This window comes from Anthonomus grandis, chromosome 20 (assembly GCF_022605725.1).
Source record: "Anthonomus grandis grandis chromosome 20, icAntGran1.3, whole genome shotgun sequence".
Classification (NCBI taxonomy): Eukaryota; Metazoa; Arthropoda; class Insecta; order Coleoptera; family Curculionidae; genus Anthonomus; species Anthonomus grandis.
Genome location: NC_065565.1, coordinates 305,747 through 377,835, shown reverse-complemented (window position 1 = coordinate 377,835; position 72,089 = coordinate 305,747). Strand labels below are relative to the sequence as shown.

The following is a 72,089-nucleotide window of genomic DNA, read 5'->3' as shown; positions in this document are numbered from 1 at the left end:
TGTTGAAGGACCAGGACTGTTTAAAATGTTGTTTGTTTCCAACACGTTTTGTTCACTATGAGTTAGAAAGGAACTATTAGCGGGTTGATTTGTTAGTAATTCTGCTAAATGATCTGAGGTAACAGGTTCTGCTATATTTGCGGATTAAGGAGCATCATCAATCAATTCTGTGATGGAATATTCTATATCATCAAACTGTTCAAAAACAATTTGTTGGGAGTCCATAAATATTGTCGGTATTAACCTCTGAAAGGATAATTTAAATTAAAATACCTTCAGGTAAGTTATGAAGTTTTACGATACCTCTACACTATCCATTTGTTCTTGTTTCATATTTCTTGAAGCACTTTCACATACTAACGTAGGTGAACAAATTTCTTCAGGAGTATTCTGAAATAATTACAAGTTAAAACAAATTATGACTTTATAGCGCTTGGGGAAAACGTTCTTTAAAAAATAGATGCAATAATGATAATTACCTTGTGACAGTCAATTGAATTTAGTAGGTTTTTGCGAATTTTCTCTTTGCTTTCATAAGGTTTTGTTGAGCGCTTGGCTAAATCCACCAACATTTTCCCTCTAACATTATTCATTGTTTTCTAAAATCACACTGTTTAGTAAATAAATAACAAAATAAGTTATCTAATAGTTAAATTCTCTTCACTAATAATAAAAAAGAACTCACTTCACTTCACTAAGCCTAAAGATATCACATTCATGGAGGTATTTTCCTAAATTCGTTTCCACAACATTCACCTACCACTGCTGCCAGCGTACTAAGCGACTAAATAATCATTCTTTAATTACGACAGGACAACGAAGGCATATTATCCAAACGACAAGTCCGAACACACACCGATGTAGTTTGTTAAAAAAACAGGCCCCTACAATACTGCAATAATGTCTTAACAATCACATAGTTCTTTTATGATACCAAATAAAATGACTTAAAAACCATTTAGTTCGGAATTACCTTTGGGTAAAATAGGATAAGCGCCATAATTCTTGAATTTTTAATTCAGGTAAAACTACTTAAGTAACTCATAGATGTTTGTCACGATAAAGGAAAAACAGTTCAAGTGCCTTTCCTTTAAATAGTTTTTTCAAGGTAAACCAGGATAAACGCCACACATGGGAAAAATGTGGGTTTTTGAAAAAGGCTTAACTTTTTTTTTGTTGGTAGATAACCTAAGTCAGAAATTGGTCGCTTGGTAAATAAAAGATTTAATACTCTTCAAAATTCATGATTGACTTAAGCGACACAAAGATAATGGTAGCATGTTTAAAAGTAGTCCAAACGACGCAGGAAAAAAAATCGCATTTAGTAGTGTTTTTAGTTTTTTTTGTAAAAAATGTCGCTTATGACCTTTTTCCTTTCAAGCATCGATATTGGTTGTTCTATTAAGAAAAAAAGAACTTTTTCTTTTTTTGTTTCTCTTTTGTAAAGTTGTTACTTATCTTTTTAGTTAAACACAAGGTGGATTTAGACAATTCAGTGAGAGATTTAAAGTGGACTGTATTTGTGTGATTAAAAGTAAATGTGGAAAGGTCAAAAAACCAGCTTTTAAAGATCCTTACCTTAATGTGTCTGTATCCAGCTTCAGCAGGCCTGCTCTGGACTTATTGGGTCTTCCAATTCGGGTTAAATCACTAAGAGTGGTTGCGGGTTTGATAAGTAAATCACGATCTGTGATGCGGTAAGATTAAGACAACAGTTGCGGAAATAAACGTATAGATCACGACACTGGAGTCAATGCGCGATGATAAAATGCTAACAAGGAAGTCGTCTTCTCTCTGGTCTCCGTTCAGCACAAACCAAAGGAATTTAGAAATTTAAAGGCTATCGTACACGCGCAGATTTGTTGTCGTTAACACTTAATATAAAAATATTAATTAAATTGGTTATAATAAAAGGAGAAAATTAAATTAAATGAAATGGTAGTTTTCATTTGGAGAGAAAAACAAAGAAATATTATAAAAAGAAAAAATTGAAACTATTTGGACGTTCACAAACTAAATGTGGACGGACCAGATATCCTCTTTCATCCTTTTTCTTGCATTTTGCCAACTTTTTATATGTAATTCATGTTCTGCTTTTAATTCCTCCTTTTTTTACTGTCTAAAGAATTATTTATGTTTGCCTTAAATGTATCACAAGAGTTACATGTATCTTTTTTTAAAGGCTTAAATTTTAAAGTAAATTCAGACAAAAATATACGACGATATATAAGTAACAAAACTAACGGGATTTTCAACCTCTTCTTGGTAGTTTTTATACATCAATGGAAGTGTGCACTATAGCTTCTTTTTATTAAAGAAAACTTCGGCAAGAATTGTTTTAAAAAATACTGGATATATTAAAAAACACAACTAACTACTTGATTACAAATAAAATGGAAAAGTTAAAAATAAAGTAAAAGGTTTTAAATGGTAAAACGATGACGATAAAAATGAGTGCGCTGCTCTCGATAATCTTAATACGAAAAAAAAAATAATAATTTTCACACACGAATTACGTGGTGGCCAAAATAAAAACTATTTTTAAAAACAATTTATTTCGACTGAAGTACAAATATATCTAACTAGTTTTTGTTCCTTGGGTCCTATATATACAATCTTAACTTAAAGATAAGCAATTGCTGTCAAAGCACTGTAAGCAGTAATATAATATAGTTAAAATATATAGAATAAGCAAAAGGGGGTATATAACTCCTCCGCCCTAAAATAAAAGCATACCCTTTAGGGTGTGGTTTTACAAATATAAAATTAAAAATAAAAAGAATAAATCGATTATTACACAATTATTTCATTTTCGTCATTATCGGGTATTCTGTCATTATCGGGTTTTCTCTTTAAAACAAATAAGTAAATCCATTTTCCTATAAAAAATAAACAAATTAAAATTATAAATAAATATAGCAAAACAGTCCAAAAGTTAATTGATTGGATATTAACAGGGTCTTTAATTTCTTCAAGGCGTCTTCGTTGATCTTGAAGTGCAGTGGAGAACTTCTTGGTTTCTTCCAAGCTAATAGTGTTAAGGTCCAATGTAGGAGGGTTGAAGATTTTCTTCTGGTTGTGGAAATGGAAACTTAAATTTAGTTTCGGTAGAGACACGTCATCATAGTTCAGCTTGCTGGGCTTGTATGTCCTAAGGATAAATGACTTAATTTGGACGGTACATTCGTTAGTGGCTTCAACAAGGTAGGAACCATGTAGGGGTACATTATCCTTGGAGTTTGGACAAGAGACTGGAACAATCAACTGTTCTGGTATGGATAACAACCATTTTCCATCCATGATTTTGTTAACTTGAACATCTTGGAGTTCTATCCGGAAAGGGTGACACGTAGTGGCGTTTTCTTGGTACTTAATCAGTTGAACAGCACAAGGAGGATCTTGGCTGATGTAGGCGGTATGAGTGTCTTTACATAGATACTCATTAAGTTGTAGCTCAATACATAGTTTTTCCATATAAGAATATTTGCTATCGCTAAGCGCTAGGAATGGTTTTTGGGGTAGGTTTAGGAAAAATTGCTTATTTTGGTCTTCAGGGATAGGTAGAGGATATAATTGATAGTAATGATAGACATCTGATTCGACCAATGGCAATTCCAAAATGAAAGTGATAACCGCGCCTTTTGAATATGATTTTATTTCAATGATTTTTTCAAAGTTTAAGATATTATTAATATCTGTTTCTAATGGCAGGCTATCAATTGTCAATTGATTTTTGAATGCTTTGATTTCATTTATCAATTCGATAGGATCAATTATTGAGTTATGTAGCGTGTTAAGCTTAGCAAAGGATATAGCTATTTCTGTTTTTTCTAAAATATCATAAATAGTTTGATACATCATAGATACCTGGTTAATCATTATGTGTAATCCTAAGTATTGATTGCTATTTGTTTGATTGAGAGCTACTTTTTTGATTGTTGTTTCCAATTGTAAAATACGACTTTTTAAAATGTATTGGTTTGCAGAAACATTCGATATAATATTTTGAAATTCGTTAATAGATTTTTCTAATAAAGTTGCTTGGTTAATCGAAGCTTCTTTTAATTTATTTTGGTTTTCTTTTAGTTGGCTTATTAAATTGTCATATCTTTCCGCGTCGTTTTGATCAAGATTTCCAGTTATTATCTTTATTAGGGATCCAATAGGGTTGAAAATACCTCGTTTTTGTTTTTCATGAATGTTAAAATTAGGGTCAATTTGTTTTATACTTTTCTCTATTCTTTTTTCATAAACAAATAAAGGTAACAAAGTATTTTCATATTCTCTCATATAAATAAAGTCTGTCTTTAAAGCATTAATTAATGTTTCAGCAAATTGTTTTAAAGTCCTAAATTCTTTAATTAGGGGTGTTAAGTCTTGGATTTGTATTAGTGACCAGTAATTAGTTATTAGTTTTGTTGTGCCTAGTTTGTATGGCAATATACCGGGATTATGGTTTAAGTTATGGAATTTTACTCCGTTTGCATTGATGTAGATGATTCCGATCCATCTGCAACAAGGGGTATTATTTTAGATTCATTAACATGAATTATTTCCGTTTTATTATTATTTGGGTTCATTATTTCTATTTTGTTATTATCTAGTATTTTAGTTAAAGTAAAAGGTCCTTTGAATTTCGGTTTTAGTTTACCAATACGTTTTTCTTGCTTTTTATATACTTGGCAACCTACGTGTGGTATTTGTGGTTTTTTATTTTTATTATGTTTCTCAATTACCTTTTCCTTTAAGTTTAAAGTGTCACTTTTAATTTTTTCGTATAAAGCTTTTGTTTTAATTCGATGAGAATTAATGTATTCTGCATAGATGTGTGCAGGCATGAGTTTCATAGGATCTTGTGTGTCAGTGTGTCCTAATATTAATTCGTAAGGGGTGAAATGAGTACTAGAGTGTATTGTGCTGTTATATGCTATGATTGCATAAGGCATTAAACTTACTATGTCTTCATTCCTGTCTTTTTCTTTTAGAAGTCTTATGTGTTCGATTAATGTTGAATTTAATCGTTCAACAGGGCTGTTTGATTCGTGATGTTGAGGGGTTGTAAAGTGTATTTTTACGTTATGAGATTCTAGGAGTTCTTTGACAGTTTGATTTTTAAATTCGGTACCGTTATCTGATACAATTGTTTTGGGAATACCACAAAAAGAAAAGAATTGTACTAAAGTTTGTACAACTGAAATTGTTGTGCCAAAATATGGTAAGGCTTGGCCGTATTTTGAAAATTTGTCTATTATGACAAGAAATTTCTCTTTTCCTATTAATAATGTATCAATGTGTATTATTTCGAATGGTTTAGAGGGAGTTTCTGTAATTAGTAAAGGAACATTTGGGGGTCTCCTATTATATTTTGCTCGTTGGCAAATTTCGCAATTGTCAATATAGTTGGTAATATCATTTTTCATGTTTTGCCAATAGTAGGTTAGTTTTATCCTAGTAAGGGTTTCTAATATTCCACGGTGATTAGTTTTTCCTTCGTGTGAAAATTTAATTATTTGTGTACGTTCATCTGGTTGTACATTATTAATTAATTTTGTACATTCGACTACTTTTGATTCACTAAAATGGTTACTTAATACGTCTTGGAATAGTGGGCGTAAATTGGGTGATAAGAAGTATAGATAGGTGGTCTTGTCAGTCATGTATTCTCTAAGGAATTTAAAGATAACGTTTACATTAGCGGGTATTGTTGCATAAATAATTTTTTTGTTGTCAAAGGTTTCAGGTTTAATATTTATATATGCGTCATATGGGGATTTTTTTATAATAAATTGAATATTTTTATTATTAATTATTTCGTCTAGGATTGGGATTTCTTTTAGTGTTTCATTTACGTTTGTACTATGAATGGTATTAGAGGCATATGAAATATCGGGAGGTCTTATTTGTATGTTTTGAAGAATTTTAATTTTAGGTTTTTTCTTCAAATTAGGATTTGTCTCGATGTTTTCTAAAGTTTCAGATACATCGTTATTACTTAAATTATTCGGGTTAAAATTATCTATGTTAAAATCTTGTAAGAATTGATCGATGTCGTTTACAATATCTCCAGGGTTGTTAAGTATAGATTGGGTTTCTAGCGCGTTTAGTTGGATACGAGATAAAGCGTCAGCGTTTGTGTTTTGTTTACCGCTTTTATAGATAATATTATAATCGTATTCTTCGAGTTTTAGTCTCCATCTCATGAGTTTAGAATTGGGTTCCTTTAGATTGAATAACCATACAAGGGGTCTATGGTCTGTATAGATAGTAAACTTTTTTCCGTAAAGATATGGTCTAAAATACTTACAGGCCCATACAATGGCTAATAATTCTTTTTCTATTGTCGAGTATTTTTGTTCTGTTTCATTTAGTGTTCTGGATGCATAAGCTACGGGGTGATCATTGGGTGGTGTGTCTTGGGAAAGTACTGCGCCAATAGCATAGTTTGATGCGTCAGTAGTTAAAACAAATGATTTTGTAAAATCGGGGTATTTTAATATTGGTGCATTAATTAGTAGATTTTTTAGATGGTTAAAAGATTGAACAAAAGAGGGTGTGTGGGTTACGTTACTGTTCTTTTTAAGACATAAGGTGAGGGGTTTAGATATTTTCGCAAAGTCTTTGATAAATCTACGATAGTAACCGGCTAGACCTAAGAAAGATTTAATTTCTTTCTGTGTTTTAGGGATAGGAAAGTCTTTTACAGCTTTAATTTTGTCTTCGTTTGGCTTTACACCGTCTTGTGTTATTAAGTGACCTAGAAAACTTACTTCAGTTCTTAGAAATTCAGATTTGTCAAGTTGGATTTTAAAGTTCGATTGTCTGAATCTATCAAAAATTAGTTTTAACCGTTCAATATGTTCTTGAAGAGAGGTGCTATAAATAGTTACGTCATCTAAATATACGCAACATATTTCATTTTGAAATCCTCTTAAGACATTATTCATTACCCGTTGGAATGTGGCAGGTGCATTCTTAAGTCCGAATGGCATTCTTTTAAATTCGAAATGTCCGGTGTCAGTGGAAAATGCAGTTTTGTGTATGTCGTTAGGGTTCATTTCAATTTGATGAAATCCATTTGCCAAGTCTAAGGTGGTGAAGTACTGTGCTTTACCTAGTTTATCTAGTATGTCGGATATGTTTGGGAGTGGAAATTTATCGTCAATCGTTTTGAGATTTAATTTACGGTAATCGATTACGATTCTCCATTTCTTTTTTTTGTTTGAATCTAATTTTTTTGGAACTATCCATATTGGACTAGAATAGGGTGAGTTTGAATGTTGTATGATGTTATTTTTTAACATCTTATTGATTTGAGACTTTACTTCGGTTTTATGTACTTCAGGATATCGGTAACTTTTTGTGAAAATAGGTGAGTCATCGGTTAAGTTTATTTTGTGATTGATTTGATTAGTGAAAGTTAATGGAATATCTTCAGAATAGAAGATATCTCGATATTGGTAGCAAAGATTACGTATAGCTTTATATTCTTCTTTGTTACAATGTTCGAGTCTTAGATTTTTTAAATTGGCTTTTAACTTATCGTCAATTTCTTGATTTATATTAGTGTCTGTTTCCATTTTTTCTATAAAATTATTTTCCATTTCATTAATTAACTCAATGTCAAAAGGGTTAGAAAATTCTAATTTCATAGGGGTTTCACGAGTATTGGTTATTATTGTGGTAGCATAAAAATTTTCGATAGTAACAAGGGCTTCTGGCATTTCAGCTCCGTTAAAATCTGTATAATTAATTATACCTACACCGTGTTTTAATTTAACCGGTATTTTGACCTTTTGAGACATACGCGGTTCTAAGATAACAGAGTTGCATTTTTGTATGGTCTCACGTGCGTTGCAATTTTGATTGTCTGAGGTTTTTGCTGTGTCAAATTTTAAAGGCAATGTTACACTGGGTGTTTCTAAAGTGGAGTTTTTGAAATTAATTATGGCATTAATATCCATAAAAAAGTCAATTCCTAGTAAACCGTCGAATTTATCCGAAAAATTGAATAAATAGAATGAATGGTTTTTATTTGCGTTAAAACAGGGAAAAATAGGAATATCAATTACTTCATTATGTATAGAAGTTCCATGTGCAGTTTTAACTGTAAAATATTCATTAAAGATGTTATTTGGATAAAGATTGTATGCTATAGATGGTTTTATGAAACTTTTACCACTTCCTGTATCTAATAAAAACTTAGCGTTTAGTTCAGGGATGTAGAGGATTGGTAAGTTGGTGGCTACATAAGTGTTTAAAAATACTACGTCACATTGTTTTGTGTTAGAGTTGGGAGAAAATTTTCCTCTTTGTTATTAGGATTTTCTTCGATTAAGGGCTCATTATTGTCATCTGGATTTTGACAGAATTGTTCATAATAGAATTGGTTGTAATCAAAATCAGGGTCATAGTTGTTAAATGGGTCATAAGGGTTATTTTCCGCATTATTCGCAGAAGAATAATTATTCGTTGAATCAAGGTTATTATTAAAAATTGGTTGGGGTCTTGTTTGGATAGATCTAATTCTGGAATTAGATGAAGAAGTATCCATAGGTTCTGGAATATCGTTATTTCTGTTTTGATTAAAAGGTCTAAAGTTATTATTATTATTATGATTTGGTTGATTGTTTGATCCAAATCTATTTTGTCTGAATTGGGCTGAATTATTACTTTGTCTAAAATTGGGGTTTTGTTGGTTAAACCTTTGAGGGTAGTGGTTGTGATAATTATTATTATTAAAGTTCTGATTTTGTCTCTGTATATTAGCGAGGCGATTAAATGAATCGTTATAACTTAAAGGTAATACTACAGGTTTGTTGTGATTTTTATTTTGTGAATGTGATTGGTTATGATGTTTATTTGAATTATTATGGTTTGATTGGTTATTAGAGTTACTACTATTACTAGTTCTCTTCTTCCCTTACAAAGGAAAGCGCTTGTTCGAGGGAATCAGGATTTTTTAATCGGACAATTAATTGCATATGATAATTTAAATTGTTAATAAACGTTTTTAAACAAATATCGTCGTATTGTGTGATTTTTAAAAGTTTAATATCTGCTGTTGCATTTGAACTGTTTATTTTTGTAAAAAGAAGTGATCTCGCGTCTTGAATTCTTTGACCAAATGAAGCTGGATTTTCGTGTCTTTCTAATTTCATACTGACTATATCTTGTACTAAGCAATCTTCTGATCTTTGATCTGAGAATGTTATTATTAAAACTTCTTTAATTTTATGCCAAGAATCTAGTTCTGTTCGAGGAGCTATTAGTTCTGCTGCTCGACCTATTAATTTTCCAATTATCGTATCGAAAAGACAAATGTTAATCGGGTTATTAGGTTCTGTCCTATTTTGGTGGTTAGAAAGAAAATGTTCGCATGAAGCGATAAATCTATTTAAGGTTTTTGAATTGCCGTCATATAAAGGGATGTTATCAGCTTGATAACGTATTAATTGGTAATTGGGTTGTGCCATTTTAGGTTTTTGTCTTAACTTTAGGTTATCAAAGAGTTCAACTAAATAATCTGAATCTTCCAGGTTGGAATTAAAATATAAATATATGCAATAAAATATATAAATAAGTCAAATCAGAAAAATATCAAAAATATCAATAGGTTAAATAAGGATATTGATAAAAAGGAGTACTTACGATAGCAGTAGTACTGTAGACTTCAAATACATTATCTTATCTTATGGGATTCGGCGATGCTGTCCTCCTTCCGTACCAATAGGGTTCTGGACGATGCGTGTTCACGGTCCCCTGGTCAGTCTTAAGCTATGGACTCAAGGCGATGTTTGTCCCGTTGTCCGTACTAATAGGGCTCTGGACGATGTCTGTTCACGGTCCCCTAGTCTTGAGATACATTCGGCTTCGACGAAACGTCTTCTGGACACTACGCGTTTTCGATAGGCTTGTTAAATTGTTGAAACAAACGAACGGACGACTTTTTCGGCTTATACTCAAGATTTCAGTATAGATTCCTACTCTCGACACGTACTTTTAGCCTATCCTACCGACTGCGCCAATTACGTGGTGGCCAAAATAAAAACTATTTTTAAAAACAATTTATTTCGACTGAAGTACAAATATATCTAACTAGTTTTTGTTCCTTGGGTCCTATATATACAATCTTAACTTAAAGATAAGCAATTGCTGTCAAAGCACTGTAAGCAGTAATATAATATAGTTAAAATATATAGAATAAGCAAAAGGGGGTATATAACTCACGAGCAAATTTGGTTGTTCGAAAAAAAGCTGATACCACAAAAAAATGCTGATTTGGCTGCGGAAAGTCTAAAGGTTTTTATGAGTTGCATGAAATTGATATTTTGTCCATTTAATAAAACTACAAATAAGCCGCTGGCGCCACTGAGGCGGTTAAGGATTGTATATTTCCTCCCCCTCTTTGACATATTTTAATGTCAAAAGAAATTAACAATAAAAAAAAACTAAATTCGATAATAGATGACCTACATAATTATTAATAAGAAAATGATTTAACGATGATGACAAATAAATTCTTACACGCTAATTAATACTAATGCACTACACAGATAACTTAGTTTTAGCACTATAATTAGTTTTTCGTACCCACTTTTCGATCACTAAGTACTCGTATAAAGACTAATTGAAGTCCTTGTCGGTTTCCGGAAGAACAGCCAACTTACGGATCGAACGACTGTAGATCCCCTGCCTGGTTCGTACACTGGCCACGCCTACGATTCCATCTGATCCAGGAAAAACCTGCTCCACACGTCCCAGTTTCCACATAAGAGGCGGAGCGTTTTCGTCAGCTATAAGGACTAAAGACCCAATTTTCAAATCTGGAGCCTGTTGACACCATTTTGGCCTCGACTGCATCTGGGCTCACCTGTTGCACCTCTCGACTCCGTTTCCAAAAATGCTGTTTGATTTTTTGGATTCTCTCCCAGCGCCCTAACCTCGATTCTGGTATATGACGTGTTCAGGCAGAGCTGTAAGGCTTTCTCCGATGAGAAAGTGAGCTGGGGTTAAGGCTTGGAGATCGGATGGGTCGGTAGACATGGGAGTTAAAGAACGGGAGTTTATTATGCTTGCGATTTGACACATAAGGGTTACAGCCTCTTCAAAAGTAAGATAAGCATTTATTGTAACTCTTTTTAAATGAAATTTTGTCGATTTTACGAGGCGTTCCCACAAACCCCCAAAATTGGGTGATCTGGGTGGAATAAATTTCCAAGTGATATTTGATTGAATTAAATGAGGTTGAATTTTCTCTTGCGTTTCTTTGCTTCTTAAAAAGTTAAAAATTTAATCTAATTTACGTTTAGCACCAACAAATGTTGTTGCATTGTCACAATAGATATGTGAGGCTGTACCTCGTCTTGCGCAAAAACGATTAAGCGTAGTGTAACGCAAAGTGTAACCTTTGACTATTTTAGGGCTTCGTTTACCCTCCTGTTTTATATAAATAGGACCGAAGTAGTCCAGACCGATCTTTATAAAGGAACTACAAGGTACGACTCGATCTGTCGGTAAATCTCCCATCTTTTGAATAGCTAAACGCAAAGGAGTTGAAAAGGAGATACGCGAAAGCAACTATGAATTGGTGTATGACACGTTTTACTTCATTACGTGCCCTAAGAGGCCAGTATTTAGTCCTTAGGGATGCTAGAGTTTGCGTTGCTCCTGCATGAAGCGGAGAGATGTGCTCTTTTTTGAATAACTAACTTAGTTACATGATGTTTTGCCGGTAGTACGATGGGCAATTTTTTACCGAAGCTCAAGTTTGAATTGCGCAATCTACCACCAAGTCTAATTAATCCCTTGTTATCTATAAAAGGATCAAGTGAGTAAAGTTTGCTATTTTTTGAAACTGGTTGTCGATTTTGCAACGCAGAAATTTCTTCCCCAAATTGGATTTTTTGTACTAGGCAAATGATGGCATCATGATAATTTATTAATTCTTGCGTTGTTAAATAAGATTTGTTTCTTAAACCATGCTTTTTTACGTTATTAATGAATCGTAATACATATGCCACAACTCGCTGTAATTTAGAAAAAAAAACGAATATTTAGTTATTAAATTTAATTCTGACGTCACGGTTACTAAAGCTATTTTACGTTTTTCTGGTATAGAATTTAAATTCAAAGATGGACAAAAACGATTTTTAGGCCATTGGGAAAGATCCTGCGCTAAGAATTTAGGCCCGTTCCAATAAAGTTCGGTATTTAACTGTTTCAGAGCAGCTCCTCGAGAAATTATATCAGCAGGGTTTTCTTTGCTTTCGATATGATACCAATTCTCGATTTTACTAAGAGTTTGAATTTTAGACACCCGATTTGCCACGTAAGCTTGCCAAAAATTAGCATTACTATTGAGATAATGTAATATTATCATCGAATCTGTAAAATAAAATTTGTTGTTAATCTTTAAATTGATTTCTCGCGATACTGTGTCCCTTAATTCAGCTCCTAACAAGGCTGCACACAACTCTAGGCGTGGCAGGGTGAGAACTTTAAGAGGGCTGACTCGCGATTTGCTACAAATCAAATTTACCGCGAAGGTGCCATCGTCTTTTTTAACTTGAGTGCCTGCCGCACCATACGCGCGAAGGGATGCGTCAGCAAACATAACCAGATCCGTTGCCGCTTCACTTTTTAAAATAATTTTTCGAGGAATTTTTATGTTACTTATAAGTTGAAGATCGTTTAAAAATTGAGTCCATTCGTTTACTACGTTTTGAGGAACTGGGTCATCCCATTCCAGTTTCAGTGTCCACAATTTCTGCATAATTATTTTAGCCCTAATGAGAATCGGCGAAATAATACCTATAGGGTCGTGTATATTTTTGCGATTGAACTAAGAATTGATCTCTTAGTCCAGACATGATCGTTACTAGAAGCTAATTTTGTTTGAACTCGGTAGCTCAAACTATCATTTGACGGGTCCCACCATAACCCTAATACTTTTGCCACGGTTTCCTTACTTAATTCAATAATTTTTCCCTGTACCGATGTCGATTGATTTCGCAAAATTTCAGGAAAATTACTATTCCATTTCAATAATTTAAAACATCCACGATCTAAAACTTCTATTAATTGATCGCGTAATTGGATAGGTACCTTCTTCAATCGTTCCTGACCCCGTCAGTATATCATCCATAAACCTATCATGTTTTAACGCTCGGCTAGCAGAAAAAAAATAATTTTCGGCTTCCGCGGCTACCAGTCTCGTAAGCTGATATACTCTTAACGGTTGGTTTTCGTTAATTCGCCAAAAAATACGTTGAAATTTAGTATTTTCACTATCGATTTTAATTTGTAAAAACATTTTCTCCATATCGCAGGAGATAACAACTTGATATGTTCGAAATCGAATTAAAATACCAAAGGAATCATTTTGTAAATTTGGCCCAGTTAACAGATTGTCGTTTAGGCTGAGGCCATTACTTGACCTTGCTGAGCCATCATAAACCATTCGGATGTTTGGATTATCCGCGGCCCGTTTAAATACACCACTGTGCGGCAAATAAAAATTATCGCCATACTCGAAATTTTCTGTAGTCGGTATTTCTTCTAAGTAACCATTATCAATTAAACTTGATATTTCTTTACAATAGGTTTCTTTGAAGGTAGAGTATTTTCGAAATTTTTTCTCTATAGAAATAAATCGTTTCATCGCGATTTGTGATGAATTGTCTATGAATGATTTTATGTTACGCCTCTGTGTTATGTTACGCGTCTCTGTTTTAAACCTGTTATTTCGCCCGTCCATCTCTCTCTTGCTTTAAACTATAATCGAGCCACGTTATGTGAATCCATTCCGATATTCCTGTGTAACCAAAAGAGACAAATATATATCGATTATGTGAGCGTTAGTAGTGGTGGTGGTGGTAAACGTCTGTTCGCGTGTGCAAGGGCCCCCGCGAAAGGGAGAGAGTCGTTTCTTTCTTTTTTGTATGAATCTCAGTTTTTATGTAATGCTGTAATGAACTTCGTTTAGGCATTTTAAGTTTTCAATTAAAGGTTGTAAAATTGAGCCTTTAGTTTAATTTCCACCATTGGGGATGTTTCAAGCACCCTGCCGCAAGTGAGCCCCAACAAAAGTTGGTCTTTCGAGCCGGATAGCTGAATTTATGGTCCTTCGCAGCAAAACCCAAGAAACCCAAACGTTTGTATACGTCCAAAAATGACGATCGTACGACTCGCAGCGGCCGCTGCACCCGGCGCACCGATTGGGATGACGCAATAGTTTGTTTACATGACGAAATTGAATGTTTTGTCTGACGGAAGCAGTAAAACGAGGTTAGTCCGATCCAATTTATTATCCTAATCCATTTTAAGTTAATATTTATGCCAATTGAACCATTTTATTGCATATTATGCCAGTTTTCATCTAAATTGGTGTTTGTTTACTTTACTAACCTAAACGTACTTATACGTAAATTATATTCTCTTAAACCTATTTATTCGTTTCGACTTTAGTCACCATTTACTCGCCATTTTTATAGTATTCATGCATATTTAACCTAAGCTTTATTTAAAGCAAAAACTACCTATCTAAATAAATATTATTTGTGTTTATTTGTGTACACTGTACCCCACAAACCTCCAAGATGCCTAAAACTAAGCGAAGTAGCAAATCTGACGCAGACATTTCTATTAATGTCAAACAATCTGTCCAACCTTAAGAGGACGAGCAAATTATTATTTATAATAATCTAATTAGTCGCCGTGACGCTTTAACAAATCAAATCAATCGATTCGAAACCTTTTTAGAAACAAAATGTGTCTCTTTAGAAAATCCTCTTAGAAAAATCGACTTAACAACCCGGTTAAGTAAAATCGAAACCATTTTAACTGATTTTGAGCATATTCAATTGGAAATCGAGCAAGTGTGTATAAACAATAAGTTTGATGAATCAAAAGACCAAGAACAAGAGCGTGAAACATTCGAAAAGTTGTTTTACACTAATATTTCTAATGTGAAATTGATTTTGGAAAAAATAAATGCTTTAAATGTACCACCTACCACTGAAAGCACTAATTTAGTGGTGAACTCTCAACACATAAACTTACTCTTCTTCCAATCGGGTGGGCAATATGGTCCTCGTTTGCCATCTATACCTCTACCCAAATTTGATCGTTCATATGAAACTTGTACTCATTTTAGAGATACATTTGTCTCCCTTATTGACAAAAATATGCAAATAAATAATGTAGAAAAATTCTACTATTTACAATCTACCCTACAGGGTGAAGCCGCTCAAATTATAAACTCTCTATGTACAACTGAAAATAGTTATAACACTGCATGGTCCCTCTGAAAGAAACGATATGAAAATCTAAAAGCTATTATTCATTCTCATGTGAAATGTAGATTTGATTTACCCATAATAAAAGATGAATCCTATATTCAACTGAGGAAATTTCTAGATACATTTCAAACCCATTTTAAATCTCTCGAAAATTTAAATGAGCCTGTAGATAAATGGTGCACACTTATTATTCATATTTTAAGTTCTAAGCTAGATTTTAAAACCCGAAAGGAGTGGGAATCCCTTTCCAAAAGTATTGATAAACCAACAACTCAGGACTTTGTAAGTTTTTTATCACAACATTGTCGATTTTTAGAATTTTTAGATTTTAAATTAAATACCAAAAAACAATATGGTAAATTTGAAAAAACTTATGAGCGAAAATCTTTAATTTCCCAGAATTCTATTCCATCTTGTCCCATGTGTCACTATAATGTCTAATCATAATCACTTTATTTATTCATGCAGGAATTTTCATGATTTGCCTATCTCAGGTAAATTCTTTGAGGCAAAAAAGGCAAGTTTATGAACGAATTGTTTACGACATGGACATCGAAATGGAGAATGTAAATCTGCTCATACTTGCCGAAGGTGTCAAGGTAAACACCACACACTTTTACACAACGATTTTAATATCTCAAATTCAAATTTTAGCCATCGCAAATCTTCTTATCAATCCCATTCATTTCAGGACAGAGATAAGCAACCTAACCAATCATCGCATCGTGCCCTACCGATGATACAACCTTAAGCCAACTCGACAAACCAAAATAATCAAAAAGCTTAGCCCAAGGCGAAAATGCCAATCGAGATGCCAACCACCAGACTACACTTTTAACTCCAAGTAATTATTATACCCCAAATAACGAGTCATTTTTGCAGAATGCACAACCTCAATCAAATCTTATTCACTCAAATGAACCCACTTACTCACATATACCTGATATGAGTGAAAATACTCAAAACTTACACTGTACTAATCAAAACCCTAATTCATTTGTATTACTGTCTACAGCATCAATATATGTTTATGACAAAAATAAGCTACCTATTCTTTGCAGGGCTGTTCTGGATAATGGCAGTCAATCAAATTTTATTAGTGAAAAATTGTTTAAAAAACTTGATTTGACCTATACCTCTGTAAATATGTCAATCTCGGGCATAGGTCCAGATGTGACAAATCTCAACAAGCGTACTCAGTTACATGTTAAGTCCAGTGTAAGTAACTACTCACTAAACCTGCCTGCATTAGTCATTAATGCAATTACAGAGCTCACGCCTCAATTTTCTGTTGACATTTCTAACATCAAATTTCTAAATAATCTGCCTTTTGTTGATACATCTTTCCATACACCATCAGAAATCGATATCCTGATAGGTGCAGGATTATTCTATGAAATTCTTGGTCCTAATCAAATTAAAACAGGCAAAGGCAATCCTATCCTTCAAGAAACCAAGCTTGGATGGGTGATAAGTGGTCCAATATCCTTGTTAGCTACATCCCAAGCCAAATCTCAATCATTCTTTTGCACTAGCGATCTTCAAAATAGTCTGGAAAAATTTTGGTCAATCGAAGAAACCACAGAGCAATATCCACAAAAACTTTCCAAAGAGGAGCTTGAATGCGAAGACCATTTCAAGAATACTGTTGTTCGTGATTCAACAGGCCGTTTCATAGTTAAGCTTCCAATCAAACCCACTGTTTTTGAACTAGGCGATTCCCTGAAATCATCTTTAAAACGTTTCCAGTCTTTGGAAATAAAATTTAATAAAAACCCTGAAATTAAAGAGTCCTATTCTAAATTCATTAAAGAATATTTGCATCTAGGACATATGTCCAAAATAGATCCCGATAAATCCATATCTTCTACATATCCCATCTACTATCTTCCCCATCATTGCGTGGAAAAACTGGATAGCACCACAACACGCCTAAGAGTCGGTTTTGATGCTTCTTGTACCTCGAGTACTGGCATATCTCTTAATGACACTCTTAAGGTGGGTTCCAATATCCAAAATGATCTTTTTTCTATCCTCTTAAATTTCCGAAAACATAATTATGTCTTAACAGGAGACATAGCAAAAATGTACAGGCAATTCCTAGTAGATCCCAGTCAGCGCAGCCTACAGCGCATAATATGGCGGGATAACCCAAATCAAGAAATTCAACACTTTGAACTCAACACCATCACATATGAAATGTCCAGTTCATCTTTTTTAGCCACTCGTTGTGTAAAGGAAATTGCTAACCAATGCGTAACCGATTACCCTCTTGAAAGCCATGTACTTATGTTCAATTGCTTTGTCGACGACATTTTAACAGGATGTGCTACGAAAAAAGAGCTTATCAACCTCAGAAAAAATCTTGTCAATGTACTTAAACCTTATGGGCTTGAACTGGGAAAGTTTCATTCAAACGACCCTGAAGTACTATTTGATTTAATTCCTGAAATCTCTAGTGATTCTAATTACATTTTAAACGATGACTCCCAGAGTACGAAAACCTTAGGTATTTCCTGGAATTCAAACCAAGATTTATTTATATATACTTCAACCATTAAATCAATTTCTCAGCCTGTAACTAAGAGAACTATACTCTCGCTTATATCCCAAATTTTTGACCCTTTGGGCCTTCTAGGTTCCATGATAGTACAGGTCAAAATCCTTTTACAAAAATTATGGCTATTGAAAATAGATTGGGACGAACCAGTTCCCATAGACATTTTTAGAACCTTATGATGGACAAAAACTCTAACTGCTCTAAACTCAAATCCATTTAAGATAAATTATTACACAGATTCAACCATTGTACTTTGTTGGCTTTCTTTAGAGCCACGCCAGCTAAAAACTTATGTATGCAATAGAGTTTCTCAAATACAGCAACTAACTGACTGGTTCCATATAGCATCTGCTGAAAATGCAGCCGATATTATTTCGCGTGGTATTAATCCACAAGATTTAAAAACTTCTCGTTTATGGTGGCACGGACCACTATTCCTTTTAAAACCCTTAGAAAGCTGGACCAATGAAAATCATATTTCAAATTGCCATAAAGGAAAGTTCAATCCTGAAGTTTTGGAATCTATTATTCTTGCTTCAAGTAATATTACTCCAAATCCCATTTTTTATAAATTTTCCAATTATGTTAAGCTTACTAATGTCATAGCTTATTGTCTCAGATTTATTCAGAATTCAAGAGCACCCAAATCCTCACGTCAAGGTGGGAATTTAACACCCCTTGAGCGTGAAAATGCATGGACATGCATGGTAAAAATAATCCAAAATGAATGTTTTTCTAGTGACTTTAAAGATCTCCAATCTACGCATGGATTAAAGAAACAAAGTAATTTAAGGCCTTTCTAAATATATTCTAAATATTTAAATCCGTTTGTTGACAACAGAGGAGTCTTACGAGTTGGTGGACGACTTGAAAATTCAAGGCTTGACTATCAAGCCAAACAGCCTATACTTTTGCCACAAGGTCATCCTTTTACCAGTCTTGTCATATCTCATGAACATCAAAGGAATTTCCACTCCGGAACTCAATCCACTTTGTCTTTTGTAAGGCAAAATTTCTGGCCTATACATGGCAAATCCTCAGTTAAGTTAATCGCTAAAAAAGACGCTGGGGCAGTTCCATAAGTGACAGTGTTTAAGCTCTTCATCAGGAGAAGAGCGCCAAACAATCCGTTGAAGCTGCCGGTCTGCTTCATTGACTTGAACCTATCGGCGATACATTTTTTCTATATCTGCCGTAAAAACCACATTATGAGTTCTAAAATTTAACGTCATGGAAAATAAGTCGCGCTGTAAAACAGGCCCAGTTAATAAAATATCATTTAAAGAGACGCCATTACTACTTTTTGCCGAGGTATCAAATACGACGCGCAACTTTGTTGTAGTGCTGTCGAGTTTGGTTACCCCGTGATGTGGCAAATAATACACTGTTTCCGTTGGAAAGTTTATATTTTTGTATTTAATTTCAGACATATGGCCATATTCCTCCCCAAGTTCAAAATTTTTGAGTCCCCAAGTTCAAAATTTTTTTCAAGCAAACTTCAAACCGCCCGTTTGAAAGTCTTTTAAAATTTTCTACAAAATGTTTTTCACATAGTTTTTCTTGCGGCAAAAAATCCTGTTTAGAGTTTTCGCAATTTTCGATATTCCAAAATTTCTCAATATCCTTATGTAAATCATTATTTGTTATGGTTAGATTGCATAAAGAAAAGTCATTCATATTATTTAGGCTATTTATAGGATTAAAAAATAATGTGCCAGTTAAAACCCAACCCAATTTAGTGTTTTGTAACACTGCTTTATTACCTACAAGTTTAATTTGACCCACACATCAAAGGTCAAAAAATACATTGAAAAAAACACCTAACAAAAGATCTACAGGCCGTGACAAATAAAAATTCTCATCGGCCAATTTTAAATTATCTGGAATATTAACTTGAGCTGGGTCAAAAAAAATCTGCGGTAAGTTTTCTGTTATTTTTTCCACAATTAAAAATGATTGGGTTGATTGATAAGCATTATTTATAGAAATTATTTTAGTGTTTATTTTCCTTAAAATTTTATTTAAGGAATTATTAAGCCCCGCCACCGGCATATTAACGTTTTCTGGTTTAAAACCAAGTCTTTTTATTAAAGAACTAGTCATAAAATTGCTTTGTGATGCGCTATCAAGAATAGCTCGAACTTCGATATAATTTCCCTTAAAATCAACAACTTTAATCATAGCTGTAGCCAAAGGTACTTGTTTTTTATCCGAGCATAAACAATGCATCGTCACATTGAGTGAAGGCAATAAAACATCAGTACCAACGTCTGGTTGATCCGTATCAGTGGATAAAAAATTATTAGGTAATAAATCTTGAGTTGCAAGTAAAGTGTGAGTCATGAATCGGTGTGTGTTTGTATGTTTTGTGGCTCTCTTTCCCTCTCACCCTGGTGTATAGTTTGAACCCTGGGTGGAGCATTAGCTTTGACAAAAGTCGATGTATTGTTTAAACCACGAGTGTTAAAATTTTCACGATTAGATTGGCCTACGTTTTGATTTTGATTGGGATTATAATAAAAATGTTGTGGGTTTCTGTTTGTATCTTGCGACCTTCTTACTTTAGGAGTAAAATCACAAGTTTCGGCTCAATTTTACAGCCTTTATTTCGTACATTTAGGGTACGTATAGTTTACAACAACAACAAATCGAATCGATATCTCACACGTACAGATGCAGACGTAGTCGTAGGCTCAGCGAGAACGGGCCGCGTCGACCGGAAAAGGCCTCTCCTAGCGGAGGATCGCAATACTACAATCGTACAGTCCGTACTCAGTATAAATTGTGATGAAGCGGACAGGGTTGTATTAAGAAATTTACCATACCGCCGCCCTTGAAAGTACGAGGGGTAGTACGCAGTACAGAAACCACCAGAGTACCTTTCAATACAACATAAAAGTTAAAATTCACAAATTTTAAGCTAAATTTGAATCAAGCATGATTAATAACTAAAACAAGGTGTACAAATAGACTTAAAGTAACACATAGTAGCATAGAATTAACTTAGATATAAGATTAAGCAAAAAGTACATAATATACAAGTTAATAGTAGTGGAAAGACATAAATATAAATGCTCGTAAATATGCAGGGTTAAAAAAAAAATACATTAGTCACAATCGGGTTTATCGTCATAGATGGGTAGGACACACACTTTCACTACACTTCTTTTGAAAATGTTGCCATTAGCAGCACGTACACTAATTACCCTTGTTACACCGTCTTTGCCTGGATGAAGTTCGACTATTCGTGCAGTGGTCCACCTTGAAGAAGGGTTGTTCTCGTCTTTCAGGAGGACTAAGGCTCCAAGGAGGTTTGGATCGTTGCCCTTGAATCTCCACTTGGCTCTCTCGTGTAGTGTGTGTAGGTATTGTTCTGACCATCTGCGCCAAAAATGCTGTACCATGGCTTGAAGCATTTGGTATCGGTTTAGACGATTGGTTGGAGCTTGCTGCAGATTCGTATCAGGTACCATGTTTAAAGCGTGGCCAACCAGAAAGTGTCCAGGCGTGAGCATTTCCAGGTCAGAAGGATCGTTGCTTAAGGGAAGGAGGGGACGGGAATTCAATACTGCCTCTACTTGAACCACAAATGTATAAAATTCTTCGTAAGTAAGAGGATTATCGTCGGATATTACACGTCGCAGGTGGTGTTTAAAAGATTTTACAACGCTCTCCCATAAACCACCAAAGTGTGGCGATCGCGCGGGAATGAAATGAAATTGTACCATGTTAGTTTTTAAGTAGGATTGAAATTCGTTTGTTTCGTGGAGTTTATAAATTTCTAGTAGTTCACTGTTCGCTCCGACAAAATTAGTTCCGTTGTCGGAATATAAATGCTGACAAAGACTTCGTCGAGAAACAAACCGCTTGAGCATAGCCAAAAAACTTTGAGAAATCAGGTCTGTGACTAATTCCAAGTGTACAGCCTTCGTGGCTAGGCACACAAAAACGCATAAATAGGCTTTAATATATTTTTTATTTCTTAATTTTTAATTTTTAATGAGAAAGAATCCCGCATAGTCCACACCTGTGTGGAGGAAAGGTCTGGAAGGGTTAACTCGTGGATCAGGAAGATTTCCCATAAGCGCATTAAGGGGTTTAGGATTATTCCTATAGCATTGTAAACATTTACGAATGACATGCTTTACTGAAGATTTACCATGAACTGGCCAAAATCTTTGCCTAATAAATGATAGGGTCGATTGCACCCCTGGATGAAAATTTCGTATATGTTCATATCTTATAATTAGATTGGTTAAAGGATGACCTCGGGGTAGTAGCATGGGATACTTCGATTCATAGTCAAGGGAGGAATTTTCGAGTCGTCCACCAACACGTATGACTCCTCGAGAATCAAGGAATGGGTTTAAAGTTTTTAACTTACTGTAAGGCTTGAGCTGATTTTTAGATTTAAGGGTTTTGATGTCGGTATAGAAACATTCATTTTGTGTCATAAGAACCAGGGTGATTAGGGCGTTTTGACGTTCTAGGGGTGTTAACATTCCAATTTGAAGTGATAACTTGGGCAATTTGCAGTTTTTAATAAATCGAAGGCAGTACGCAGTTACGTTGACTAATTTATTGTAGTCGGAAAACTTGTCAAATAAGGGGTTTCTTACGACATTGGTGGAAGCAAGAACTATTGATTTGGGATTTATTTCCAGAATTTCTGGATCGTTTGTTTTACGACAAAAATTAGAAATATGATCATCTTTGGGCCAATATTCTGTCGGTTTGGATAAAAATGATGGACCGTGCCACCACAATGAAGAATTTTTTAAATCTTTGGGACTGGTGCCTCTGGAAATAATGTCGGCAGGATTTTCGCCTGATGCTATATAATGCCAGTTACTTATCTCAGTGAGATGCTGGATTTCAGCTACTCGATTACAGACATAAGTTTTTAATTGGCGGAGTTCTAAAGAGAGCCAGCAAAGAACTATTGTCGAGTCAGTATAGAAGTGAATTTTGTCAGGGTTGCAATTTAAAGCATTTATAGTCTTGTTCATTAAACGGGATAGGATTAAAGCTCCACATAGCTCAAGGTGAGGTAAGGTTACGGCCTTCAGGGGAGCTACGCGACTTTTAGCGCATAAAAGATTAACAAAAATATTGCCAAAAGAATCTAGAGAACGTATGTAAATTGTCGCTCCAAATGCATTTACTGAGGCGTCACAGAATCCGTGGAACTCAATAAAAATGGCATTTTTGATAGTGACTTGCCTAGGGATTTTGAAGTAATTGACCAAAGACAAATGGTAAGTGAAGTTTTTCCAGATTCGAAAAATATCGGGGGGAACAGGCTCATCCCAATCTATTTTTAACAACCACAATTTTTGAAGAAGCAGCTTGACCTGAACTACTATTGGCCCTAGGAGGCCTAGCGGGTCAAAGATTTGGGAGATTAGGGAAAGTATAGTTCTTTTGGTTACAGACTTAGAGTTGGATTTGATGGTTGATGTATATATAAATAAATCCTCTTTGGAATTCCAAAGAATACCTAGAGTTTTGGTGCTCTGATTGTCAGAAAGAACTACATGGGTGTCACCTTCAAGATTTATGTCTGACAAGACATCGGGTTCATTTGAACAGAATTTTCTTAAATCGAAACCAAAGTCCTTAAGCAAGGCAACAAGGTTTTTTCTGAGGGTAATGAGTTCCTCTTTTGTATTCGTTCCTGTAAGGATATCGTCAACAAAGCAGTCTTTTAGTAAAACTTGACTTTCATGGGGATAGTCCTGTGCTGAACGATCAGCTATTTCTTTGATACATCGAGTAGCCAAGTAGGAAGAACTGGCCATGCCGTAGGTAACGGTATTAAGCATGAAATGTTTAAGGGTTTCATTTGGGTTGTCCCGCCAAATTATGCGCTATAAATTGCGCTGGCTGGGTTCCAATAAAACTTGGCGATACATTTTGGCGATATCACCAATGAGCACAAAATCGTGCTTACGAAATTTTAAAATAATTGAAACGAGATCATTCTGGACGTTGGGTCCGACCTTAAGTGTGTCGTTGAGCGATAGTCCGCTACTGGATGCGCAAGAAGCATCGAAAACAACTCTCAGACGGGTTGTAGTGCTGTCACCCTTCTCAACACAGTGGTGGGGTAAATAGTAGGATGGATATTGAGAACTAATGGGTTGTTGATCTGGATTTATTTCGGACATATGGCCCATAAAAATATATTCTTTTATGAAATCGGTATATAGCCCTTTGATTTCAGGGGATTTACTGAACTTTCGCTCTAGGGAGAAAAAACGTTTTAAAGCTGGTTGTAATGAGTCACCTAGCTCAAAAACACTGGGTTTGGTAGGAAGGTTTACCATAAAACATCCTGTAGAATCAAGCTGAGTTGTGGCCTTAAAATGCTCTTCACATTCGAGCTCTTCCCTAGAGAGAGTCGCACAAGTACCTTTAAATTGTTCTGTGGTTTCCTCAGTCAACCAAAATTTTTCTAAACTATTTTGAAGTACATTGGTAGAGAAAAGCGACTGGGTTTGGGTGTTAGGATAAGAAATATTGGATAGTAGCGATATTGGACCGCTGATGACATATCCAAGTTGGGTTTCTTGAAGAATAGGTCCGCCTCTGGATGTTTTTATTTGTTCGGAACCAAGGAGTTCATAAAACAAACCAGCACCAATCAAAATGTCAATTTCTGATGGTGTGTGAAAACTGGAGTCGGCAAGAATTATATGGTGGGGAATTTTTTAATTAGAAATGTCAACAGGACACTGGGATGTGAGCTCTGTGATTTTGTCAATCACTAAAGCGGGCATTTTAGCTGAGAAATTACTAACTCTAGATCTAAATTCAAGCTGGGTTCGTTTGGTTAAGTCCGTCATGTCTGGGCCTATACCAGAAACTGAAATATTAACTGTTTGAGAGGGTAAATCAAGAATTTTAAATAATTTCTTGCTGATAAAATTGAATTGGCTGCCGTTGTCCAAAATGGCCTTACAGGCAATGGGATTATGATTTTTGTCATATACATATAGGGATGCCGTAGACAAAAGGACAAAAGAATTTGGATTTTGGCTTGTGCAATGCAAATTCTGTGTATTTTGACTCATATTAGGTGGAGTTGAATATTCAGATTCATGAAATTGACTTGTGGCTTCATCAATAGGGTTAAAATTTGTGACATGATGGCCTAGATTAGAATTTTCACAGACAGTGCTATGATGGGTGGCATGGTGACTTGGATTATTAGAATTAATAGGTGCAGCTCGAGAAGGGCTTGGTGAATTGGCATTTTGGCCTGGATTGGTGCTTCGATGGTTTAAAGAATTGTGGGGCTTAAAGATGGTACCTCGACTGGGCTGAGAAGGGTTGTGAGGCATTGACCCAGAGTAAAGTTGGTGGTGAGGCTGAAAAGAGGCATTACTGCTACTGTTATTATTAACTTTAAAGCTAGCTGCATGATTAGGTTCTTGGTGCAAAAGTGTATAGTGTCTGCCTTGACATCTGCGGCAGTTATGGGTTGACTGACAGTCTCCTTGTCGGTGTCCTGGCCTCAAGCAGTTAGTACATAAATTTCCCTTTTTAGCCTCAAAAAACCTACCTGATATAGGCAAATCTGTAAACCTTTTACATGCATAAATAAAATGGTTATTTTTGCAAATAGGGCACAATGAATTTGAATTAAAGTTTTGAGACATTAAAGTTTTATGGGTATAAGATTTTTCAAATTTAATTTGAGTTTTTTTTGTGTTTAATTTAAAATCTACAGATTCTAAAAATCTGCAGCGTTGGGATAAAAATTTTATAAAATCTTGAGTAGTGGGTTTATCAATGTCTTTGGAATACATTTCCCATTCTGTACGGGTCTTAAAATCAACTTTAGTATTTAAAATATAAATTAATAGAGTACACCACTGGTCAACAGGTTCATTTAGGTTTTTTAGGGATTTAAAATTATTTTGAAATGAATCTAATAATTTTCTTAGTTGGGTGTGGCTTTCGTCTTTTATTATAGGCAAGTCAAAAATACATTTAACATGTGAATGTACAATTGCCTTTGGATTATCATATCTTTCCTGTAATAAAGACCATGCAGTAGAATAACTGTGCTCTGTAGCTGCTAGGGAGCTAATTATTTGAGCAGCTTCACCCTGTAAAGTCGATTGCAAATAATAAAACTTTTCAATATTGTTTATTTGCGAATTTTTATCAATAAGGGAGATAAAGGTGTTCCTAAAGTTGCTCCAGGACTCATAGGAACCATTGAATTTGGGTAATGGTATGGGGGGCAAGCGTGGACCATATTGACCTCCAGATTGAAATAGGGGTAAAGAAGCCACTGAGTTCGGGCTAAGCTGGTCACTTGGACATGTGACATAGTTATTTTGTCTAAAATTAATTTAGCATTGGTTATGGTACTATAGAATAACTCTTCGAAATCAGACCTCTCTTGGTCTTGTTCTTTTGTTTCTTCAAAGTCATTTCGAAGACATATCTGTTCAATTTCCAATTGAATAGTTTCAAACTCACTAAAAATAGCTTCAATCCTGCCTAAACGGGTGGTTAAATCTATTTTTAGTGCAGGATTTTCTAAAACGTCACATTTTGTTTCTAAAAATTGTTGAAACCGACATATTTGGTTTGTTAAAGCGTCACGGTGACCTACTAGTTTGTTATAAGGCTCTATTTGTTCAGCTATTTGAGCTTGTTCCGAATCATTTAGGTTAGAAGCGCTTTTTGACTTCTTTTTAGTCATTTTCGCAGTTTACGAGAGGCGTATGGGCTTGTTTAAAAAATACAAAGGGATTGTATGTGGGTGTCTATGGTTAAATAAAATAAAATTGCATTAAAACATAAACACACTTGCGTCGTGGGCGGGTAAAAATAGCATAAATCAGGGCGATATAGCTAAAATATAGGTTAAAATACGTAAAAACGCAATAAAACATAAAAATGTGGTTCAAATAATTGCAATATTTTAATAAAATGCACGGGGCAATAAAATGGATCGGACTGACCTTAATATTATGCCAATTCAAAATATATTTCGTTTGGCTGCATCGGGAGATCCGCCATACTCGTTGCTGCTGTGTGCCGGTTGCCGGTTAATGGCGTGGCCTCAGGATTTGTCGGGTTATCCGAGCTCGATAGGACCAAAAAGATGTGGGTTTCTGTTTGTATCTTGCGACCTTCTTACTTTAGGAATAAAATCACAAGTTTCGGCTCAATTTTACAGCCTTTATTTCGTACATTTAGGGTACGTATAGTTTACAACAACAACAAATCGAATCGATATCTCACGCGTACAGATGCAGACGTAGTCGTAGGCTCAGCGAGAACGGGCCGCGTCGACCGGAAAAGGCCTCTCCTAGCGGAGGATCGCAATACTACAATCGTACAGTCCGTACTCAGTATAAATTATGATGAAGCGGACAGGGTTGTATTAAGAAATTTACCAAATGTAATAACGAATTATGTTTACGGCCGCAATGGTTACACCCTGCTGAAAGACAAGAATTATGATCATGAAATGGGCGCAAACAATTAATACACAGTTTATGTTTTTTAATTTCATTAAAAAGTTCTTTGTTATTCATATTTTGTATTTTGTAACATTGAAAATTTAAATGATTTTTAGTACAAAATGCACAGCTTACTTTTCCAGTGATAATATGACTGAGTACCTTATGGTGCCCCTTATTATCACTCATCTTACCTTTATTTTCAAGTGTCTCCAGAAAATTACACCGTTTTGTCAAAAATTCCGTTAGCTGTGTTATTGACGGAAATTCTATACCCTCTTTATTTAAATATTCCTCCCATTCGCGCTTTGTGATAGAATCTAATTTTGAGGTTAACAAATAAATTAAGAGGGTACACTACAAAAAATATATATGTAAATTTCAGTAATTTTACGTTGGCCATAATGGGACCCACGTAAAGTACCGTAAAATTACCACATATTTATTTTGACAGTTTTAAGTCATTTGTACTGTAAACTTTTCCTTTATTGGTTCTGTAAAGTTTTATGTAATATATAGCTTAAATTCATATAGTTTTTGTATATAATCAGTATTTTTCCCACTGAAATTTACCTTACTTATAATTGAAAATTATTTTTTTCCGTAATATATTGCTAAAAGCATATTCTCTTTTCTCATAATTTTACATAATATACACCTTAAAATAATTTAGTTTCTGTATATATTCAGTATTTCCTCGAATGAAATATACCTAACTTATAATTGAAAATAATCTTATTCCGTAATGTGTTTCTGAAAGCACTAACATTTTTCAGGATAAATTTTACGTAATATATATACTATTAGTTTTATTTTTAAAATATTGGTTATTGAATTTTATGTAGGTAATATTCTGTAAAAAATACATGTTTAAATTAAGTTAATAAAAATTTATTTCTTAAATCCAGTAACAACTTCACAAACCGCTATCTTTTGATATTTTTCTTGTTAATAATTTGTGAATAATAATTATGAAAATAAAAATTAGAATATATACAAGAAAAATCTTTTTTATAATAATTAATAACAGCTTTAAGAATAATAAAAATTAAAGAATTTATATTCTTTTAAAGAAAGAATAATATAAAATGGTTACAAATCTTAAACTTATAATAATAATTAATATAATTAGATATTATGGAAAAAAAAATATTTAAAAAATCCTTATACATATACCTATAAGTAACAAAATTAATTCTTAATATGTAATTAAGAGTATTTTAAAAATATTAACACAAAATTCTTATTCTTGAAAATTATTTGTTAATAAAATAATTAATACCAGTTTGAAAAGAAATGCCAAAAATTGAGAATGAAGTCCTTAATAACTAAGATTAATTTTTAATAACCAATAATTATTAATATTATAAAACTTATACAAAAAACTCCTTAATAACAACGAAACATCCTTAACAATTAAAAATAATTTTTAGAATAATTACATTTAAAAATAAAAAAAAAATGTTTATTAATATTTTGAGAACTCCTTATTTAATAGTTTAAAAGACTATTAACAAAAGTTGATACAACCAAATATCATTTCTACAGTTAAGAGTACTTAAATTTTTGTGTATATTTATTCTAAAAATTATAAAAAATCAACAGAAGTCAAAACTCTATTAATTGTTTATAAAAAAACATAAAAAAATTAAAACAAAGTAACTTAATGAATAATTTTTTTTAGTTATTATAAATTATGCAAGTTTATTTAACAATGAAAAAATCTGGATTTTAATCCAGTATCCGGGTGGATTTTAAATATGTAGCGTTGTATGAGTTTCAGCGTTACGTATGTTTTTGGTGGATTTTTTATATTTAAATTGAAAAAGATCGCAAACGTACTTTGAAAGCTTCTTCCAGGGTTTCGTATCCCTCGCTACCTATTTGTTGTTTTTCCAAATATATCCAAAAAGGGGATATATTGTCTGAAATAAGAATACCATTAACATCTTTTGAGTTACTTAAAGATTCAGAGATTAGAGGGACACAAAGTCAATGGTCTCAAAAGATGACATCTTTTGAGACCATTGACTTTGTGTCCCTCTAATCTCTGAATTTTTATTATCAAGAGGTCTCTTTGAGAAAAATGGACTACTTTTTTGAATTACTTAAAGATTATTATTTTAGAAATGTTTTTTTATCATTAAATGTACTTTATAGTTAATCACAAAAATTATGTTTAAGTACGGCATTTAGACGTTACATTAAGATGTTAGGATACATTATTATTTAGTTTTTTTATTTTGGTAAAAACAGGAATATGTAACTCTCTTGAATATTTTTTTTAATGAAATTTAAAAATATAGCTAATGTTGTTTTTTAACTGTTTTTTTTTAAAGAATATACAATTAAAACTTTCTTTTATAGTTAAATATTTAACAGTTAACAATCAAACGGTAAATATACGGATCATTTAAAACATCAAAATATCCCCAAAAATGCTTATGTAACTCTCTTTTACAGAAAATATACACAAAGGTAAGTTTTGTAACAGTTTATTATCTAGTAAAAAAATAAACAAATACAATATCAAAGCTAAATTAAAACATTAAAAAATTCTTAAGTCACTTTAAAACATAACTTTGGCTTAGTATTAAATACTTCCAACCTAAATATAAACGTAGAATCAAAAAAAAAACAAATTGCCGCTTATCAATTAACTCAAAGTTAAGCAAACACTAACCTAGGTAGATTTTATGTTTAAAAAAATCTAGAGACAACTTAACAGAACATAAAAATTAAAAAAAAAACATAAAATTCAAAAAGGATTCTGTTTATACCTTAGCTATACAGCTTCTACAAGTTTTGAAAAAAATCCAAATAGTACATTGGCACACACTTTTTTTTCTCAATTAGGTCTAATAATCCTTTTTTCTTGGCATCAGAAATTCCTGGTTTTTTAGAATATGCGTTTTGCAGTTCAATGTAATCAAAATTTATGATTTTCCTTTCACTTATTATTTCACTTTCCGTATAATTTTCATTGTAGCTGTATTTAAAAAATAAAGTGTTTGGTTTATTTTTTTCTACCCGTATTACTTTTAAATCATTAAACCTAACATTTCGGGGATTTACAAACAGATCGGCAGAAAGCTTTTTTATATCAAGCATGTCCTTAAAACAAAGTTCATTAACTTTATAAGATTTATTTGTTTTTTTAGCATTTCTTATTATACTTATGTATTGTTCGGGTACGTAAATTGGGTTGGCTTTTTAAAATTTTGTAATTTCTGACTCAATTCTAGCATGAACGCTATCACCTTCACTTTGACTGTGTCCCTTAATTAAAAATTTATGTGTTAGGGAATTAATATTCAATTTATTTACTGCAAAGATGTAAAGAGCTAAAATAAATTTGTTTTTATTTTGTCTCGGACAATTATCCGAGTAAAATATTACATCTAGATTTTCTGAGTGTTCTTGAGTTAAGCCTTCTAAATATTTCAAAATTCAAGTCCCAATATCATCGGCTCCTCTTAAGCATTGGCCTTCATGCCATACATAACAAGTACCTTCGGTTTCTTTTATATCAAAAATGGTCAAATTGAATACATTTAGTTTAGAAACATAGTAAAAAGAATTTGCTTGTCCCATTGGACATGGTAAAACTTTTTGGAGATCGTACACTAACACTTTTATATTACCGTCCATATTCTGCTTATCTGTCTCCTTCTCTAATCTGCTTAGCTCTTTCTCTTGTATATGCTGATTATACTTTTCTTCTAATTTCTTCATTTCTTCATCTGTTGCATTTTGATATTTAATACAGAGCTCGCACTGATCTTTTTTTGGCAAATGGAATGCAATATTATATTCTTCATTAAATATTTTGCTATAAAGCTGGTAGTTTCCAAAATCTTGATTTTTTTCTTTGCTCAGACTTACATAGTCCCTGTGAATATCCATTAAACTTTTTCCTCCTTCTATATACTCTTTGGTTGTTCTGCTTCGACAGTAATGACTGTCAATTCTAGGTATTGAATTAATATGGTTTCTTATTTGGGTTTTAATTTCATCGCTTATCTTTTTATGATTTTGGTGCCTCCCCCTTTTGTCTGTCTCAATCACTGTCCCACTTTCGCAGCTTTTTTGTTTTTTTAGTACCGTCTGAATTGTTCTGTTATTTATGGCTAACGTTGCCATAAAAAATTTTTTACAAACACGTACCTTTGTGCTTGATATTATAAAATGGAATGCATTATTCGGGTTTCTAGGCTGTTCAGTATTGCTATACTTATATTTTGAATTTATTGACGTCATGTTAGATGAAATGTATTCTCGTTGCTTATTAATATCTCCGAGACTATAATATTCATTAAAAATATGTAATCGTTGTTCCTCCAAAATTTTAATATAGCATTTCAAACGACATTTCTCATTGCAAGGTGACTGAATGGATTTTTGCGGATGTTCTCTTTGCATTTTAATTTTTGTTCCATCTTCATTTTTTTTTATTTGTGTGGAAACGTAAGCTTTTCTTGTATTCCTTAATATTTTTGTTTGATTTTTTTTCCATAATAATACATTTTTCTTTTTCCTTTTACCCATTTGTTTTATTTCAGTCTTATTTATAAGTTTTCGTTTTTTTGGTTGATGTATATTCTCTTCTTCCGATGTATCAGAATTATTTGGCGAGTTTGTATTCTCGTATAATGGATCCTTTATACTATCATCTGATCCAAATGGATCATGTTCCTCATCAGATTCTGATGAAGATGATGTCGATGATGAGTCAGATGAATTCGGTGATGAACTGCTTGAAGAGGTTGACGAGCATCGCACTGAGGTTCCTAAAAGAAATAATTAAAACCAAAATATTCAATCTTACTTTTTTTACCTTGGAACAACGTATTAGTTTTGATTTTGAGTGCCAACATCACTACTATCCTGGTTCTGAATTTCTTTAAAATGAAAATCTATATTTTCTAAGAATTTGGAAATAGTAAAATTTAGTGTTATAGTTATTAAGTATTTGCATATTCTATACCTTCAAAATCAGTTGCTGTGATTGGATCTTCTTCTGAAATATTTGATATGATTGTTTTATCTTGATAAACACACGATGATGAACTGCTCGTAGATGGTATTGATAAGCAGGACAGTAAAGATTCTAGAAGATAAATTAAATAGAAACACCTATATAGTCTAAATTAAAAATTTTTTTTGTTACCTTGCAAGGGAGCAGATATTTGAAAAGAGCCGAACTGCTGACCCTGTTTATAGATTTGTGATGTTTTTTCAGATTGACAGTTTTATTTTTCTTAAAAATTGAAATTTATCTAATTAAGCTTTACGGCTATTGCCTATTTACTATTCTACCTTCGAAGTCCGCCGATATGAGCTGATTTTCTTTTGAAGTATTTGTTGTAAGTATTTCATCTTCTTGAATATTTGTTACCATTTTTAAAAAGCGCAAGCTTCGATTTTCATACGTTCCAGTCATTTTAATCTGCAAACAAATTACAACATAAATTATTTTTATAGGGGTAAGCAAAAACGTGAAAAACAGTATTCAAACAGCACGAATACCTGCTAAAAAGATGTATACTACAACTGTATACTATACACTGCAAGGACGTATTATTATCGAACGTATTTAATTAAGATTTGCTTAAGCTGATCGCAATGTTACGTCATAGCAAACACTAAGGATGTGACGTAACTGTTTCAACAATCCAATTAAATAATATACCTTACTTATAAACATGCAGTATATTTTCTTAATTGAGGCAAAGGGTTTTGCGTAAAAGAATTTAAACTCATTTGATGGATTAACAAAGACAGAAAACTTCGAAACCGCCTAAAGATACATAACAACGCCGTAAGCTGTTATGTTTGAGTAGCAGAAATAGTAAAATCTTGTAAAAAAAGTAACAATTGAAAAATTATCCCTTTTATTTCACCTTGTATGTTATTTTGGCTATTCACCATTTTTCAATTGAAAAAAATTTAAATTTTGATACGTTAAACCCTATGTTGCGTATTAAAATAACTTACTGTATACACGGAATTAAGACAAAATATCTTAAGAAAAACGTTACATTTTGGAATAAAACAAAATTAAATTAACATTGCTAGTCAAAGACATTACAAGCCAAAATGTTTCTTTTTTTCTTATAACTTATCAACACTATTTAATATTTTTTAATGCCAAAAAGTAATATTTCAAAATGTAACCCTCTTTTAGATAAAATTAATATAATTTTTACTTACCAAAAAAAAATCAACGTTATAACTCAAATTTTAACACTCTTTAACAGGAAAAACACTTATAGTCCAGGACGATTAGACTTTCTCTGCTGAAAAAATCCCATCTGGCTGAATTTTTTACCAGAGCTTCTTTTTGACATTACCAATCATCCCTCAAAAGTCCCCATGAATCCAAGTGGAGCTTTTTTTTATGGGGGGTCAAAGGTCACAAAAAACACTTTTTTACAAATAACATCGAAACTATCAATCCTACGATAAAATGAGCTATTACCTTTTTTGTTCAGTATGAAATTCTCCACAAAAAAGGTCTTATGCATTTTTTTCGTAGAGGTCATTTTTTTATAGAAATTTTACTTTCAATGATGGACATTGAAAAAATTGTAAAATATTGTACTTTTTTCCACGTCACCATAGAGGTAAAGTACCAGACGCGTTTTTTTTTCATGTGGTCTCCCCAATAGGCCTAATCCACGAAGCTACAAAGAAAAAATGAAGTAAATAGGATTTTTTATTTAGTCATCAGTGTGACTAGATGCGGCATCTTCCAAGTCTTCCCCAACTTCAAGTGTTGAGCACAAAAAATTCATTGGATCTAAATTTTCATCAAATTCAATGTTTTTGGACTCTTCATTGTCCGATTTTATGTTTAAACAAGATTGTCCATGGCAGTAGCCGCAAATCGGAGAGCAGTGTAGTCCAAGTTTCCTACATCCGCAATTAGCTCCACAACCTTTCGTACAATTACAAAAGATTGTGTTTAATAAAACATCAGGAGCAGGTGGCAATAACGTTTGTATTGGCTGTAAATAATTATCAACCATGGTCCATCCCCAATCCAATGGATTCAAATTCTTACCAAGCCATTTCTGGACTTGATAATAAACACGACATAAATGTGATTAAGCTGCACTCGATGTCGGTGGTAGCATTGAAAGTTTAACAGCTTTATCGTATCTTGTCGATTTCGCGAAGCAATTATATCGATGATGGTCAAGAGATTCTTCGCGCGGTGGAGCACCATATATCGCTAATAACGCTTTGATACCGCTTGTGAAAATATTATCTGGGGAGCATTGTTCCTCATTAAATATTTTAGCTGCATCTCTGATGTCACTTCTCTTCTCAAAAATTTTAATGGCTTTTGCCTTGCCTTTATTGAAAAGAGCAGATGTCGTGTCACATCCAGTCAAAGCGTGCAAAAATAAAATGAGTGGTTTAATAGCAATATGAGTATCGAAACTTTTCGAAGAATATATAACTGTATCAATGTGTGATTTTCCAGGTTTCATAAAGTAAATATCTTTATTCTCAGGCACGAGAGCTGTCAATAAAACCAATAAATCTACATCATTTCCAACAATTATACTCCGATTTTCATTCGTCAACTCAATTGCAGTATTGATAATGAGAACATCAGCATCATCCTCTGCTTGCACGACGTTTATATGATTTAGTTTCAATTTTTCTGATAACATTGTAATAAATCGCTGTTTATTATTGACATTGGAGAGAAATTTCTCTTGAGTTGTTGTCAGAGTCATTGATGGATCAAACATGATTTCTGTGGTTGTACCGGTTTTTGCTAATCGTCGTTGCTGTTCCATTGCTTTTGTGTTGTTACATTGATTGTTATAACCGTCGAAAACAACGGTAACGTTCAAACCAAAGTGGTTTCGTAAATAATGAACATAACAATCAAAAATAGCATCATATGTAACATCTCGATTCCACACGACTCGATGCAAAAGAAATCCGCCATCAATAATATATGTGTCTTGAAGAGGAGTTAATTCTAGGGACACTGGTTGAAAAGAATCATATAAAGCTGATTTCTTGGTCTTGCGCATTCCCATTTCATCAAAAAGAGCCAATGGATATGGCGCTAACTCATATTGGAGAAATTCTCGTAGTTGATCTTCAAATTTTTTTGTTACACTTATACGTTGAAATAGCAACAGTGGATCTATAGCGATTTTCGTATCGTGAACTTTAACAGAAGAAGTAACACTTAATAATGGAAGGACCCTGTGCATACGTTTAAGCTTTATATCTGAGAATTTTTGACCCATTACTGTCTTCATGGAAGCTACACCGATTTCATAAGCATTATGACAATTTATTTTATCGTCACCAATAATTCCACTCGAAATGGACATAATGTGATTGATTTCTGGGAATGGATCATGAGAAGAAAACCAATCCAATACTTTTTTGATGTCGTCATTGTCACGGTCTACTCGAGCGTCTCGTGCATCTACATGTTGGTCTGCTGTATCTAAACGGACGTTACATAATTTCTCTATACCCTCGCTGATAGTATTCATAGCATGCATACCATACACCCATTTTACCAAAACACTTTCTTGTGTACTTCTCCCACGTGCAACGCCACCCTCTGTTTTCATGGATTTCATCAATGATTGTTCGATGATCATGTCGCTCCAAGTTCCACAATATGATTTATTAGATCGTCGAATAGTGAAAAATCCCTCTGTAAACTTTTTAAATGCATTTTCTTCCATAGTCAGATGTAACTTAGACATATCCTGAAGGTATAAATGTGCTGATTTTGCATAGAGGAAATGTCCTGACGCATGAAAATAAGGGAGCATATTTTTTATAGAATTTAAGTGTGCATTCCAATCTCCCATTCGCTCAGCCCTAATGAACTCTTTTGCAATTGATACCATTCGGAAATATTGAACCCATAATCGCGCCGTAGGACCTCTATTCTCACATTCAAATAATTTTTCATTAAATTTGTCCACCAATAGATCAACCATATCGGAATTTTAAATTTCATCAAATAATAAGATACGCATCATTACTTGTTTAACAGTACCATCAAGAATTCCAACATTTTCATCGATATTAATATTTTTTCCGATTATTGTCGCCAAAGCCAGATGGAGAAGTGTATGAGCTCTGATAGCTCTCGCATAAGCATGACCATCCAACATTTTTTCAACAGAGTTTGTAGCATAAATGACACTCAAAACATCTTTGAGACCACTCCCAGCCATGATATAACCAATTGATCCGAGGAACGACATAAGTAAATGAAATTCGCCTAGTATTACTAGCAGGCTGATGAATGAACGGTAGAAATAAAACACGAGATGTTGAAAAATTGAGGTCGTCAGTCAACAGTAACTCCATAAAATTATTCCAACCTGGAACCTTTGATATAGAACGCCACTTTCCATACATCCATAACAAATCAACTTTTCGGATAAATGACAGGGGTCTTGAATCATCATAATCGAGATTTTCCATGGTAATTTTGCTCAACCCAGTGTTACCATAATGTTCATAAACTTCAATTGGAACTTCAGCAATTTTTGCGATTTCAGTAGCCACTGGGATGGTCATCAATCTTGCAATTGGATCCTTTGCGATGACTGAACTTAGTGGTGTAATCATTTGTATTACTCCCATTATGTGAATGGTATTATGACCATCGATTGTATAAACATTATTATCAGCATTATCAGCAGCGAATTGTATAAATGTTCCAGTTTCAGGTGGTAATATGAACGGTTGAGGATGGTGAATAGCAGCAACTTCATAGAGAAGTGTATCTTTATATGATGATGATAATCCCAAGCTTGATAATATGTCAAGAATGCGCCTAGACCCAAATCTTCTATGTAGAAAAACTGATAAGCCAATTTGTAAACGCGGTATGAAGGATCGTGGTCGCACTGCTGACATAATGCAATGACTCAAAGCAGTACACTTTAATTTCAGTGGCTCCAGCTTTCCTTTTTTATTTTTAATGATAATTTGTTCCAATAAATATTGCAGACTTTCAGGAATATCTTCATTAATATTGTCGAACATTTGATTTGTAGGAGGATAGTAATCGCTATTAATAGGTGTGGATTGAATATCTTCTCGAATGATTGCTGCAGCGGCCTCTAAAATTCTGAATCGTTCTTCTTTTTCATCGTATTTTCGATTTTTATACCAGATTTTGTTCAAGATATCATGACAAACATCGGAGAAGCAAATCATAGTCGAACTTCGACTCTTCGTGGTAATGCCGATTTTTTTACCGTACTTTTCAACGAGTTTTGATTTGACGGTAACATCGTCAGGAACAAAATCTGTACATACCTTTTTCAACTCAGATAACGTGAATTGACAGTCATCGTTATTTTCGATGTAATGAAAAATTTCTTCCATTGCTGAAGAGATCCTCATATCTTGGGGTCTCCCATGCTTTTGGAGTGATAAAGGTCGCGCGAAAGAGACGTAGCACTCACTGTGATATTTCGCATTTACTGCTACTAAATCTTCTTCATAAACAATACGATTTTCAACTAGCCTACCAAGCGAATCATTACGCTTTTGAGCTGTAGCAAGCACTGTCGATTTAAATGTCGATGTGGAGACCTGCTTGATTTTTCGCCGACGACTCATAGAAACTCGTCTTTCATGTTCTTCAGAACACTCCAATCCACAAAATAAACAATTTTTGTCGAATTCAAATTGCTCGCTCTCGGCAGAACGCATTCTTCGCCGAGGAGGGCTAGCAGTCGAGGTACTGGGGACAGCATCTCGCTCCCTTTTAGCCGCAGTAATACTACTTGCCCGAGTATATTCCTTGCGACACACCACGTGTACTTTTATCGTATCGACACTCCGCAAAAATACAATTTTTCCATCATTTCGCTCGATACTGGCGTCACGTAAGGTTTTAATACCGCGCTCGACACAAACAGTCGCTCCGTCTGACAGCGATTTGTCGCAAATTATGCAATTTTCGGCCATTTCTCGATAAGTAGGTGAATAATATCACTAAAAAACTGTGAGAAATTATTCTACACGTCTGTTTACAACTGAGAATAACAGAATACTGGCCTGAAGACTGGTCAAATGACGTCAATGTCCCACAGCCAGGTATACAGTGACGCACATACGACCATAGAAAAAAAGGGCCAGCTGTGCTCTAGGTCACAAGGGGGAATACCCATAGAGCCCCTACCATAAATATTCAACGAGAAAACGATTTCAAAACACGTTTTGACTCGAATTTTATGATTTTTGACAGTTACGACACTTTGACCGCAATTTTCTGCAAATCGAAGGTCTCTACGAAAAAAATGCATAAGACCTTTTTTGTGGAGAATTTCATACTGAACAAAAAAGGTAATAGCTCATTTTATCGTAGGATTGATAGTTTCGATGTTATTTGTAAAAAAGTGTTTTTTGTGACCTTTGACCCCCCATAAAAAAAAAGCTCCACTTGGATTCATAGGGACTTTTGAGGGATGATTTGTAATGTCGAAAAGAAGCTCTGGTAAAAAATTCAGCCAGATGGGATTTTTTCAGCAGATTGATCTTCTTTTCGTCTAATAGTCCTGGACTATTAACAATTTGCACCAAATAGAAATGTTACAGTTTTGCTCAAAGCGGACCGTCCTTTCCTGTTGAGAGCTAGTGTTAAGCTGAACTGCAACGGTTTTGTTGAGCAGCGCAATGTTTTTTTTTTAAATATGCCGGTGTGACATCTCATCATCTCTTGAGAAGTAGTTGAACTAAACATGTAACACTATTCTAGATTAAAGAAAATTAATTTTTAGGTCGTATTTTGCAGAAATCTTAAAAAGTGCAAATTTTGAGTTGTAACAGTCTTCTTCCGCACGCACGATATATAGTTTCTTACCATTTTGTATATGAAGAATGACGGGTGTGATAGGCAAATCTTCTTCAACCAATTCAAATAGATTCTGGAATTTAAAAAATATGCTATATAAGGAAATATTATGTAAAGCTAAATAAAACAAACAGTTACCTTATCAAATTTAACATAAATTTCATCCAATTTTTCCTTAAATCTTTGAGTTAATTCTTTTAAGAGTTGAAGAAAAAGATCATTAATGGGTTCTGTGTCAGGATTAGAATTTTCATTACCCTTAGTAGTTTTTGGCAATAGCGTAGAGTCCATAAAATGAGAGAATATGCCGGTGACGTCAGACTGCGCGCATCTAAGCTGGCTATCGTTAAGCGTAGAAGCGTAGAATTCTAGCAGATAGTTTATGACTAAACAATCAGTGCCGGGGTGTATTGTGTTAAAATATTATTAAATAAATGGGGTTTAAAATACTGTTAAATAAATTTAAACTTTTCGCTGCTTTATTTATGCGTATGTGGATATTAGTGTTAGCTTTACATACATATATTACTTTAGATACTCAAAATAACGTTTACGATACGTGTTAAAGAAATACATATGTTTTTTTTTATACTCATTATGATACGAACATTATTTGATATTCATTAATGTAATCATCATTTAAGATTATGTCCTTTGAAATACTTTTGTTTAAAAATCAGTTGAAATCTTAAAATATAAAAAAAAAATATTTAAAACAAAAATTAATTTTTAAAATATGTTTTAAAACATCTATTTCTTTTCTTTCTTCAGCTGTTAAAGATATTAAAAATAAAACTCCACATAAGGGTATATAAATTTTACTGCTCATAAAAACACTACATAATATTATTACGGTATATAATACATATTCATATTATTAAATTAGTCACTATCTGACAAAATGTCCACATTGCTGATAATTGATTCGTCGGAACTCGTTTCCAAATCTTCATCTGATGAGCCAGTGTTTACCGTAAATTTTAGGGAATCTAAAGATTCATCAAAAAGATTATGATCTTTTATATATTTGTCTTCAATTTTGTCGACATGGTCACAAATGCTTCTCCAATCATCGACAGATAGTTCTGCAAATTTTTGCCTCGTCAAAGCTTCTACATCTGCTAACTTAAAAGTTGTGTTCCTGCTTGCTACCCAGTTTTTAACAGTGGCCCAGATTTTTTCAATGGGGTTCAATTTTGGGTGGTATGGAGGCAAACGCAAAGTTGAGTGTCCGTGACTTTCCATTAGTTCGTCAAGTTTGCACTTTATCGGATAAAATCTTTTATTTTGAAGAACTATTTCATAAAGTTCCGTTTTTGTCATTTTCTCGTCATGTTCTAAATTTAGACAGGTCAAAATGGAGTCCACCGAGTCCATGTAATAAATATTAAAAGTTCTCAATAAAACCTTTTAAATGAGGTAACACAAGATTTCTATTTAATGCATTTATTCAAGATGGCGCTTATGTGTTATTTTGACATCTAGAACTGTCGTTTTTATGTTAAAATAAAATAGTGACGCATTTATTTTCGTACACTGATTTTTACCTATTCAAAAATCATAAAAAAAATGTAAAACGTTAAAATTAAAAAAAAACTTTTTTATTAGGCCGCCATTTTGAAACGGGTTAAGATATGGGTCTAATATTTCAGGGTTATAAAGTACTCATTGAGACCTTTAAAATGAGGTACCACACGACCCCCCTTTCTATTTAACATTTTTTCTCAAGAAGTCGCCCAGCCGCCATCTTGGAATTTATCACTACCTAGTTTACAGTGAAAAATAGTATCTATAGACCAATTTACTTATGCCAAGTTTAAAAAAATTTTTTTGACCCGTTCAAAAAATAAATGGGGGGGGGACTTCAAAGAAAAGCACTGTATATTAATTTTACCAAAGAAATAAAAACTGTATCATAAAAAACAGTAATGTAGCTGTTTTGTATACCTAATTTTGTTTTATATTTCATATTTTAAACAGCCACAAAAATATCTATATTGTTATATTAATAATTTATTATGTTAATTATAAGTAAATAATATTTTATTTAAATGTTACATTGTTTTAATAATAATTAATTATCTGTGATTTTTTAACCGTTGGATAACTTACCTAAAGCATTTTAAAGGAATAGTTAATCCTTCTTCTGCCTCTTTATGCATAAACTCTGCTACATTGGCAATAATTTCTCTTCCCTGGCTATGTATTATTTGCCCTTTCGTACCTAATTTCTTTGGCGACATCTACAAAACAGTTAAATATTTTACATAGATCTATAAACTAACTAAATGATTTGAATAACCATTCGTTCTTATTTTTACATGTTTTGAAAAAAAAACAGACAATATGAATAAAATCAAAAAACTTCAAAAATAAAGTTAATGTAAATTCTTTGTTTCTTTTGGTTTATTAATTTGCACTGTAAGATACCTTTTAAAACTACTACATTTTCTTACCTTTAATACGTTAGTAGTAACAAACACACACAAAATAATAGTCTTTAAATTAAAACACACCAAAATTGGAAGAAAAAAGTAGGTAAACACAAATTAAACTGAATTTACACGCACACTCTACACTCTCAACGCGTTCCCAAGTGCGACGACACTGACTTATTGCGAAACACCATCGAACTTCCAAGGGTACTGTGATGAATAAAGCGGAGAGGTATAACTATTATAACGACTTTATCTTTTTCCTTGTGAAAGAGAGAGATGCATGTATTCACGGTCAAGTAAACCTAATCAGGGAAATATGGGGCCTCCCCTTTATTGATTTTTTGGTTTAAAGTGGGTTTGTGCGCATTTTACGTCACCGGCATATTCTCTCATTTTATGGACTCTACTAGCTTTTCAATTTTTCCTTTACTCTGATCTAATAAGTGTATATCGCAGCTTGTTAGTTTTGAAAAGTACCAAAAAATTCCCTTTTTAGAAAGAAGAATTGGCCAATCCTCTTGTATTTCTGTTATGGATGGTGGGGAAAGCCTGTTCAGAAATTGCCTTTGTTCGGCATAACTTTTTCCATTACATCTACAAAATTTTCTTCTGTTATCGATGAAATTTCTTCCCGGCTTTTATATTCTTCTGATATAGCTGGTAACTGAGGAGACCAATTAGTGCAACCTGCACTTGCACTAACTTGTCTTTTTTTTTGTTTTAACTGGATTTTCAGAAAGCCAATTAGTATTTTTATGCGGCCTGTTTAGATAATTGTTGCGTTCCTGTAGTTTGTGCATAAGAGAATGCGTTCCATCTCCTAACACAATTCCATCCTCGTCGATATCCCTTAGAGCCACAGGATATTTGTCAATCAATTTTTTGCTTATTATTTTGAATGCTTTGCTTGGTATATTTTTTTTAACGACCTCATTTTATTTACAATCAGATGAACCAAGTTAGATTTTACTTGCTTAGGGCACACTCCATTTTCCAGTAATTGCTTATGTTGCTTACTTAGAGCTTCATAAGGAATTTCAAAAGCGTGCCAATAATACTCGGTGTTACAATCAGTAACTGTTGTTATTTCTATAGAAGAATTACCCGTTGCGTCTGAGGCTGTGAGTTTCGAATAGTCGGATTCCACAGTTACGGTAGTGGCCATTGAAGATGATGTACTGCCACACTCGGACGATATTTTGAACCACTTTTCGTCCTTGGCCAATAAAGTAAAAGTTTTTTCTTTAACGAAACTTAAACATTTGTTGTCTATAGGCGTTCCATCTTCTTCCAAGACCAATGATGATCCATTAATTCCGAAATTTGCGGAGGCTAAAAAAAATTGTTAAATCATAGGTATTTAAAAAAACTTATTAATACCTCGTTTACCTTTTAAAATAAGTTCGGCATACAAATCGCCACTCCTCATCATCAACAACAATGAAGCTTTTTTTCTTACGATCCAGGGTCCAAATTTTAAAAAGAGATTTCATTTTCTAAAATGAAATACATGCGGCAAATAAACTTTATAAAACTATTATTGCAATTAATAAATTCTTAACCTATCACTATATATTTACATATATATTATAATATATGTATATATTGATTTTATACATACTAAAAATTATATAAAACAATATACAGGGTGATTCATTAATATTGCACGAAAATGAAATGCCGGTTTTTTTGGGTTAAATTATGACGAAAAGTTCCTATAAACATATGTCCGAAAGTGCTTCATTTCCGAGATACAGGGTGTTCAAATTTTCTTAAAAAATCGATTTTTTATTAATATCTAAGAAATGCCTTTGCTGTTTGCAATGTTATTCACACCATTTCTGGATATCTTAATGATGTATCTTTTTGACATATGACAGTTGATTTGTTATTCCAGGGACGTGCCCACGGGGTAAGCGGGTTAGGTTTTTTGTACAAAAAATAGCACCTAGTAGATTTTTTGAACCTCCTGTACATTTTTTGGATGACGCAACTAAAGATGGAATTGTTTCAACTCTTGGGTGTTTTTCGTATCTCCCTCCGTTTTCGATAAAAAAATTAAGAATTGCTTTTTTGCATCCCTCTGTAAAAATACAAGGAAATGCTTTTAAATCACGCGAAAGCAAAGAAATAATTTTCTTCCTAAAATGTAATACTTACCTATTCATAGTGTCGAATATCAAGTACAGCATTAACAACTGCTGATCTAAAAAATACTGCGGAATGTTGAAATTGTAAATACGTATTAAACAAAATTTAGTAAATACTATTATCGTTTTAGTTTTTGTCGCATTCTTTTCGTTGCTTTGAAAATGCAATAAATAAAATACCAGTTCATTTAACATTACTAGGTGTGGCTCAGTGATAAGGTGTTGTTTTTTTCCTGTCAAGTAGACAATTTCCTCATTTTTGTCTAAAATGGAGTACACTTATAGTGAAATGTGCGATATGCACTTTGTGTATGGTCTTGCTAATGGTAATTCACAAGCAGCGAGGCGTATTTACGCGGACAAATACCCTAACCGAGTACTTCCTCATAGTCAAATGTTTACTCGCCTCCATCAACGTCTCAGAGAAAGTGGAAGTTTTAAAAAACTTACAGTCGACAATGGACGACCCCGCACAGTTGCAACCGCAGAAGCTGAAGAAGCAGTGCTCCACGAAATCGAGGATAATCCTTCAACGAGTACAAGACAGATTGCTGCCACTTTAAACATTAGTCAGCCAACAGTGTTTAGAATACTGAAAAATCAGCTTTTGTACCCGTATCACATCCAGCGGGTACAAGCACTTTTGCCAGACGACTATCCTCATAGAGTGGCTTTCTGTCGATGGTTACAACAAAACATTGTAGAAAATCCTCCTTTTTTATCAAAAATACTTTTCACGGACGAAGCTAATTTCTCCAGGAATTCGATAATGAATTTCCATAATAATCACATTTGGGCATATGAAAATCCACATGAAATAAGTGAAAGTCGCCATCAACACCAATTTTCACTGAATGTTTGGGTTGGAATCATTGAAGACCACTTAATTGGTCCTTTCATTTTGCAACAAAGGTTAAGTGGAGAAGTGTATCGGCGTTTTCTTCAAGAGGAGTTGCCAACACTATTAGAAAACGTTCCGCTTGACTTAAGGTACCAAATGTTTTTCATGCATGATGGCGCTCCGGCGCATTTCAGCTTAATTGCTCGACAGTATTTAGATAGAGTATATCCCAATCGTTGGATAGGTCGTGGAGGTATACAACCCTGGCCTGCGCGATCTCCCGATCTAAATCCAATAGACTTTTTCCTCTGGGGCCACCTCAAGCAATTAGTTTATACCACCCCCATCGAAAATGTTGAAGAATTAAGAAATCGTATTATTGCAAATTGCGATATTATTCGAAACACGCCAGGGATCTTTGAACGTGTTCGCCAGTCAATGCGTCGCAGGACAGACGCATGCATTGCAGTTGGAGGAACTCATTTTGAACAACTCTTATAGCGTACGTTTCTTAGTCCATAGCTTTTCATTACCTTCATCAATTTACTAATGTTTATTCTAAGAATTTAATTAATGTACCTAAGTTTAATTAAAACTATTTTTCAACAGGTAGTACAGTTAATGTCATGTCAAAATTCCAAATTACCGTATTTACTATTCTTCACCCTGTAAATCGATAAGTAGGCATTTTATTATGTTTATTCAAGTTTTTTCAAACGTTTGCATTAAACTAATTTTTTTATCGAAAACGGAGGGAGATACGAAAAACACCCAAGAGTTGAAACAATTCCATCTTTAGTTGCGTCATCCAAAAAATGTACAGGAGGTTCAAAAAATCTACTAGGTGCTATTTTTTGTACAAAAAACCTAACCCGCTTACCCCGTGGGCACGTCCCTGGAATAACAAATCAACTGTCATATGTCAAAAAGATACATCATTAAGATATCCAGAAATGGTGTGAATGACATTGCAAACAGCAAAGGCATTTCTTAGATATTAATAAAAAATCGATTTTTTAAGAAAATTTGAACACCCTGTATCTCGGAAACGAAGCACTTTCGGACATATGTTTATAGGAACTTTTCGTCATAATTTAACCCAAAAAAAACGGCATTTCATTTTCGTGCAATATTAATGAATCACCCTGTATACATATCGGTATAATAAATAAAAAGTCACAACCTTTTTTAGAACGTAAAAACTTTTTTGACAGAAATGTTAGACCACCTTAATTTTATGTTTATTATGACACTTTTTAATTACAAACCAGCAATCCTGAACAAAGGGTTAAATCAATAAAGTTGTAAATGAAACCATATTTCAAAGATACTCTAATTATGAATACGCATAATGGATAGTAATTAAGAACTTATTATTGGTTATTGTTAGGAAAGCTTACCAAAAACAATTAAAATTTATAATTTTTTAAATATTAACTCAATAAATCTAAAAAGCTAAGAGTTAAGTTTTACTATATGTATTTCCATAAAACTTTTAAATTAAATATTTTTTTTTAACAAATAACCCCTTTTAATGTTTTTGGCATTTTCATCCTGTACATAATATAAAGAATCATAAATTTTTGCGTATTTTTAATTTCATAGTTGTGAATGTAGTTTTAGACATAAAGCTTATTTCTTATTTTAAAAAACTAAAACTCCAAGGGTGCAGATTTAAAATAAAATAAAAATTCGGATGTATCTTTAGATGTTTCAAATTCTAGCATGGGTTCAAAGCATAATAGTTTATCATATGCAATGCAAATATCATAACTTTTATTGTTTTCGTAACTTTCAACTTTTTTATATAATCCAATTCTTGAATTGTACTCAATTATAAGTTGTTTGCCAACAAAATAAATTTCTTTTAGGTTTTCAGAAATTAAAATATGCACAATTTTACAAAGGCAATAGTAACAAGTATCAATGTCTTTGTAATAACAAAGACTCATGTCTCTTTTATAAGTAATTCCTCTATAATTAAGGTCTTCTGTTATATATCGAAACATACTTGGGGTATGTGCTTTGGTTAAAATAAATAAAAGTTCATCAGAAAAATTGGTTATGTCAAATGGAATAAAGTTATCGGATTTAGCGTTGTTAGTATACAGATCACAAGACAGATATGTTAAAGCTTGTAGGTATTGATGTTTAGTGCTTAACGTAAACAATGGATTTTTAAAATTTGGAGAATGTCTAATCACGTCTTTAAAATATTTATGTTTACTTTCAAACCTTAACGTCCAAAGGTGTCTCAAAGGTCCAAACATTGCAACTAATTTTGGATAATGCTGGAGAAAATGATGTTTGGGTCTAAGTTTAACGTCTGGAAAAAGCTCAACTCGTAGCTCTAAATATTCTTTAATTAAATTCCTTAAGATGGCAATTTGATTAACGGATATTTCAAAACCTAACAATATATTAAGAATTTGATGAAATATTAAAATAAGTTCATATTTTTGGCAATTGCTAAATAAACTTTCTTTTGTATATAAAATAAAGGGCAAAACATTCAAAATATACATTATTTCATTAGCTGAACCCAATATTTTATTTCAAATTTTTATTTCAGCAACTGATGTCTTACTTTCGTTTTTAAAACGAATTGTCTTTAAAAAGTCGTTTAAAAACTTTAAAGAAACTTTTTTATCTTTTACCAAATAAGTAATAATTAACATAAGATCGTAACTTACAATTCCTTCAAGTAGATCATGAGCCAAACAAGGTGGAAGGCCAGGAGAACATACATGAAAATATGTTAACGAATTCAGAATAGAATCCTTTTTAACTCCCCTATACATTAGATTATCAGTAAGTGGCACCATACTAATATCAAAATTATAGCTCTCGATATTCCTCCAGTGAAAAATGACATTAGTGTCTGGTATCGAAAATTTATCTATATAACAATATCTACAGAAATAATTTTCTATGTTAAAAGATTCTATAAAACCACCGATTTGATGGCTTCCAAGATTATCTCCCACTAACGACACTACTGTGCCTTTTAAATAAATATTATTATTAATAAGAATTCCTTCTGTTTCAAGAACTTTTAAATCATTAATTAGAACTCTTCAAACTGTATCAAAACCAAATTTTTTAAAATCTTTCTCATAAATAAGTGCGACTAACTGAATATGTTCCAATCTGGTTCTGTTCCAGGGAAAAAGATTAGCGAGAGTCATATATATACCAACAACTTTGTGTTTACCACGAGATGATCCTAAAGGGTTACATAATTCAAATGCATCCTGATATAAGATAAGCTTTAAAGAAAATATGTTTTCTTTAAAAAAAATATTACTTTGAACCACTTTACCATCTATAATATCTTTATAAATATTGTTTTTAATATCAGAAGTTTTAAAAACTTGCTCTAGAATACTTTTATTCTTTAATAACATTTTTATAGTCTCTAATATTGGTATGTAATAGAAAAAACAATCTCGATCATTATTTTGGCCCACTTTTATTTTAACAGGTTCAACAAAGCTAAATTTTGTTTTATAAAATATTTTTCTTAGATAGGAACTTCTAAGTAGCCCATTTTCAGAATTGTTTGCTAAATGAAGCAAAGATTTCTTTAAATATTCAGATATATCTGGGTTAAATTTATTATCAAGTTTAAGTTTTAATTCTGTATATTGGAGATTTAATAGGTTAAGATCATTAAATAAATTGATAACAGTATTCAAAGCCTCTTCAGTTTCATAAATTTTGCCTGAAGAGTTAAAAACGTTTTAGCTAATAAATTTAGGCTTAAATTTTCGATTTCCTCTAATGACGAATTCTGGTTATTTGTAGTTTCGGTTTCCCCAATGTCGTAACCGAAATCATCTTCAAAATTTGATGTATCCGACTGCGTTAAATTTTTAACATATGAATGTGACCTATATTTCGTATAATTAATATTATCTTTGTGTCGTCTCATAACATGGGAGTACATGTTGCCTTTATTAGAAAACAAATTTTTGCATTTGCAAATGGTCCTTAATGGACATTTTAGTTCTAATCCTTGATTTAAATGTTTACATATATGGGCAAAAATTTGTTTTTGATCGCCTTTATAGGCACATTGGGGCGCAGAACACTTAAAAATAGGACTAACCGATAATTGATCGTTTTTGTGTATACGCGTTAAATGTTTTTTAAAGCCTTTGTAACTTAGCAGTTCTAACCTACAATTAGGAAACATACAAAAAAACATAGCACCATGCGAGTTTCGATGTAAAAATTGATGCTTATTATAAGCACAAATTGAACGTAAAGAAAAACTACAAATTTTGCAAATAAACATTGTACTTACCTTATCTTTTCACTGAAAACAGAACAAAATCGAGAGCCTCGTCAAAATGATGCCTTGTTTGCGGGAGAACAAAATAAACTGAATGCACTTTATATTCTGTTATTAATAGTTTAAACCTGTCAGTTCCCGTCTCAGTAATAAGTTATGCGATACCGTCAAAACCCCATGTCAACTGGTTGACGCACCCAGTGGCTTGACATAATTACATAATATATTCCGTAAAAAATTACGGAAATTTGTAAATAATAATTTACAATATATATAGAGTATTTTTACTTAGAAAATTAAATAATTAATCGACTTACCTGAAGGAAGATTAATTATAATTTTCCGAGCTTGTCCGTAGATATAATTATCACACTGTAGTTTCCGTGAAACCTACTCGTCAGCACGAATTTTTTAAATAACAAAAACGCTCGTCTCTGTGTCCCCAAGTCGGTGCGTACCTCATTCCGTTGGAGTGCATGTGTACTGAAAATCACCTGATATCTGGGAACTAAATAAGTACATAATATATTTTTAAATATCTAAGGGTGGGCTGGGATATAATTATATCTACAGACAAGCTCGGAAAATTATAATTAATCTTCCTTCAGGTAAGTCGATTAATTATTTAATTTTCCTTCGCTTGTCCTTGATATAATTATCACACTGTAGATGTTCAGAGTAAAAAAGGTGATTTTCTGAAAAAGTAATATTTATTTTTATAACTCCTAAAAATCTGGAGAACAGAGACTATCTTAATATACTTCATTAACAAGGCTTACTTGCTAAACTAACATAATAAAAAGTGTATAATGTAAACAATAATTACAATTAATTAGGTTACTTAATAATAGCCTTAGCAAACTTGTCATTTGGTTCTTTTAACGGTTTATTATAATAGTTAAAAAACGTATTTCAAAAAGGTGTCCAGCCCGCTGTATTTTTTATTTGTTCTATACTAACACCTGCCCTAAACGCCGCAGAGGTTGATGCGTGGCGTACACTATGAGCCGAAAAAATAGACGTATGTACTCCTGCTTGATTCAACGTCTTCTTGATCCAATGACTAATTGTTTGCGATGACGCGACGTGAAAAGGCTTTTTAATAGTAAGAAAGAGATTTTGTTCTTTAACCTTACGATGAGGCTCTGTAATTTTCATGTAGGTCTCTATAGTGGACGCCACACATAATTGTGGTTTATTTCTAAAGTAAGGAAAGATTAGTAAGGGTTGGTTTCTTCCTAAAGCGGTTGTCTTTATCCTATCTGTAATTTGAATTTCGATTCTCTCTAAAGATACGTTAATATTATTTATTTTAATCATGGAAAGGGTTTGTACTCTACTAGCTGACACTAATGCCATAAGTGTGACAAGCTTATAAGTTAAGTCCTCTAAACTTAAACTATCTAACGGGTATAATGCTTCTAAGTATTTCAAAACCCGATCAGGGTTCCACGTAAAGCTGTACTTTGGTTTTGGTCTACGTATGTTAGATACTCCTTTTAAAAACCTATTTATAATTTTTTCATCTATTGTAGATGGGCTGAATAATAAGTTTAGTGCCGACCTATAAGAATTAATTACTGAAAAGGAGGTCCCCTTGTTCAGAATGTCCACTAAAAAGTCTAAATATATTTGTACATTATATACTAATGGAACTTTTCTTTTATTTAAACAGAAAACCCAATATTTTTTAAAACACGAAGAATATTGCTTAAGGGTGCCCTCTGTTATAGAGGCTATTAAAACTTCAATGGCGTCATTGGGGATTCCTTTTTTGAAGAAAGTCCTCCGGATAATTTCCCTGCCACCAGGGAAATTTCCTTGTGAAGCGGATGACTCTCCCTAAAAGGGGAAACAAGAAGATGTTTATGTGGATAAAAGGTAATAGGAGATGTGATTAATAATTTATTAAATAGTGGAAACCAAGGCTGGGTTGGCCAATGGGGAACAACTAGGATTCCTAAGGCCCTATCTTGTATAATTTTTTCCAATACTTTAGTGATAATTGAAAAGGGTGGGAAGGCGTAAAAATAAAATTTCGACCAATCTTCTGTGAAAGCGTCCACAGAAACAGACTCTGGGTCAGGAAACCATGAAACAAATCTTGGGCATTTTTTATTGAGCCTCGTGGCAAAAAGATCTATTTCAGGGTATCCAAAAAAGTCTATAATTTTATTAAACTCTCTATTATTTAATTCATATTCTGTATCTATGGATAGTGACCTTGATTCCTTATCAGCGTTAAAGTTTGCGGCAGATGGAATGTAGCTAGCAAAAATTAAAATATGCCTTTCCTCGCACCAGCGCCACATTTCTTTAACAATATTGTTTAAATAGGAGTATTTTACGCTTCCCCCGCGATTTATACAAGATATGGCTGTTTGGTTGTCTATCCTTAGTCAAATGCGAATATTTGTTTTGCCTTTAGTAAAAGATTTCAAGGCATAGTATGCGGCCTTGATTTCTAAATAATTTATGTGAATTTTTATTTCCTGGTTGTCCCAGAAACCGTGATAACTAGATCCTTCACAAAAAGCGCCCCAGCCAGATTGTGAAGCGTCAGAAAATATCTCGCTCGAGAAAGCTTTAGGCTTTATATTCTGTCCTAATCCTATATTGTTTTGCCACCAATCTAATTCCTCCCATAAACATTTTGGTATGTTTATTTTCTTACAGTAATTAAGATAGTCGCCCTGTAAATATGCCTGTTTTATTTTTTCAAAGGGTTTTATATATGCGAACCCATATTCTGTCGCGGGACAAGAAGCTACAAATTTACCTATTAAAGCAGCAAACTCCCTAAGAGTGTGCTTTTTATTTTCCCTTTTAAATTTTTTTAATAATTGCTGTATATTTCTTATCTTGTCTTCTGGAAGAGAAATACACATTTTTATAGTATCATAATTAAAACCTAAAAATTGTATGCATTGTATGGGTGTTAATATACTTTTGTTCTTATTTATTATAAAACCCAAACTCTGAAGGAGGTTTACTGCTAGTGAGGTGTTCTTTTGACACTCCTCCTTGTTATCGCTCATTATTAAAATATCATCCAAATAAAAAACTGTTATAATTCCTAAAAGCCTAAGAGCTCTTGCTATTGGCTTAAGAATTTTGGTAAATATGTAAGGGGCTATGTTAAGACCGAAGGGCAAACTATTAAATTGGTACAAGATATCATTAAAGCTAAATCTAAAATATTTTCTATAATTTTTCCTTATCGATACTAAAAAATATGCATCCTTCAGTTCAATTTTTGAGAGAAAATTATTTCTATTTATAAGTTTTAAAATGGTTCTATAGTCTCCAATTTAAAATGAGGAGCTTGAATAAAGGCATTAAGTTTTTTTAAATTCAATATAAATATATGTTCCCCATTTGGTTTTTTTACTAAAAAATAAGAAGATACAAATTGACCTTCTATTGGACAACTCTCAATACAGCCTATTTTAAGTAATTGTTTTAATGACTGTTCATAGTCTCTTTTTTGATCTTTCACAATTTTTACTAAAGGTTCAATTGTTTGTTTAGGTTTTGAGGAAAAGTTTATAAATATCCCTTTAACCCAGCCCAAGACCGCCCGATCCTGGGTTAGAGTTTCCCAAACCTGTAAAAATTGTGAAAGACGTTTCGCATAAGGATATACCTCTAGTGCAGAAATCACTTCCGGTATGAATATTTCCTGACACTCTGCTTGTGGTAACGATCTGATGGCTTCCTCTCCTTCTTTTGTTTCATTCTGTCCCTGTTCGGTTGACGCTGGTAGTTTAAATAGCTGGGCTGATGGTAACCTGAAGTACCCGGGGCGCTGTATGATGAAGGTACAGCTTTCTTCTTGAAGACGGTGCTAGATTTCTTCATGGATTGTTCATTTTTAACTGCCTCAGCAAAATTTTTACTGAATAAAAATTCATCTATTTCCATCGTCTTTGCCACTTTTTTACAGTCCCCGTTTAGGTGAGGAACTATTTTAAACTTACGATGAGTTGAGATGGCATTATGTATATTGGTGAACAACTGACAGGCGTCTGCCAAGATTTTTAAATCATTTGCCTGTTCTGGAACTGGTAACATTTTTTTTAACACAGTCCCCACTGCTGATAGTCCATGAGCCAGTTGCTCTTGGAGTGCTATCATGAAACAATCATGTTCGTGCGCTGCTCTTGGCAAGCAAGCCTGAATCTCACTATTGACCTGGGGAGGAATCAGAGCTTTTACAGTTAGCTGGAATTTTATATTTATTTATTATCTCCCTTCTCTGATCCTTAGTTAGGCCTTTTAACAAATATGAGTTCCATCGAACCACAATTTCCTCATGTAGGGGTTTTCCTTCAGTAGTAACGCAATCGGGCTTAATACCAAGTCCAGTAATATTTTGTTCTGGAATATTAGTATTTGCCTGGGTAGCACTATCCTCAATTATTGTAATTTCTGGCTCTAAGGGATGCAATTGATTGGTTGTTGGTAAAGCACCCAGAACTTGTAATTCTTGTGACTCATTATCTGAAGCATCTGTAAAGATAAACCCTCTTTACTTATAATTTTATAGAACTATTTCCTAAAATATCTGCTAAAGATCGCCCGATCTAATAGCAAAAAGGTTACATCCAGACCCCTGGTTCGCTATGCGTATACCATCGCTCGATTGTAAACGCATATTTTTAAATAAAATAACGCACGTTAATTTAGTTAATTAAAGTAAAGTTATTAATTTCTACTTAATAGTGTATATACAATATGCATATCCATATACTTATTTGCCAAAATTCGCCCGAATTAATGGCAAAGTATGATGGGCATTTTACTAAGCCTATAAATTCACTCGATTTATAGTAATAATAAGCGATAATTTACCAAACTAACGCACGTCAATTTGGCCTATAAAACTTGAGCCAAAAAATCATTAGGGTTTAATTTCATAAACAACCTTGCTTTTAAATATGAAAGAAATAAACAAGGAAAGGAAGTCGACGGCCTAATGACCTCCGAACCGAACATGCAGTTAATTATTTTAAGATCTGATAAGTCCCTTGCTAAATTAAATTAAAATATAGCCCCCTGTGTTTGATATTTTAATATTTGTAAAATTATTAAAACTGAAAAAATCGTACGATTTCATTTCAGGTTTTGCAACATCAAAAAAAACATTTCCAATGTAAAACCATAAAAAACCCTACCTGGTGATTCCTCGCTGGAACTAGATGAACTTAGAATATTGGTTAATTGCTCCTGCATATCTTTTAATTGTCTTTTTAAACGTTTTATTTCACCACTTTTATCCCGGCGAACAAAGGAACTAGATCGTTTCGACATTTTATTTATCGCCGACGAGCACGAAAAACGGAATGAGGTACGCACCGACTTGGGGACACAGAGACGAGCGTTTTTGTTATTTAAAAAATTCGTGCTGACGAGTAGGTTTCACGGAAACTACAGTGTGATAATTATATCAAGGACAAGCGAAGGAAAATAATAATTACAAAGTATATTTACCGTAAATTTTGCTAAAATAGAAATACCAGTGAAAAATCCTTATTTTATAAATGAAAAATAACATGGCATAACAAGTTACTTATATTTAAGGAATATCTGGCTTAAAATGTATGTGAATTTACTGCTATTTTTTCTAGTGTATCCCATTGATCTGTGGGCTGTCCCAACACACCCAAAGAATATATTTTTTTTGTGAAATTGTCGAGTAAAGTTCTCAACTGAAAATGTGATTCATTTTTCATAACATTAAGCTCAAAAATATTTTTGACGTGAGTGTGCACGATCAAACGTTTATTGTCATACCTCTCCTTTAGTATACCCCAAGTAACTTCATAATTTATATTTGATGTCTCTAAAGATTGAATCAGCTAAGCCGCGTCGCCCTTAAGACAAGATCTTAAATACCAACATTTTTGAACGTTAGTTAAGCTACAATTAGAGTGTACTAATGAATTAAAAATATCATAAAAACCTAACCATTGATGATAAGTCCCGTAAAATTCTAGTAGGTTTATAGGTGACAGCCTAACAGGTCCCTGCAAGTCTACACCTGCATTTTGATTTGCATTTGGGGTGACGTTTTGAAAAGGAAAAACCGGGGGTAAAGCGGAGGAGGATTGTACAACCGCTTGCTTGTCAGAAATTAATTTTTTTGCGCTTCCCAATGATCCAAAATATTTTGCCTCAAAATCATCGAGTTCAGTGGGGTCCGAATCCCCATTTAAGTATTCAATTTCTTCCTGAATATGCACAAATTTGTCTAAATGATCCGTAATTTTATCCGTACGCGTTATTAATTCTTCAAAATTACCCAGCATTGGGTCAAAACTGTCTAAAAAATTAATAAACCTAGTTACTTGAGCTTTAATATGCCCCCTTTTAACTTTAAGTTTGCTAAGGCTTTGTTGTACGGTCGACATCGAGCTATCACCGGTTTCAGTTTCACTCATTTTAAATCTCACCCACAGTAAAATATCAAATAAAAAATAGGAAATGTACCAAAGGAAATTTGACGACTTACCACAGTTGTTTTCCTCCAATAGTGAATATAGATTAGGGTTTCTTAAAAACCTACCTATACCTGCTCGAGCAACGGCTACTGCATTGACGAGCCCTTCGATGACATAGGTCCAGTTCAATAAATTACACAGTTGTGATTTACGATTACATAAGGGTTTATTGTACCTTTTGGTTAGTAATAATTAACAGGTATAGACTAATGAACGATTTACAATGTTGAAGTTAGTTATTTACCAGGGTTTACAATATTAGTTGACGTTACCAGCCTTCCAGAATCACAAGACCAATAGCAGGAACTTAGCAGGAACCAGGAACGGCATTAGCACTAACGTCACCTTGGTTTGTGCAGCTATTGACAACCACTGTTGCACTCACAACGTTGCACTCACTTTCAGTTCAGTTTTCCACCTTTACGCACACTTATTCACTATAGACCTTTTTACATAACTTAAACTACTTTATCGTAACAATTAGGTATACATATATGAACTTTAGACAAATACTTAAACGGAAGAGAGTGAGAGAGACAGTGGCGAAGCGTACGAGTAGACAAGGTAGACACTGTCTACCCAAAATTATCCAGTTATTTGTCATTAATTTATTACGTAAATATTCCATGTAATTGTTGAATTAAAATTAAAAAAAAATTAACACAGTACGTAGTCGCTTTCCTTACTATTATTATATAGTATCTAAACGGCTATAATATCTATCTATCTATAATATTTAAGGCGCGTCCCGCCTGACGCACCAATTAAAATAAAAATGCAGGGCTGACACCCAATTAATGTATACGAGCCCCAGGAAGACACGTTGATATTTGTCTTCCGAAATTTGGAGCATCTAATCGAACCATATACGCATCAAGCAGGTGACAGCGGTCCGGCCGTATCAGTATTCAGCCTATTACGTATGCAAAATTTACTCGCGGGAAAGACATTCGAGTTTTTGTCTATCGAAGTCGACCAGCTATTTTATTATGCTGTTGAGGGTTATTGCTTATGGACACGCTTGATCTGGTCGGCCGCAATACATCTTCAGTTTTGTTTTTTGATCAGATAGTAATTTAATAATAAGTATTCTTATTTTTGGGTGTATAGAAAAGGTTTTTTTAGTGGATATTTTAGTGGTTATTTATGAACGACTGTTCGATATTGGCAATTGTATTTTAGTTGTGTTTTTATTTGTCTTTAATTAATTTTAAAATAATGGATATTATGGATTTATAAGTTATGGTTATACCTATGTTGTGTTTTTTTTGTAAGTAGTATTTATTTTTATTTATCTATCTTTTTATGCTAGTAGTAATTATTTTTTTCTTTTTTATATCACTACATAATTTTTTTCTTTGAGTTAATATTTCATGCGCTTTCATTCTCTATTTCATTAAAGTGAATAATATTGAATAAACATTTTTTTCTAATTAACGATTTTTATTGTTTGTCTACCCGAAAAAAAAGTTCACGCTTCGCCACTGGAGAGAGAGAGGAATTGCTTGCGCCAACTTGCTCTTGACTAACTTATTTTCTCGGTACTTTAAGCTTTGTGAATTCGTTCACTGGTGAAAGAAACCTTGTGTTTCGGGGGCGCGAGGTACTTCTTTTTGCGGCGACGGAGTGAATACTGATTTTTTCTCGTGGGACTCGGGGTGAAATGTTGGGTAAAAATGTGGGATGCACGTGTGTCATGGGGCCAACACTTAAGTGAACTTGAGGAGAAAAATGGATTTTTAAGTGCACTTAAGCTAAACTGGTAACAAAGGCATTTCTTAAAAAGTAGGTAAAAACACATGTTGGGATTTGGGAGAAAGTTCAGGCAAAAATTATTTACTTGAGAAAAAAGGTATTATTCGTTTGACAAGCATAAACTTCAATTCCATAAAATCATAAAATAAAATAAATTGTTAAAATTAACTTTTAACATACTCCCCCCTTTTGAAGGCTTTGCCTTCAACAAACATTATACATTATAACTTATAGACAAAACTTATCAAGAAATACTATGGTTAAACTAAGTTACTATCAGATTTGGGCAACGGGCATAATTTGGTTATATTTCTAGTAAATATTCCATTTTTAGTCCTAATTTTTACCAAGCGTATTTTACCATCTTTATTAGGTAAAGTGTCTTCTACTCTGGCCAACGGCCAATCAAGAGGTTTGGTGTTCTCATCTTTAAGAAGAACAAGGTCATTTGTTTCAATATTGGGGACTGGGGACATCCATTTAGGCCTATTCTGAAGATTGTTGAGATACTCTTTGGTCCATCTAGTCCAAAAGAATTGTTGAATCTGACTTAACCTTTGCCAACGATCTAAGCGGTTTTCAGGAATTGATGAGACATTGGGCTCAGGGTACGAAACGAGAGGACTTCCAACTAAAAAATGTCCAGGGGTAAGACAAGTTAAGTCCAGTGGATCAGCTGATAGGGGAAGAAGTGGCCTGGAGTTTAAAATAGCCTCAATTTGTGCTAAAATAGTGGAAAAATCTTCAAAGGTTAAATTCTGGTTTCCAATTAATCTTCGTAAGTGATGTTTAGTACTTTTTATAGCTGCCTCCCAAAGACCACCCCAGTGAGGAGAGAAAGGAGGTATAAATTGCCACTGTATTTCATGGCATGAGAAAAATGCAGTCAATTGCTCTTGTGTCTGTTGTGACTTAAGCGTGTCATAAACTTCTTTAATTTGATTGCTGGCACCAGAGAAATTTGTACCATTGTCACTAAAAATTGTTGCCGGGCATCCACGTCTTGAAATAAAACGTTTAAAGCATGCTAAAAATGCTTGTGAAGAGAGACTTGATACTAGCTCCAAATGAACAGCTTTAGTGACCATGCATACAAATAAAGCGATATACGCCTTTTCAATTTTGACGCGTCGAAGAGATGACGATTTAATAATAAATGGTCCTCCAAAATCGACACCTGTTGTTAAAAACGGTCTAGAAGGGACAACTCTGGATTTAGGGAGATCTGCCATAATTTGTTCTCCTGTTTTAAGCTTAAATTTATAGCATTGTAAACAGTTTATAGAGATCTTTTTTATTTCTCTTAATCCATTTAGCGGCCAGTATTTAAGACGAATATTTGACAATATCGTTTGAGGACCAGCATGTCCTAACCTAATGTGTTCTTTTTTCAGCAAGAGTCCAACAACATGGTTTTTTGAGGGCAATAAAATTGGAAATTTTTGATCAAATGATATGGGTGCTTGGGATAATCTGCCTCCAACCCTTATGAGATTGGAGGTATCGATAAAGGGGTTTAACCTAAGGACTTGCTTGTTTGAAATTTTTCTTTCTTCTGACTTTAGTTCACTGATTTCCTTTGAAAACGTTTGGTGTTGAACTTGCTTTACTATAAAAATTTCTGCAGCCTTTAATTCAGTTACAGCTAAAGCACCATAAAATTTTTTACCATTACCTTTACAATTATTTACAAATCTATGTATAAATGCAATAGTTCGTTGCAATCGCGAGAAGTTAGAAAACCGATTAAAAAGTGTTATCCAGAAATCTTCGGAGTTAACAAGCAAGACCGTTTTTGCTTTTCTTGCTTCTTCTTCAGTGGAGCAAGGTCCCTTTTCATACATTTTTAAATTTAAATTCGGGTCCAGTAAGAACTTTGGGCCGTTCCACCAAAGCGTAGAGGTGAGAATCTGGTCTGCGGTAAATCCGCGAGAAAGATGATCAGCTGGATTATCCGCAGTTGGAATATGACGCCATTTGCAGTGTTGGGATAAAACCTGAATTTGAGAAATGCGGTTTGCTACAAACACATTGAAACGAGAAGGGTGGGCATTTAACCAAGCAAGTACAATCTCAGAGTCAGTCCAAAGATTAATGTTGTCAACTGAAAATCTTTCTTTTAATATGGAACACACACGAGTGACTAAATTGGAAAGTAAAAGTGCTCCACAGAGTTCCATGCGGGGAATTGTAATTTCTCTTATCGGGGCTACTCTACTTTTGGCAGTAATAAGTTGACAAGAGACATTTTTGTTAGGATAAAGGGCTCTTATATACACACACGCACCATATGCCTTCCTGCTGGCATCTGAAAATCCATGGATTTGAAGTGAACTGGGATTATTATTAGCTAGGAAAAAACGTGGAATTTTTAAACACATTAGTTGGGGAAGATCTTTAATAAAGGTGGTCCATTGGGTTAAAATGAGTTCTTTCAGGGGTTCATCCCAATTAATTTTTTCTTTCCAAATGTTTTGCATAATTAATTTAGCATTTACAACAATGGGAGCTATGAATCCTAAGGGGTCGTACATTTGCGCAATTTTAGATAAAACTATACGTTTAGTAATTATGCTTTCGGACCTAGTATCAGGTAAAGAGATAAAAAACTCATCTGAGTCGGGATTCCAGCCTACACCAAGGACTTTATTTGAAATTCCCTCGGTTTCTGTGGTGAAACTTTCTTGGGACCCATTATCACAAGTTTTGGACAAAAATAAATTGCTATTTGAACACCATTTATGTAAGTGAAAATTTCCAATCTTGCAAAGTTCCAACAGCTGCCTATGTAATTCTACCAAATTTTCATAGGTATCTTGCCCACAGAGAACATCGTCCACGTAACATTGAGATAAAATAGCTTGAGACGCAAGAGGATAATCGTCTTTATGAATAATGGCAAGTTCATTTAGGGTGCGTGTAGCCAAATAGGGGGCACAGTTCGTGCCATAAGTGACGGTGAGTAATTCAATGCATTGCATTGGCTGAGAGGGATGGTCGCGCCATAAAATATTTTGCAGGTAAGTTTGATTTGGGTTAACGCGCACCTGTCTATACATTTTTTCGATATCAGAAGTGAGAGCGAATTTAAAACTTCGAAACCTAAGTAAAATATCAAACAGTTCAGGTTGAACTGTATATCCTTTATGCATTACGTCATTGAGTGATAGCCCAGAAGACGTTTTCATAGATCCGTCAAACACTACACGAAGTTTAGTGCTTGTACTGTCCTCACGAATTACACAGTGGTGAGGCAGAAAGTATCGATTTTTGTGATTTTCAGTTTTAAGGGAAAGGGGAATAATTCCTGCATGATTGAGTGAGATATATTCACCGATAAATTTTTTGTATTCAAGAAAAAGGTCAGGAGATTTTTGAAAACGCTTTTCTAAGTGGTGAAACCTTTTCTTGGCTAATGAATATGACTCTCCTAGCGGATGTGACTCTTGGGGCCTTTTAAGGGGTAAGTCGACTTGAAAATGACCATCTTTAAATACCGTGGTATTTTGAAAATTCTGTTCAACCATAGAATCTTCAGGGGATAGGGGTTTTTCGTGAGTGGGCGAGACATCTTCTAGTAACCAAAATTTCTCAATTAATGAGTCCAGTGAGCAATCTGAATTTAATGATTGCACTAAAAAGCAATTCTTAGAATTTGCCAAAGGGGTTTTGTGAACGAGAGCTTGGGAGGGGATTAATCCTGAAAGAATGTGGCCAAAGTAAGTACCTACCAACGTTAAAGAGTCCTTGTTAACCTTGGTGTATTCGCCTGAAAGAATGTGGTAGTATACATCTGCTCCCAACAATAAATCTATTGTAGAAGGCGTATCAAAGTAGGGGTCTGCAAGCGGTGTATTATTGGGAAGGTTCAACATAAATTTGTTGACTTTAAAGTGAGGGGATTTTTCTGTGATTTTGTCTAATACACAGCAGTTAACATTCAGGAAGTAATCGTGATTGTGACAGGAATGAATTCTCAGGGAAATTGCGTGATTAGAGTGCTTAATTTTGCCGCCAATACCAGAGATTTGTATTGGCTGCGTCTTAGGAGAGAGATCAAGTCTTTGAACCAGCGATTGGGTTACTATTGATATAGTACTCCCGGGATCTAATATTGCCTTTGCAATAATAAAATGACCATTCTTGTCGGGTATTTGAATCAATGAAGTACCTAATAAAACTTTATTATCTTCAGTGGCGAAAACTGACAAAGTCACAGGTTTATTAGCGTGAGGGCGATTCGAGTTAATTTCATTGCTTGTGCTTGGGATTTGTGGTTCTTGAGTCTGAGAGGAGCTTTGGCTTGAACCTTGATTCCGAGAATGGGAGCTATTTATGAGAAGCGAATTTCGGGTTTGAGGATTTGGCCTCCAATGTGAATTTCTGCTTTGCAAGGGCTGTGCTGCATCATCCATTGGATGCAAAAGAGAATGGTGTTTCATATGACAAATCTGGCACCTCTGAGATGTACAGTTTTTTACTTGATGCCTTGAACCGAGACAATTAAAACATAGATTATTATGATTAACAAAATCCTGTTTCTGTTTTAAACTAAGATCTTTAAATTTAAAACAAGTATAAATTTTGTGATCAGTGTGCTCACAAAAGGGACACTTTTGTCCTGCAACAAAATGTGAGCGAGAGTTTTGAGGTATGACTTGGTTGCCTTGGCGTTGCCCACCATGAGCATAGTGTGAAATTTTTTTAACAAAGAGAGTGTTGTGTTGAGAAGTACGTCCATGGGAATAATTTCTAGTTGAAGGGCTTTCAGAGAGATCTTCTAACACCGAACAACGCTTTTCTAAAAAGCTTAGAAATTCTTCAAGCTTAGGGACCACATGTGAGGAAGAGCGCATTTGAGAACTTCTCTCGGATATATATGCCTTTCTTGTGCCAAAGTCTAATTTTTGAGAAAAAATATAAATTAAAATTAAATCCCAGTGGTCTACTGGAATGTTTTGATTTTTCAGTGAATCAAAGTTCTGTTTTATGCAAACTATAAATTCCCTAAGTGTGTGTGAGGATACCTTATTTAGGATAGGAATGTCAACTAAATTTTTAATATGGGCAAAAATAATTAATAATTGATTATCATATCTTTGTCTAAGGGTATTTAGGGCAATTTGGAGGTTGTCAGTGGTCAATTGTAAATTATCGACCAAATTTAGGGGTTCATCTCTTAAATAAGATTTTAAATAAATTAATCTTTGAATATCAGAGAGAGATTGATTATCTAGAATAAGGGTAGAGAAAAGTTGAAAAAAGGCATTCCATTTAGTGATGTCTCCGTTAAATGGAGGTATGCTAATTTGGGGCAAACTAACATTTGGGGAATGAGAGTGTTGGGGAACTATATGTCTTACTTGAGTTGGCGCTTGCGGGGAAAGTTCTAAAATTTTACGTTGCATTTTAGCAACACACGTTAAGTATTTGTCTTCTACATCATCCTTGTCTACTTTACTTATATCTAAAACTACAATTTGTTTTTCTACCTCTTCAAAATCTTTAAAAGCGTGGGTTAACATACTTTTACGTACCTGAATTTCTAAAAAGTCATGTATACTATCATTATTTTCTAAAAACCAATTAACAATTCGTGTTACTTTAGCCTTTAAATATCCGCGATTTTTAACCAACGCTTCTACTGATATTTCTATTCCTTCAGCCATTTTATTTTTTAGTTTTAGGCTTACAGAATAAACACAAAAAATTACGAGACAACCAGATGCTTATTTTTTGGGAATAGATTTTCTTTAAATTTAAACAATAATTGTTAAGAGAAAATAAACTAATTACCAATAAACAATTTAAAAGAAAAAGTAAAAAGTGAGTTGCTACTTATTTCCAAATAACAATTATAACAAGTAACAAGTGAAAATAACAAAATAACAAGGGACAAATAACTAAAAGGTTTGTTAGTAAGTAATTAACTAAAATACTGTTTGCTCGAAGGACCACCGACACATATGTCGGAACCAATTATATACTTTTTACACAAGAAGTATGTTTTGTTTTTGCTTAGATGAATCGTAAAATCACAACTTGGGAAGATCCGGCTCGAAGGACCATGAATATAGATTAGGGTTTCTTAAAAACCTACCTATACCTGCTCGAGCAACGGCTACTGCATTGACGAGCCCTTCGATGACATAGGTCCAATTCAATAAATTACACAGTTGTGATTTACGATTACATAAGGGTTTATTGTACCTTTTGGTTAGTAATAATTAACAGGTATAGAGTAATGAACGATTTACAATGTTGAAGTTAGTTATTTACCAGGGTTTACAATATTAGTTGACGTTACCAGCCTTCCAGAATCACAAGACCAATAGCAGGAACTTAGCAGGAACCAGGAACGGCATTAGCACTAACGTCACCTTGGTTTGTGCAGCTATTGACAACCACTGTTGCACTCACAACGTTGCACTCACTTTCAGTTCAGTTTTCCACCTTTACGCACACTTATTCACTATAGACCTTTTTACATAACTTAAACTACTTTATCGTAACAATTAGGTATACATATATGAACTTTAGACAAATACTTAAACGGAAGAGAGTGAGAGAGAGAGGAATTGCTTGCGCCAACTTGCTCTTGACTAACTTATTTTCTCGGTACTTTAAGCTTTGTGAATTCCTTCACTGGTGAAAGAAACCTTGTGTTTCGGGGGCGCGAGAGTAGGTACTTCTTTTTGCGGCGACGGAGTGAATACTGATTTTTTCTCGTGGGACTCGGGGTGAAATGTTGGGTAAAAATGTGGGATGCACGTGTGTCATGGGGCCAACACTTAAGTGAACTTGAGAAGAAAAATTGATTTTTAAGTGCACTTAAGCTAAACTGGTAACAAAGGCATTTCTTAAAAAGTAGGTAAAAACACATGTTGGGATTTGGGAGAAAGTTCAGGCAAAAATTATTTACTTGAGAAAAAAGGTATTATTCGTTTGACAACCATAAACTTCGATTCCATAAAATCATAAAATAAAATAAATTGTTAAAATTAACTTTTAACAAATAGTTTGCACTGTTTTTCACCAAACACTACTGGTGATCTGCTCCGTTTGAACCGAAATTATGTTTAATGGCACTGTTTTGCACCCAAAATATGTATTTCGCCCTGAATTGACCCAAAATTTCCTGGCAATCCCGGTTTGAAGTGACCAAACTTGATATGTAAATATGTAAATGGTCCTACAGGTCGCGTGTAATTATATGTCGTCAGCCAGTCCAAAGATGTTAATTATTTTACGATGTAGTGCGCCTTTTCGCGCTACTATCCACAAGATTTTAAAGTACAATTTCGCTCCGTATTCCCCTATCATCGCACCAGACTCTAGGCACTCTTTCCAATAATCCTCATTCGTCTTCTTGTGCTACACGCGAGCGTTGTGTTGTGTTTTCGTCAGCCTTGACGACGAGATTAATTACGCGTAAGTACATAATTATATTGCATAAAATTAAAAAGTAAACTCCTTTTAGCATAAGGAAACATAAGAGAAGACATCGGTCTTCTAGTAGTGAATCGGATAGCGATTCAAAACATAAAAAACTGCATAAAAGACTTGCTAAATTAGAATCCCTTCTTAAAAAACGATCGAGGTCACGCTCACGATCCCGTTTCCCAGCGGAACGGACGAAGCGTCGAGGCCGACTTCGGTCGGCCGTTCTCGCTCCCCCACTGTGGCTCGATCTAGACTTTCCACGCCTAGTCGGTCCGTGCGGCAAAAACAGGCTGACATTAGTCCGGTGATTTCGGATTTTAATAATAGTTCGAGTGTAGCCCAAGACCCGCGCGGCTTGGCAAGCACATTAGATTACGATGAGAGTATAGCCCATAGTCCAAGCGGCGTGGCATCTCCAACAGATGAACTATTAATTCACAATGATTATGACTTACCAGAGGAGGTTCTCAACATTTTGGGTGATGATCCGTCTATAAAGGATTCTGAACAAGTTAAAGTGCACCCTGCCTTAGCAAGTCGTTGGAGTAAAATTTTAATAAAAGGGCTGTCTGAGGCGGATACTGCTGGTATTTTACAAAAATACAAAATACAGGTTAACTTTTTCTTAGCTGAAAAATCAAATGGGAAAAAGCGATTTATTCTCAATTTAAAACAATTTAATGTATTTGTCGAAGCTCCCCATTTTAAACTAGAAGATATTAGAACTGTTTTAAGGCTCATTCAGAAAGATTGGTTTCTAGTTTCCATTGATTTGAAAGACGCTTATTTTTTGGTTTCTATGTCAAATGAATATCAAAAATATTTGCGTTTTGTCTTTAAAAATCAATTATATGAATTTACGTGCCTACCCTTCGGCTTATCATCAGCGCCTCATGAATTTACCAAAATCCTTAAACCAGTTGTACAATATTTTAGAATGCAGAACATCATATGTGTAAATTATCTGGATGGTTTTTTAATTTTTGGTGAAACTTTTACGGATTGTAAAATTAAATCTGAAAGAGTTATAAATATTCTAAAATCTTTAGGTTTCATCATAAACCCGGAAAAAAGCATTTTGGTACCTTCAAAAAGGTGTAAATTTTTAGGCTTCATTTTTGATACTAACTCCTTAAAAATAGAGCTTCCTTTAGAAAAAAGGGAAAATATTAAACACTGGATTTTATATTTTCAAGAAACTAATAAAACAAAAATCCGGAAATTTGCTCAATTTATAGGATTATTAATTTCAGCCTGTCCTGCGATAAAATATGGCTGGCTGTATACGAAATTATTCGAAAGGGAAAAATTAAAAGCTCTCCAGGAAAATGATATGGATTTTAATAAATCTATGATAATTCCTTCCTTATCAGATTTCTCATGGTGGTTGCAAAACATCGACTATTCTTATAACGATATCAAACAAGATTCCTTTAATTTAGAAATTTTTACAGACTCTTCACTTTCTGGATGGGGAGTTTATTCTAATAATGAGGGAACTCATGGTTGGTGAACTTTTGAAGATAAAAAGAACCACATAAATTTCTTGGAACTTCAAGCTATTTTTATAGGTCTTAAATGTTTTGCTAGATCATTGAGAAATTGCAACATTTTGGTACGTTGTGACAATACAACAGCCGTGGCCTGTATAAACCGCATGGGCAGCGTAAAATACCCTAACCTGCACGATCTATCCAGAATGATTTGGCAGTGGTGCGAGCAACGCAATTTATGGGTTTTTGCATCCTATATTAATACCGAGGACAACTGGAAGGCAGACTTAGAGTCGCGAGCTCTACAATCCGAGACTGAATGGTCTTTAGCTAATTATGCATTTGATCGTATTACTCGAAGGTTCGGGGTTCCAGATGTGGACTTATTTGCCTCCAGCAGTAATTTCAAATGTAGAAAATACATTTCTTGGCTAAGAGACCCAGGTGCCTATGCTTGCGATGCTTTCACCCTTTCATGGAAAAATTTACATTTTTATGCCTTCCCTCCATTCGCGGTAATTTTAAGGGTTTTACAAAAAATAATACAAGACAAGGCTGAGGGTATCTTAGTGGTACCGTATTGGCAATCTCAAGCATGGTATCCACTTTTCGTAAAACTTTGCGTCGAAGACCCCATTTTACTTGAACCACACCTCAATCTTTTGGTTTGTCCTTTTAGCAAAAAGCCCCACCCATTATCTGCGAGTCTTACCTTGGTAGCCGCGAGACTATCCGGAAGTCTCTAATACTACAACAAGTACCGGAGTGTGCCATTAAGACAACATTACTCTCACTATCGGAGGCAACCATTAAACAATACGGTGTCACTTAGAAACTTTGGTGGGAGTTTTGTAAAGAAAAAAATCTCAACATGTTTGAAGCAAATATAAAAGAGGTAATAATCTTTTTACAGAATGTTTTAAGTAAATCCCAGAATTTATATGGTACATTTAACTCTCACAGAGCAGCACTATCTTTAATTTTGCCTATTAAAATAGGAGAAAACCCAATAATTAAACGGTTTATGAAGGGCGTTTGGCATTTATGAAGGGCGATGAGGCCCCAAACACCTCGTTATAATTCTATTTGGGATCCAAAAACTATTTTTGATTATTTCGACAAAAATCCTGCCGAGAATTTAAAACAGTTATCTTATAAGTTGGTCACTCTTTTAATACTGGCCACAGGTCAAAGGCTACAAACCATTAGCCTTATTAGAGTTCCAAATATTAGACCTTACAAAGGAGGACTTCAAATTCTTATTGAAGATAGAATTAAAACGTCCGGTGTAAATGTAAAACAACCTTACCTTCATTTACCAAAATTTGAAGAATTGCCAAATCAATGCGTTGTCTCTTGCTTACATCAATACTTGAAACTTACAGAGAATCTGAGGAATAAAGATAGTGACTATCTATTTATAACCATTCAAAAGCCACATAAGACTGCTTCAAAACCAACCCTCAGTCGTTGGGTAAAATATACCTTAGATCTAGCTGGTATTGATACGAATATATTTACATCGCACTCAGGAAGGCATGCTTCAACATCTACAGCCCGAAGAGCTGGCGTATCGATAGATCTTATTAAAGATTCGGCTGGATGGAGCAAAAATTCGAGTACCTTTGCGAAGTTTTATGATCGGCCTCTAATAGAAAGAGACCAATTTGCTTTTAGTATTTTTAACAGTTAATTTGTTATTTTGTTTATTCTGTCTACACTTAAATATTTTTTGCTGCACATGTAAATGTATATTTTTATTTAACATATGCATTTATGCGAATATTTTAATTTAAAATTAAGTTGCAGACTGGATTTAAGCTGTAAGCATTTAATCTATATATATGGAAGTTTTGTCAAAAAAAATGGGTCTTCTATATACACATTTTGGGATTTGATATGATTATGATGTTTTAATTCATAACCTTGATTAATCTTTAAACATCCTACATGGTAAAATAATTAACATCTTTGGACTGGCTGACGACATATAATTTCGATCGAACTTCAGGTAAGTTCATTTGATCGTTAAATTATTAAATCAAAGATTTTTATTTCAGTGGACTGTATAAAATATGTATATTAAAATAAAGTAAAAATGCCAAGGTGGTGGCGTAATTAAAAAAAATACGAAAGTAAATCGTCGTGCGTAAATGACGCGAACCAAAAGAAAACCTCTTCTTGCGATTAGATAGAAAGGCTAACGTCAAGGCGGAGTTCGTTTGGCGGCACCGCACAAACGAACGACGGAGACGGTCCCGATGTTGCCGCATTGGCGAAAAAATAAAATAAATGAAATCCCTAACATTTTACAAATCTAGGCAAGCTTTTTACACGAATATGAAGAACTCGGGCATATGACAGAAGTAAGGGACATTGATAATCATAAACCCGAATATTACTTACCCCACCATGGAGTTCTCAGAGAAGCTAGTTTGACAACTAAGCTTCGCGTTGTGTTGAACGCATCTGCCCCATCATCGACGGATACTTCGCTTAATAATTTGCTCATGAATGGTCCAATTATTCAGTCAGATTTATTTTTAATACTTTTAAGATTTAGAATTTGCGCAGTTGTGCTTTCTAGTGATATAAAAATGATGTACAGACAGGTACTTGTTAACCCTCAACATAGAAATTTACAAAAAATTGTATGGCGATCAAGCCCTAGTGAGTCAATCAAAACATATCAACTTAATACAGTGACATACGGTACTACGTCGGGATCATTTTTAGCAATCCGAAGCATCCACGAAGTAGCAAACGAATGTTTGGAATCTTATCCGAATATTTCTAATATAATTAAACAGGATACGTTGATGATTTGTTAGAATCAGTTAACATCAGTGGATTCACTAAACGAAGCAGAATATATAATTCAAAAACTTACAGAAGTTCTTCTTAAACTGGGTTTCGAATTGCGAAAATGGAAATCAAATCGATCAGAGTTAATACAGAAATTAAATCTAGATTCAAATGACCACTCTGTACATTTTTCAGAGGACAAAGATAACGACACAAAGATTTTAGGTCTTTCCTGGAAAAGCACTTCAAACCTACTTACCTGTAAGATCATTAATCATTGAAACGAACTGAATCAAAATTTAATTACTAAAAGAGTAATTTTATCACGAATTGCCACAATTTTTGATCCGCTTGGATTGGTAAGTCCCTGCATAATCATAGCCAACATTTTATTACAAAAATTATGGGCAGAAAATCTGGCATGGCATCAAGTTTTACCTAACCACATTTTGACCAAATGGTTAGAATTTTCTTCAGAACTAAACAAATTAAATTCTTTGTCTATTGAACGTAAAGTTACATGTAATAATCCCAATTTTATTTCATTACACGGTTTTTCAGCTTGTATATATATTATATCTTACTCAAGTAACGGCAGTTCAGCATCCAATTTATTGTGTGCTAAATCAAAGGTAGCGCCCTTAAAATCATTAACAATGCGGCGACTTGAATTATGCGCAGCTTTGTGGCTTGCTCAACTTATTTCTAAAGTTTTAAATTCGATACAAATTGAATTTAACGAAATATATTGCTGGTCCGATTCGACCATAGTTTTGGGATGGTTACAAACCTCTCCCAATTTAATAAAACCATTCGTAGACAATCGAGTAGCCGAAATCCTAAAGTTGACAAATAATTTTAAATGGGTCCATGTTCCAGGCTCAGATAACCCAGCAGACCAATTTCTCGAGGTGTGCAACCAAAAAACATTTTTGGTATGCAAATCTGGTGGCATGGACCTGCCTAGCTAGTAAAAAATCAAAACGAGTGGCCAGTTAATAGATTTATGTTAGATAACTTACCCGGAATGCGACAACATTCTTTGATAGTTAAATTGCCAATTAGTAATTTTCCCTTTGACAAATTTAATAATTTAATTAAATTGAAGCGAACCGTCGCATTTATTTTCAGATTTTACACTAATTCTAAAAGTTCTAAATTGACACGAATTTTTACACGTATCACTTTTTCAGAATTAGAATACGGTTTTCAAAGAATCATTAAAGTGGCTCAAATAGAAAGTTTTCCAGAAGAATATGCTATTATATGGCGTATGGCCGCGGGGGCGGTGTGGCTCTTTATATTAGAAATCAATTTAAAACTGAAATTCTCTTTTCTGAGAGTCATGAGTTTTTAGAATGTATCTGGGCAAAAATTACAATAAAGAAAGAACATTTTGTTATTGGAATAATTTATAGACCACCTAGATCGAATATTCAGCAGTTTTTAAACAGAATGGAGGACCTTGTTTCTAACTTGTTTTCTTTGTATAACAACATATTTTGTATAGGAGACTTTAATATTGATATGTTACAATGCGATAATCTTTTCACAAAAAAGTTAGTTTCGATGTTTGAGCCCTTTTATTTGAAACAAGTTATAATGGAGCCAACCAGAGTCACGAAATCTTCTAGTTCCCTAATTGATTTAATAGTCACTAATTATGACCAAATTAAATGCACTGGTGTTATCTGTTCTGATTTTTCCGACCACTTCGTAGTCTATTGTGAGATACAAATGGCCAAATTAAATTTTAAACCAAGAACTATCATTTCTAGAAATCTAAAAAATATAAACTATAACCTATTTAAAAATGACCTTCAATCGATACCGTTTAATAATGTTTACAATATCGTTGATGTTAATCAAAAAGTCGTATTTATTAACAACGCTATAACTAGCCTATTTGATATTCACGCTCCTCTTAAAACAATTACATTGCCTAAAAAACCCTTCCTACCCTGGATTACAGAGAATATTAAGAAAATGTAGAAATTAAGAGATGCAGCTCTTCAGCAGTTTAAACGCACTAAACGTCCAGAAAAATGGGAATATTATAAATCATTAAGAAACTTAACAACAGCTTCAATAAGAATGGAACGCAAAGCCTATTATAAGCATAAATTTAAAAATTGCAGTACTTGAGAAAAATGGGAGGAACTTAATAAACTAACTCCGTCTAAGAAAAAAGATATTCCGGTGCAGTTTAATGATGTTGATCAATTTAACAATTTTTTTATAAACTCTACTATCTCAAACCAGCCTTTAGATCAGGAACTTTTAAATTTTTATTCAACCAATAAAAAAAGTGACATAGATTTCTCTTTGAAGTTCAGAGCAGTGGAAAATTATGAGGTATTTAAAATAATTAAAAAAATAAAAAGTAAAGCCTTTGAATCAGACGGTCTTAACATAACTCTTCTTGAGCTTTGCTGTCCTCATATTTGCGAATATATTACACACATAATAAATAAATGCTTAGAAACTAACTATTTTCCCAATTGTTGGAAGGAAGCCATTGTCTTACCCCTTTCAAAAATAAGTAACCCTACTGACTATACACATTTTCGATCCATTAGTGTGCTACCAACTATGTCTAAAATATTAGAACGCGTATTGGATGTACAAATAAGGAACCATATTAATAGATTTTCAATATTACCCATTAAGCAATCTGGATTTCGCAGTGGATATAGTTGCGCAACAGCAATGGCAGATATTACCGATGACATTTTTCGTTCCCGAGATAATAACAAAGTCACTGCTCTGGTATTGCTAGATTTTACTAAAGCCTTCGATTTTTTAAATCATCAAATATTGGTAGCCTTACTGCACTACATAGGATTCTCAAATTATGCTATAGCTTTAATAAAGTCATTTCTAAGTAATAGGTCTCAAATGGTAAAAATTGATGCAACCTTTTCAAGTCGTCTTTCAGTTCTTAATGGGGTGCCTCAAGGTAGTATATTGGGGCCACTACTATTTAGTATTTATACAACATGCTTTCCTCAATATCTTGAATACTGTAAGTATCACTTCTATGCCGATGATACGCAGTTGTATCACTCCTTTGCACCTTCTGATTATTTAACAGCTTTGAACCATATAAATGCTGATCTTGATGCACTTGTTAAAGTCTCTAGTA

The 72,089-nt window shown here is 33.7% G+C and overlaps 1 protein-coding gene and 2 long non-coding RNA genes across 3 annotated transcripts; all 3 read right to left on the bottom strand.

The window, feature by feature from the left end:
- Positions 1-30,780: 30,780 nt before the first annotated feature.
- Positions 30,781-32,406, bottom strand: LOC126747852 (uncharacterized). The gene is made up of 2 exons (XM_050456756.1): positions 32,185-32,406; positions 30,781-32,137 (listed from the first exon to the last, which is right to left on the bottom strand). Exons 1-2 carry the CDS (start codon positions 32,222-32,224, stop codon positions 30,798-30,800), a joined length of 1,380 nt encoding a protein of 459 aa, XP_050312713.1. The 5' UTR covers positions 32,225-32,406; the 3' UTR covers positions 30,781-30,797.
- A 6,531-nt stretch (positions 32,407-38,937) lies between these two features.
- Positions 38,938-39,584, bottom strand: LOC126747957 (uncharacterized). The gene is made up of 3 exons (XR_007664532.1): positions 39,358-39,584; positions 39,229-39,292; positions 38,938-39,119 (listed from the first exon to the last, which is right to left on the bottom strand). It is a non-coding gene; the product is annotated as an uncharacterized LOC126747957 (long non-coding RNA).
- A 1,747-nt stretch (positions 39,585-41,331) lies between these two features.
- Positions 41,332-43,202, bottom strand: LOC126747878 (uncharacterized). Its single transcript, XR_007664452.1, has 3 exons — positions 43,047-43,202; positions 41,676-42,989; positions 41,332-41,462 (listed from the first exon to the last, which is right to left on the bottom strand). It is a non-coding gene; the product is annotated as an uncharacterized LOC126747878 (long non-coding RNA).
- Positions 43,203-72,089: the final 28,887 nt, after the last annotated feature.

What these genes read in the sequence shown, in the direction of transcription:
- LOC126747852 (XM_050456756.1), bottom strand. Translation starts at nt 32,224, where the DNA reads ATGTTGGCACTCAAAATCAAAACTAATACGTTGTTCCAAG. An exon ending in AACTAATACGTTGTTCCAAG is followed by an intron (nt 32,138 to 32,184) that starts GTAAAAAAAGTA and finishes TATTTCTTTTAG; the next exon opens with GAACCTCAGTGCGATGCTCG.